This window comes from Camelus ferus, chromosome 19 (genome assembly GCF_009834535.1).
Source record: "Camelus ferus isolate YT-003-E chromosome 19, BCGSAC_Cfer_1.0, whole genome shotgun sequence".
Classification (NCBI taxonomy): Eukaryota; Metazoa; Chordata; class Mammalia; order Artiodactyla; family Camelidae; genus Camelus; species Camelus ferus.
In genome coordinates this window covers 1,029,758-1,100,260 of record NC_045714.1, presented here as the reverse complement: position 1 = coordinate 1,100,260, position 70,503 = coordinate 1,029,758, and the positions used below count along the sequence as shown (strand labels likewise).

The 70,503-nt window shown below is 43.7% G+C and overlaps 1 non-coding gene across 1 annotated transcript; it reads right to left on the bottom strand.

Annotated features, from left to right (window-relative positions):
• Nucleotides 1–63,372: 63,372 nt before the first annotated feature.
• LOC116658071 lies at nt 63,373–63,586 on the bottom strand. Its single transcript, XR_004313272.1, has one exon. It is a non-coding gene; the product is annotated as a small nucleolar RNA U3 (small nucleolar RNA).
• Between the last annotated feature and the right edge of the window lie 6,917 nt (nt 63,587–70,503).

Below are 70,503 nucleotides of genomic sequence, written 5' to 3'. Positions count from 1 at the left end.
TTTGAGGGAAGCAATGTTTCCTACTCATCTGTGTCCTCCTTTGGGCTCAGCATAGGACCTGGTACATAGTAGGAAATGTTTACTGAAGGAAGAAAAACAACATACGACATAGGGAAGACAATAGCTTTTGGAATCAAACAGACCTGGGTCCAAATTGGCTTATTCTCTACATGAACTGTCTTTAAAAATTATTCATGTCCCTTGTTAAAAAACGGGAAGGTGAACTCAATTCCCAGGGAAAATTGAGATAAGTGTAGGGACTACTGCAATGGGGTTTTGTGATAGGAGAGCTTGAGCTCAACTGCAAATATAGTAAAGAAAACAGGTAATTTATACCCAAAGAGCAGGGTGTGGGGGGGTTGGTGGATTGAAAATTACTGAGAGGAAAGAAACATCAGGAGTAAGGGGCGATTGTGGTTAAACCAACCTAACAGGATTCTTGCTGAAGGCAGGCCAGGATGATTAGTCATCACCTGGGGGACAGTAGAGATGAGGAACCTGATCAAATATTGAGTGTGATCAGATACCAAGGGTGGGGGGCTCTGGCTAAATCAACTTAGCAAGATTCTTGCAGAAACTGTATATATTAGCAGAAATGAGCTAAGGCTCCAAAATCAGGCCCTAGCTGGGAAGAGAATGCAGAGGAGCCTGATTAAAATTCGGTCAAGGAGATACTCTTTGTCACCTAAGCTAAGACACTTCTTTGAGCCTCTTCACCTGTAAAATGGGTATAACAATCATATGCACTGCATCACTGTTGCAAGTGTTAATGGAGATCATAAGAAAAAGTGTGGATGCTGAAAAATTTTTTTCTAAAAAGGAAGCATAAATAAAGTCTCTACCTTCCAGGAATTTTGACACACGGCCCTCAACCCCTTCATCCCTCTGGATTGCGGGCCATTTCTCATCTTCAGTCTGCACCAACAACCTTCTCTGCCTCCCCCTGGGCTCTGGGGATGGGTGGGAGAGCTCTAGGTAAGAGGGGTGGTTGGCTGTGAAGAGGGTGAGGGGAGACTCATGTTTCCTGTTCTGAATTCAGGACCAGGCTGGCAGTAACAGCAGACAATCAGTTTTTGCCTCAAGGGCTCAGTGTCGGCTGTGAAGAATTAATGGCCAGGAAATGTATCTGCCAATTATTTTTCCACTCAAGGTGCAGAGATTACAGAAACACAGCAGAGCCGATTTCAGATCCAGGCCTCCCAGCACTGGCTGGCAATTACCCGACTACAGACTTCCCTCCTGGGAGAGTGTGGGAGTCAGGGGTCTCTCTTCAAGGGCATGCTCAGATTTCCAAGTGTGTGCAGAATATTCCATATTTCCACAGAGAAGAGGGTAAGGGAAGAAAGGAAGGACACCCATAGATCTTGATTTGTCTGTCCTAGAAACAGGCCCTAAGACAAGGATTTGAGTACATGAAGTTTATTTGGGAGGTGATCCTGGGAAATACCTAAGGAGAGTAGGGAAGTGAGATGGGGAAGGGACAGAGCTTGGAGATGTATTATCAAGCCATTTACATTGTGAATGATGGAATTTAATCTTACCTGTGGACTCTGGAAGTGATGTATCATATACACCTCAAAATTACCCCACTGGAGGGTGAGGGAGTTGGGGTATTTATACACTGACTTCTGTGGATCATTGGTTGAGAGCTGCTGCAGGGGTGTTAATTACCCAGTGCTTCTGGCCTATTTCACTTGATGTCCAAGACAGTCCTTAAGCAGGGAATGCAGGTGTTTGCAGCTGGCATGCCCTGAAATGGTAAGTCCTGGTGGATTCGAGCCAGGCACCCATAAAATCCACTATAACAGGGATGGAAGACTTGCTCTGGCCCTGGCCCTTAGCATCTGCCATCTCATTTAATCCTTGCATCTATCCAAGATGGAATCTTTAGTTTACCTCCTCTTCTTAGTCCTACTTCTCAGAGCTGGGACTAGGGTGAGGTGACTGAGGCCTTTGTGCCAGGCACAACATTTAAGGGGGCATCAAAAAAAATGGCTATCAAATAATATTTAATGCAATATTTTAAAAGAAGAAATGAATGAAAAAAAATCCACAATGAACAAAATCAGAATCCAGACAGGATCAGTAATAGTGCCAAGCTGAGCCTGAGGCAAAAGGAGAAATCAGTAATACTGATCTTGTTCATCATGGATTTTTTTTGGCATTCATTTTGATTAAAAAATATTTCACTAGAACATTATTAATCTTGATTACTGAGTTTTTTGGCACACCCTTGTATTTGGTGCCCGAGGCAGTACCTCACTCATCTCATCCTGGTCCTGCTCCAGTCTCTCTGTCATCCTCATCTTGGTAGATTGCACTCAGTCCACTCAGGTGCTCAAGCCAGAAATCTGGGGTCCTCCATGGCTCCTCTCCTTCCCATTACTTCTCTCCTAGGCCCACCTCCAAGCATCTCTTAAGTCTGTCTTCTTTTCTCCATCTCCTTGGCCACCACTCCTCCACAGTGAGGTTCCCATTTGTAGTCTCTTTTTGGCAGACAGGAATGGCTTCTTGGATTTCCCTGTAGGCTTTGATATGCCCACTAGAGTCAGTGCTTCCAGCAGACACAATAGTGGCTGTTTTCCTGGTCCTCTCATTCCCTTCCCTTCCCCAAGTCCTCCCACCTCTGTGCGAGTTCTCTTTCCAGTATGAAATATCTCATTCCCATAGCACTTGGAGAGGCTTCAATCCTGTGACTAAATCTTGATGGACATACACCAGCTTTCTCTACCATCTTAGCTGCTCCACATGGGCATGGGGGTATCCCAAGTCAGTTTCCTCTTAGAGCTTCAGCAAAGCAAAACTCCCTCTGATCCATCCTTATCCCCTTACCTACTTGGGTTGCTATTTTCTCACCTTCTCACTTTGGGCTGAGGGAGGTAGGGGCACTGGGTCCCTGAGACCCAGTCAAGTCTTTCTCCTATTCACATTCCTTCCAAGTCTCCCTCCTTCCTTGGGTCCACCACCAGGCCTGGCAGGGATCACCTTCTTCTAGTGGGGTGGGCACTTTTCTGACCTCTTTTCCTGAATTCCGCCTCATGATTGCTTATAAACTCCAAATTTAGACTTTGCCCTTGATATGTAAAAGGAAGCCTCTGGAATTAAGAAACTCTTTATTTTTTTCCCTGTGGCTAGGTTCTAAGACAACTCTTTCTAGACAGACTCAAAGCCAGACTATGACTTCTTTATTTCAGGTGGTGTCTGCACTCTTCTTAAGGTAATAAATGTCATTGATTCAACAGGGAGTAGGGTGGTGGGGTGAAGGGACACAGAGCATCGTGATTCATGGGGATGCAAAATAGATGGATCCATTTGATAGTTTCAGAAACATTATCCCCTTGACACAGTCAGTGGGTCCCTGAGTTTCCAATGTCTTTGCCTGACTATGGGTGCTCACTATTTTGGGAGAGTTCCAGCAAGTTTTCCTGTTTAGCATTACCTCCCCACATCAGGGCTGTATTTGTCTTAGGCACATGGTACCCCCCCATGTGGGTTTTTGGAAGGATTAAACAAGATAGTGGGTGTACAGTGAGGCTTCACATAGCAGCTGGCACAGAGTACGCCCTTGGTGTCTGTTTTCTTCCCTCCTCCTCTGCCTGCCTGCCTCCCCAACTTCCTGCCATTCCCTGCTCTCCCTACTTCAGAATTCTGGGCTTCTGTAAACAGAGCTTGGTACTGGATTTGTTAACCTGCTCAGCAAAGCTAATCCAGCTCTGGAGCACCAGCCCCTCCCGCTGCTGTTCAGCAGTGCAGTGATTAGGCATAAGTGGGCTGCCGCTACCCAGGTGACTAATTATTAATGCAGCTTTCTCAGCAAAGAGCTAGGTGTGTTGGTTCCCCAGGGCTGTGAATCACCTCGCAGCTGAAGATTTTCCCAGTATCATTTGATTATTTGATCATTGTCATTATTCTACACACACGTACTCACACATACACACAGACTTGTGTGTTTTGGGTCCTGGCATCTCGGAATCTTGTTTCAGCAGAAGTGCTGGGTTTAGGGAGGTGGGTGGGGGAGTAGAAGAGAGGCCAGAAGTCCATCTAGGTACCTACAATCCCTCCCACCCCCCAAGTCTGCTCTCTTGTCTGGCCCTCATAGCCTGGGGCTTATTTTGCATCACACCTGTTCTGAGTGTTGTGCACACAAGAGACATAGTCCTACAAAGCCCAGTGTGGAATGGCCCCTGCTGACCTCTTAGGTCCTGAATTTCTGCCCCTCCTCTCCCCTCTGTCCTCTGTGTTCCAGTCACAATGACATCCTTTTGATGACTTGAAAATATCCACCTCTTTCCCTCCTTGGACCCTCATCACCTGCCCTGCTAGTCTTTCCAGGTACTTGCTCCTTCTCCCCTCTCTTCCCATGGCTGACTTCTCATCCTTCACGTCTTAAGCTCACATGTCACCTCTTTCAGGAAGTCCTCTTTGACCCCCCTGTCTAAAGAAAGCCTCCCTAAATTTACTTATCACAGCACCTCACTTGCTTCCTTCACAGCATCTATTTCAATTATTGTAACCCATTTTAAATTTGCTTTTCTGTCCCCTCCACCAGATTGAGCACTCCACAAGAGCCATTTTTGTTTTGTTCCCTACACTATCCCCAGCACTTAGTGCTGGCACATGGTAGGTGCTCACTAAATATTTGTGGAAGAGCAATTCTCACTCCCCCTTTCCATTTTATTACCTTAAATACCTTTTGCAGGTGGCCCAATAGGCTATCTGGTTGACCCATCTTGAGAATCATTTCCACGGCCAAGTCTCCTTTTCATTCTTTAGAAGCAGGTGGGGTTGGATCCTGCAACATGTAATGCCTGAGCCTCCACGAGACATGCATTGCCAAGACTAATGCCAACAGGCTGCTTTCTCTCAGAAAGCTCCTCTCCCTACATCCAGTGAGGGAATGTCAGGGAGTAGGAACTCGTCTTCACTGAGAACTTGTGATATGATAGCTCTGTGAACCTGGGCAAATTAACCTCTATGGGCTGCAGTTCTCCCATCTCTAAAATGGGGCTAACAGTAACACAGGATTTCTCAACCTCAGCACTGTTGATATTTAAAGCTAGATGATTCTTTGTTGAATGGTGTGTGTGTCCCGTGCATTGTAGGATTTTTAGCAGCATCTACCCACTAGATGCCAGTAGCAAACCCAGTTATAATGACCAAGGATGTCTCTAGATATTGCCGGATATCCCTTGGATGGTAAAAATCCCACCCCCTCCTCCCTAATCCATTGAGAACCACTCCAGTAATATCTGCCTTACAGGATTATCAGTAGATTCATTGATACAGGTCATGTTCAGTGCTTATGAAAATGCCTGGCACAGAGTAAGGATTTAATGTATATGTTTAAAATCTATTATTGTTATTATTAACATCATCATACTGAAGGCCACAATTGGTTTGAGGAAAGAGAGGTACATACAGGAAGGGAGGCAGTCAGGCCCAGGAAAATCCACTTCTGTGCCAAGGGTATGCTGGAACCATCTTGTCCCTGCTTCTAATTGTTAAATTTTAAGGAAATTTGCGAACGAGTCATTAGACATACCCATCCTTGAAATTGGCAATGGTTGTATTTACACCATGGGAATCAGCAAATGCTGCATAGAGTTTCATTTTCGGGAAGCCACCTGGCTACCCAGTGCTTCTTTATTGACACATTAAATGAGATCTTGTCGTGGGCCTGATAACTACTGACATTTTGAAATAGTGATGAACGTAAATGACATTTTGAGATACCAGCCACAACTGTAATAGGATACGAAAATATCTGTGATTTCTATTGGTGACACAGTCACAGGTACTGATTTGTTGCCCACATTCAGATTAGAAGGACGTGCTCAGTTGCAGTCAGAAGTAGAAAATAAATATGTAATTTTTTTTCAACCACAGACCCCCCCCCCCCATGAATTCTATCCGTGGACCTCAGTTAAGACACTCTGCTGTAATGGACACATTCAGTCTTAAAAGTATAAATGAACCTGGGCGATAAAATCAGACAGACCTCAACTTGAATCCCAAGCCAGCCAGATACTTGTAGTTTCCTCAGTCTCTAAATGGGACTTGAAATTGCAGGAGTTGGGGAAATTAAATAAAAGGATTATTAAGATGCTTTAAGAGGGGCCTAGCACCCAGTGGGGGTTTGTGTGTGTGTGTGTGTGTGTGTGTGTGTGTGTGTGTGTGTGTGTGTGTGTTGGATGGAGAGGGGCTTTATAACCTGCCTCACACATCCCCCCATGTCTGCAGAGACCTCCAAGTTTGAGCGGCAGAGGTAGTGACACATCTCACCCCAGAGGGCGCTCCTGGATCACCTTTATTTTTAGTTTCTGTCTGGATGAAAAATTTGCGACGGGTACACGGGGCAGAACAAATAGAATTACGACTCGCTTTTCACAAATTGTGTAGTGGATTTCACATACTTTCATGCTTGATTTTCCACCGTGTTTCAAACTGTTACAAAAATTCTTTTTTCCTTCCTTTGGGACAGTGGGACGTGTGTCCCGGTGCGGAGGGGGCGTTGTGTTTCCGTCCCTCCTTGGCTTCCCCACGGTGCTGGGAGCTTCGTTATTCCTAGGCACAGGACTATTTTTCCAGCTCATTAGAACCTGGAGCTAAGATAAAGGAGGGCAGAGCCATTAGGTAGCAATTTATATGTAAATGTGGAAGTTACCAAAGAAAGAGTGGGCTAGTGTTCTTTAGGAAGCATTCCAGTTGGGACTTTTCTGGAAAGCAGACACATACAAGCCCTGTAATCTCCACTGCCCCTCTGCCAGGCTCAGGGTATGAGGCCAAGGTCACACAGTGAGTGACATGCAAGGCCAGCTCTAGAAGCACAGGCAGACCCCAAAGCAGTGTGTGGCCACTTTATGGACCACCTCTAAGGGCAGGAGTCCCCTCAGACCATCCCATAGCCTCACAGTCTCTTTACTTGAGTTTTTTCCAGCCTATTCAGGCTTGGGAGCTTGGAGCTGAGGGGAAAGGTGTCTGGTACACTCCTCTAAGAAGATTTAATCAAACAGTTATGGTGCCCAGCGCTGTGCTGTGTATGTGTGGGGGAAGGTCACTAGCAAAGGAGCCCTTTGGGCTTGATCACAAACTCTGATATTCAGGTGTCAGGAGTTAAAATGGCAGAAACTCAGAAGGTCAGAGCGGAACCTCTTCCTTAGAGCCAGAGAAAAGCGGTTTCATCCCCACTCCAGCTTTTCTTCCCTGTGGTCAGTAGCCTTCAACTAGCCCATTGCCCAACCTCCTGAGAGTGACAGGGTCAAAGGGACAAGTGAGAGATGGCAGGCTGTCACTCTGTGAGAAGCAGCCTCCACCTTCTTACATCTTTAGCTACCTGGCAAGTAGTTTTCTCAGGCAGGAAGGACATGCTCACCTCTGCAAGTATCTGTGCCATAGACTAGCTGTGCCATAGACTAGCTTAGTGCCCAAACCTGGAGCCTGGCCCACAGCAATATTCCCCCTCCTTAGGCATGGGGGTGAAGCACGGGGTTGGAGGTGATGTGTGTTGGGGGAGATTGAGCGTATCCTTAAACCAATAGGTCATGATTAAGAGTCTGATCTTGGTCTCAAGAGCAACGGGAAAGCCTCAGAGAGTGTTGAGAAGGAAAGTGATGTGGTAAGATTTGTGGTTTAGAAAGATCTCCCTGGCTTCCATGGAGAATGAGTGAGAGTCAGTGGACAGAAAGATGAGTTAACAGGCTGCTTCAGTCATTTAGAAGAGAGATAAGGTGCCTGAGCCACGATAGTGGTAGTAGAGGGGCAGGAAAGAGGATGGATTTGATAGAGACCCAAGAGGTTGAATTGATAGCACTTGGTGACTGACTGGATGTGGTAGTGAGAGCGAGTGAGTAATGATACTCAAGCTGATGGCTTGAGCAACTGGATAGGCAGGGATGTCTGCAGTTTCCTGAGACTGGATTTGCAGGGGGAGAAGCATTAGGTTTTGGGGGAAAGAAGGTGAGGTTGTTTTGGTTCTGCTGAGTGATGAACTGGTAGGACATCCAAATAGAGTTGTCTGGTTGGAACACAAGAGAGAAGCTTAGGAGGTATTAGCAGATAGACGGTGATTAAATTGAGACAAGGAAAGGTCTGAGGAAAAAATCCAGAGGGAAATGATGGGAAAGATGGGAAGAGGAAGATGACTTCACAAAGCTGACGGGAGAAGTGATGGCCAGAGAGGCAGGGATGGGATCCAGAGTGCTGTGGAAGTTGATGGAAAAGAGTATTTCAGGGAGACAAATCCAACAGTGTGAAATACCAGACAGAGGTCAAATAAGATAAGGACTCAGCGAGAATAGGGGTTGGAGCGGGGTTGAGGGGTGAATGGGAGGTGAGAATGTGGAAGCTCCCTCCCTCTACTCCTTCCAACAAAGAGAAGGAAATAAGAGTCCCTTGGAATCCTACCACCCTGGGATGACTATTATCAGCATTTTGGCGCCTAGCCTTCTGTGCACCTCTTTAGATACCACATACTGCGTTCATGTAGACTCTTTAACTCAAATGGGATGATATACAAGCTGTATTGGTCATAGATTTCCCCCCTTAACCCTACATCAGCACTCAACCCTTAGCTTAGCCTCCTCCCATAAACTGTGTTAACAATGTAATACATGTTCTTCCATATTTTTTCTCTACATATATAATCCCATACAGCATGTGTGTGTGTGGTTGCTTTTTAAAAATAGTATCATATTCACAGTTGTTTTTCTCCCTTAACAATATCTCAGTGAAATTCCTTTAAACTATCTGGAGGAGCTCCGATTCATTTTTTTAGTGGCCATGTGATAGTCCATGGTGTGGTTATGCCACACTTTATTCAAGTGAACTCCTACTGGTATTCACTTTGCTTCCAGTTCTTGGTCACTAGGAACAATATTGTAATAAACATTCTTTTTTTTTAATTTAATTTTTTGCAGGGGGAGGTAATTAGGTTATTTATTTGTTTATTATAATGGAGGTACTGGAGATTGAACCCAGGACCTCATGCCTGCTAAGTACGTGCTCTACCACTGTGCTGTAACCTCCCCCACAATAAACATTCTTATACATCTGCTCTTATAGACTAGTACTTTTATTTCTATGGGATAGATTTCCAAGAATAAAATTGTTGAGTTGAAGAGGATATGTATTTTTTTTCATTAAAATTTTATTCTAGAAAAATTTAAATATATAGATAAAAGAACTATACAATTAACACCGATATACCCATCACCTGTATTTACAGTGAAACTTTTTCTGTATTTGCTCATCTACCAGCTACTCATTTGTCTCTTTATTTATCAGTTCATCTTATTTTTGGTGCATTTCAAAGTTGTAGACTTCCGTACACTTCACCTCTAAACACTTAGCATCGTATTATTAATTTTAGTTCAGTATTTGTTTACAGATTTTTTTTCAGATATAATTTATATAAAATGATATGCTTGAATCGCAAGTGTAACTTTCAACAAGTTCAGACAAATGCATACGCCTACGTATCCCAAATCCCAACTAAGTTGTAGAACATTACCATCCACTCCAGAAAGTTCTCTCATGCTCTTTCCCAGTCAGTGCCACCCCACTTCCTCAGAAACAACCACTGGCCTTTTTCATGACATACCACTTTTTTCTGTTCTCGAATTGCATGTAAATGAAATCATTTAGTATATGTATGTTTTATTTAGTAAGCCTCTTTCACTCTTCAAAATATTTTTGAGATTTATTTATATTGTTGTTTATACCTTTTCTTTGCTCAGTAGTATTTTATGACCACATCGCACTATATTTATCCATTCTTCTGAGCTGTTTTCAACTTTTGATTATTATGAATAAAGCTGCTATGAACATTTGTGTACAAGCCTTTTTGTAGACGTGCTTTTTTTTTTTCTCTTGGGTAAATAGCTAGAAGTGAGATGGCTGGTCATAGGGTAGGTATATGTTTATATGACACTAATTTTTTTTTAAGACACTGATGGATCTTTTCCCCAAATGTACCATTTTACACTCCCTTCAACATGGTGTGAGTTCTGATCACACCACATTCTTAACAACAATGGGTGTTGTTAGTCTCTAAATATATCCACTTTGGTAAATAAGTGGAGTTATCTCACTGTGATTTTAATTTGCTTTTTTCTGATGACTGATGATGTTGAGTGCATTTTCATGTGCATGTGGGCCACTCATGTTTTCTCTTGTGAAGTGTTTGCTTAGCCAGTTAAAAGTTTTTACCATTTATTAATGGGCTTTTAAATTTATTATTATTGAATTGTAGTATGCTTTTTTAAAAAATATATACTTTGAATACTGGCTATTTGTCAGATATATATGTTTTGTGTACTTTTTTCCATTCTGAGAATTGCTTATTCATTTTCTTAAAGGTGTCTTTTGATGAGTACAAGTTTTGAATTTGTATAAGTCTAATTTATAATTTTCTTCTTTTATGATCATTATTTTTATGATTATTCTTTTATGATTTTTTAACATTGCTTTCTAAGTCCTGGCTAAGAAACCTGCCAAAGTAGCTTAGTCCCTAGTTGACAAGAAAGTCTTCTACATTTTCTTCTAGAAGTTTTAGAGTTTTAGCTTTTATGTTGAGGTCCATGACTCATCTTGATTTAAATCTTTTAAAATCTTTTTAAAACTTTTGTACAAAGTGTGACGAGGTAATGGTTTAGGGTCACTCTTTTTCCATATTGGATATCCAGTTAACAGAACAATATGTTGAAAACATTTCCTTTCTTTATTGGACTGTTTTGTTTTCTTCATCAAAAATCAGATGACCCCATAAATGAATATATTCCTGGGCTCTCTACTCTGTTGCACTGAACTATTTGTCTGTCCTTATGCCAGTGCTCCAATGTCTTGATTACTATAGGTTCATATTAAGCCTTTCAAGTCAAGTTGTGTTAGTCCTCTAAATTTGTCTGTTTACAAAAGATTGCTTTAGACAGTGCTAGGTCCTTTGCATGTCTATATAAATTTTAGAATCACTTTTTCAAATTCTACAAAATGGACTTATATTATGGTTTGGATTGCATTAAATGTATAGATCTTAAAAACATTGAATATTCCAATTGATGCATTTGGAATATCTTTCCATTTGTTTAGCTTCTCTTTAATTTCTCTCAGTATTTGTAGTTTTTAAATGTAGTTTTGATGTAAAGGCTTTTATTGTAGAGGTAATGTCTTTTGTTAAATGTATCCCTAAGTATTTAATGTTTTTTGACAATAAAATAAATGAGATTGCTTTTCTAATCTCACTTTCCAATTTTTCACTGCTAGAATATAAAAATACAATTGATTTTTGTATATTGCCCTGATATCTATAAGGTTGCTAATTTATTTGTTAGTTCTAGTGGATGTTTTATAGCTTCTTTTATTTTTTAAACATTTTTTTATTGAGTTATAGTCATTTTACAATGTTGTGTCAAATTCCAGCATAGATTACAATTTTTCAGTTATACATGAACATGTATATATTCATTGTCACATTTTTTTTCACTGTGAGCTACCACAAGATTTTGTATATATTTCCCTGTGCTGTACAGTATAATCTTGTTTATCTATTCTACATATGCCTGTCAATGTCTACAAATTTTGAACTCCCAGTCTATCCCTTCCCACCACCCTCCGCCTTGGCAACCACAAGCTTGTATTCTATGTCTATGAGTCTGTTTTTGTTTTGTGTTTATGTTTTTTTTTTTTTTTAGATTCCACATATGAGCGATCTCATATGGTATTTTTCTTTCTCTTTTTGGCTTACTTCACTTAGAATGACATTCTCCAGGAACATCTATGTTGCTGCAAATGGCGTTATGTTGTCATTTTTTATGGATGAATAGTATTCCATTATATAAATATACCACATTTTCTTTATCCAGTCATCTGTTGATGGACGTTTAGGCTGTTTCCATGTCTTGGCTATTGTAAATAGTGCTGCTATGAACATTGGGGTGAAGGTATCTTTTTGAAGTAGGGTTTCTTCTGGATATGTGCCCAGGAGCGGGCTTTGTTTTGTAGCTTCTTTAAGGTTTTCTATGTAAACAGTCATTCAAAACAGAGACAGTTTTACTTCTTCCTCCAGTTTGTACACCTTTTTTGTTTTTTTGCTTTTGTTTTTTGCCTTACTTCACTGGCTAGGACCTCTGGTACAGTGTTGAATAAAGGTGCTGAGAATGGATATCCTTGCCTTATTCCCAATCTTAGGGGAAATATTTAACTATTCAATATTTAACTATTAAGTATAATGTTAACTGATAATTTTTGAAGACGTCATTAATTAGGTTGAAATTTCTTTTTAATTCTTGTTTTCTGGAAGTTTTTTTTCTAAATGAATGGCTGTTGATTAATTTTTTCAAATTATTTCCTGACTTTATTTACATAAGTCTTTGATTTTTCTTTTTAGTCTGTTGATATGGTTAATTACATTGATTGGCATTGCATATGTTAAACCAACCTTAGATTCTCAAGATACACCCAATATGGTCATAATGCGTTTTGTTTTTTATATGTTATTGGATTCCATTAGCTAATATTTTGTGAGGAGGTTTTACATCTATGTTCATGAAGGATATTGGTCTGAAATGAAAAAGAAAATTTCTATGTCAGCTTTGTCATCAGGCTTATGTTATTCTCGTAAGATGAGTTGGGAAAAGTTCTTTTCCATTCTGAGTTTTTATAAGATGGGAATTAATTCTTAATAAAATTCACTGGTATAACTACATGAAATTTTCTTTGTGGGAAGGTTTTTCCGTGTGAATGTGTGGGAAAGTTTTAAATTATTGATTCAACTTCTTATTAGATACATGACTATTTAGGTTTTCTATTTTATTTCATATCAGTTTTAGAAAGTTGTATTTTTCAAGGCACTTTTCTGTTTGATCTAGGTTGTCTAAATGATTTTTAGCATAAAGTTATTTATAATATTCTATTACTATTCTTTAAATACCTGAAGGATTCATGAGGCTATCTCCTTTTTGATTCCTGATATTGGTAATTTGTGTTTTTTCTCTTCTCTTCTTGGTCAGTTTAGTAGTTTATTAATTTTATTGATCTTTTCAAAGAACCAGCTTTTGACTTTATTTTTCTTTATTTTCTATTTTGATAATTCTGCTCTTAAAAAAGTAATCTTCATTTCTACTACCATTGGATTTGCTTTGCTTTTATTTTTTCTGGTTTGTTGAGGCGGACACTTAAGTCCTTTTTTTACATCTATCTGATTCTCTCATATAAATATTTAGATTGTGAAGTTCCCACTGAACACTGCTTTAGCTGCATCCCACAAGTTTAGATATATTTTATTTTCATTATTCATATAAAAATGTTTTAAAATTTCCCTTGTGATTTCTTCATGGACTCAATGATTATTTATAAGTTTAGTTTGTTGCTTAATATCCAAAGGTTTGTTTTTTTCTATGTGTCTAATTGCTAATGATTTTAAATTTAATTCCATCATGGTCAGAAAACACACTCTGTATCACTTCAATTTAATTTTATTGAGACTTTTGTAATTGCCCAGGCTACGGTCCATCTTGGTGAATATGCCATGGGCATTTGAAAAAAAAAAAGTGCGTTCTGCTGTTTTGGGGTACAGTGTTCTATAAATACAAATTAGATCCAGGTGGCTTATGGCATTGTTCAAATCTCTTAAATTTTTAATGATGTTAAAAATCTCGTTGTTCTATAAATTTCTGAGAGGAGTGTTGGATTTTTGTCAGTTTTCGTTTCATGCATTTTGAAGCTCTGTCATTAGGTGTAATTATAATTTTTATGTCCTGATGATAATGGACCATTTTACTATCATGAAATGTCCCTTTTAATCTCTTATAATACTCTTTGTCTTGAAGTCTCTTTTATTGGAAATAGCATAGCCCCTATTCCAGACTTTTTATGCCCTGATGGTATACTGTATGATGTATCTTTTGTCATCCATTTCTTTTCATCTATCTGTATTATTATGTTTAAAGTATGTCTTGTAGCTAGAACATAGCCTGTCTTTCATTTTTGTTTTATAATCCGTTCTGACATTTTCTGCCATTTAGTTGGAATGTTCAGCCTTTGACAGATACTGTGATTATGGATATGATTTGACATAGGTCTATCTTACACATACATTGCTTCTCTGTTCTTCCTTTTCTGTTTTCTTTGGGTTAAATAAATAATTTTGAGAACTCCATTTTAATTAATTAATTTATTTATTAATTGACTTTTTAGCCATACATTTTTGCATTTTTTTAAAGCAGTTGTTTAGTGATTACACCATTCATTCATTTTACTTAAATTTAACATTTTACCATTTCGCGTGAAATTTAAGAGCCTTGCAACCAATAGGTCTCTTTACTGTCACACCCCCAACCTTTATACCATATTTATCATGTATATTACAACTATATCCAGTATAAACCCTGCAATACAATGTTAAATTTTTACTTTAACTGGTCAGATTTACCTACATATTTAACACTTCCAGGGATTTTCATTTCTTCCAGAAGAGATGAGTTTCTTTCTGTGTCATTTCATGAACTTCATTTAGTATTCCTTGTAGTGCAGGTCTGCTGGCAATGAATTCTCTTAGCTTTTTTTTCACTTGAAAATATTTTTTATTTCCCCTTCATTGCGGCGCACAGACCCTGAGGTGACTCCCAGTGATTCCCCATCTTCTGGTGTCCATGTGCTTATAGAACCTCCCAGCTTGAGTGTGGGCGGGACCTGTGAGTTGCTTCTTACCAGTAGAATATAGCAAAAGTGATGGGCTACCACTCCCATTATTATGTTCCAGTGTAAAAGACTCTTGTCTTGCTGGCTGACTCTAGAGTTTCTCGTTCATTTTTTGGCTCTGAGCAAGCAAGCTGTCAGGGCAAGAAAATTGCAGGCAGAATCTAGTTGTTGAGGATGGCCTCATCTTCCAGACTCTAAGAAATGAATTTCACCACCAACTGAGGTGAGTTTGGAAGAGGATTCATTGTTGTTAGTCAAGCTTCTGGAGGAGGACTGAGCTCTGGCTGACACTGTGATGGCAGCCTTACAGGGTCCCAGCTGAGCCATCCTCTCATTTCTGATTCACTGTGAGATAGTAAATGTGTGTTTTTTAAAGCTGCTAAGTTTGTAGTAATTTCTTATGCACAATACATTCATTTTGAAGTATATTTTAGTGGATTTAGAATTCTGGGTTGACAGTTTTTCTTTCATCACTCTAGAGATTATTCTGTGGTCTTTTGGCCTCCATGATGTCTGATGTGAAGTCAGAAGTCATTCATATCACTGCTCCCTGCCACGTGTAACTTTTCTCTGGCTGCTTTCCTGATACTTTTCTTGTCTTTGGTTTTCAGCAGTTTGATATGATGTATCTGTATGTGCTTTTCTTCTTATTTTTTCCTGCTTGGGGGTTGTTGAGCTTCTTGACTCTGTAAATTTATAACTTACACCTTAATGGGAAAATTTTGGCCATTATTTCTTTAAAAAAACTTTTTTTGTCCCCTCCTCTCCTTGCTTTCTGGGACTCCGCTTATACCTATGTTAAACCTTTTAGTATTGCTCCACAGATCCCTGAGATTTTTTTTTTTTAATTTTTTAATTTTTTTAGTTTTTTCTTTGTTTTCTTCAGGTTGGACAACTTCTACTTACCTTCAAACATATTGACTCTTCTATCACCTTTGATTTCTTGTTAAACTCCTCAAGTGATCTTAAAAAAATTCCAGATGTGTAATTTTTAGTTCTAGAATGTTCATTTTGTTCTTTTCTATAGTTGAAATTCCCTACTTACTCATTTTTTTGAAGCATATTTTGAGTCCTTGAGCATACTCATAATAGTTGCTTTAACATTATCTTATGTGGGTTGTAATTTCTGAATTGCAGATGCTGGGACAGAGATTTATGGTGTAGTAACACCTGTGAAAGGAAATTCCAAGAAGGGGGTTTGGGCAGGGGAACCATCACATCATGGTGTACACTTAATACTGTCTCTGCCAGCCTGACAGGGGAGCTCTGAGGTGACAGTTGCCCGTGAAAGGAGTCCCCCATTGGGCAGAAGTGGCTAGACTGTTGTACCACTTGCTTGCCCAATCATTGACCAGAAGCTACTTAGTGAAGATGAGCTAATAATAAAAACTGTTCAGTTCTTTCAGCCTTAGCTGGTTGTAGTGGCTTTGAAGTGTGCGAACTTGGCTCAGCTGAACTGCATTTTACAAATTCTCTTATGTACATATTTCTTGTTAGCGTGGGCCATAAGAGAGATTCCTGTGGGATATTTTGAGGACAGAGGTGAAACAGCAGCTCTTTTGTGGTTCACACACATTGTCACGTATCTGCTGGCTTACTGTGATGATGATGAGTTCTTGCAAGTCCTTGAGTGTCTTTCTTCTACTGTATTGTGTGAATAATTTCTTAGCCAGCTGTCCTTTTATCTCGATGGACTGTTCAGGCTACCCAGATCTTTCCTCTGTTGAGGAAAATTTTCTTCTGGTCTGAGCTTAATTTTTACCTCTTTTCCTACCATTACTTTGTCTCTGTCTGGAACTTCTGTCTTTGCATGTTAGCATCCCTGGATCTTTTCTCTAAATCTTTTATCTTTTCCCTCATGACTTTCATCTTGTTGTCTTTCTTCTCGAAGCTTTAAGATATTTCTTATACTTTATCTTCCAGGTTTGTGATTCAGGGCTCAAAATGACATCCTTTCCTTTAATTCATCTATAGGCTTTTTTTTTTTAAAGCTCAAAGTTGTTGTTTTTAAGTTCCAGAAATTCTTTTTGTGATGGGTTTGGCTCTTCTTACAGAGTGCAATCATTTTAAAAATTGAGGTGTTAATTGGTCTCTTCCTGCTGCAGTTCTGTTCATTGACCGTGTGGTCTGATTGTTCTGTCTCACCCACCTCTGAGGCCCCTCTGTTGGGTGGTAATCTTTTGCCCTCTGCTCCTTGGAGTTTAGATCACTGAGACATGACTTTAAAAATGGGCAGAGGAAAAAAGTCTCTGGCTCTGAGGACCTGTGATCCATGGGAGGCTGTCAGCCCCCTGCCAAGGCATCCAAAAGAGGCTTCTCTATTCCCTGGTCTCTCTGAACTCTCCTAGACTTGAGGGTGAATAACTCAGTCCATGTCCGCAACTTCTTGGTGCTTTAAATGTCAGTAAGGCTCAGCAACTTATGTAGCATCTAAAGATCCTGAATGCCTAGATTTTCCTTGGAACGGCCACTTTTGGCTCCTACCCCTTCACTGCCCTCTAGTTAACTGTCCAGGAGGGGTGGAGTCACACAATGGTGATTTCCTCAGGAACCAGCTCTTGCTCAGAAAAGGCAATAGTCTGGAGTGGGGATGGGAAGAAAAGGGAGTCCATACATGCAGCACTGCCTTCAGAATCCCCATGTTAAAGTATAATTTCCAAAATGCTGAAAACTTAACTTTCCATAAAGTGAGCATGTGTCAAAGATTTAATTAACTCCTTGAAATGAGAGAATCAGCAAGATGGTAAGGAGAGTTCGAAGAAGTATGAGAGAGACAGAAATATTTATAGTCACTTAAAAGAAAGAACGTTGGAATAAGACTGCTAAAGTACATGTAAAGATATCTGTAAGCTTTGGGTTATCATCTTTGCCTTTACTTCTCTACAGGATAAAATTCATTGGTCACCGTTAGTTTTTGAAGGTTGATGTCTATGCTTTCAGAGTTGTAAAGTAGCCTGATCAATGATAAATACAGTAAACACCCCTAAAACACCTCTGTTGGACAGCATTGTCCAAAAGTAATACAAGGCAAGCCCCCAAAGTCAGCCACATATGCAAAGACTTATTTTATTTACTTTAACTCAGTGAGTTCACAATAGTATCACTTAAACATGTGTTGTGGATTGAATTATGTCTCCCCAAAAGATATGTTGAAGTTCTTAGACATGTTGGAATAAGTGACCGTATTTGGAAATACATACCCCGCAGAGGTGATTAGTTACGATGAGGTCATACTGAAGTAGGGTGGGCCCTTCATTCAATATGACCAGGGTCCTTAAAAGAGAGGAGGAGTCCATGTGATGACGCAGGCATGCAGGGAGAAGGCCACATGATGACAGAGGCAGAGAACAGAGAGAGGCAGCTGCAAACCAAGGAACACGAAAAATCAGCAGCCAGCACCATGATCTGGAAAGACGTGAGTAAAGGTTCACTACAAGTTTCATAGGGAGCATTGTCCTGCTGACACCTTGATTTTGGACTTTTAGCCTCTGGAACTATGAGACAATAGATGTCTATTGTTGTAAATCACCCTGTTTGTGGTACCTTGTTATGGCAGGTATCAGAAACTAATACAACATGTAATGTAAACATTATTCATAAGATATTTGACATTCTTTTTTTTTCTTACTAATCCTTGAAATCCAGTATGTGTTTTACACTTACAGCCCGTCTCAGTTTGGATCAGCTACATTTCAAGTGCTCAATAGCCACACGTGGCTGATGGCAACCATACTGGAGAGCGCAGTTCCAAGAAGCTCAGATAATGGTGGGTGGGGCAACTGCTTGGCAACACTCAGCACTGAAGGAACACAGTAATTTCTTTGTCTCATTTCCAAGTGTTAGCCCATTTTCCTTAATATTGTCTTCTGCCCATGACAACTCTGAACTAACGGTAGAACCTGGTAGAGAAAGAGGCAAATCAAGAGGTAACTGAGTGAGAAAAAGCTCTGAAAGAGCAAGAGTGTCTGAAATCTTGTGCTCAAGGTCCAGGGTAAGATACTTTTGTTCAGATTTTAAAAATGGGCCACTCTGGGTGGATGTATTAGAAAAGGTGCGCTTGTCTGGGCATCTCCTTGCTAGGGTGTAGGACTTGGAAAACAAAGATGGATTGGATTTCAGTTCCTACTGGCACCTTGGCTAGGGGCCCTTGTGCAGTGCCCAACCTGCACAACTTCACTGGCATGCCTCACTGAGGATGATAACCAGCTTCAGATGGTCAAGTGATGGGGCCTTCTTCACTCTGGCAGGAAGGAGAATAGGGGAGTAAGGGGTTGTGGCTGGGAGCAGGAAAGAGTGAGGGATGTGGAAGGAGGTTGAGGAGATTCTGTTTGATGGCAATATTTTCACTGTGAAGGAGAGATGGGCTGAGAGTGAGGGTCAGAGTTTCGGTGGCAGAGGCAGATCTGAAACATCTCATATCTTCGTAAGAGGACAGACCGGGACAAATCAGAAGGCTGTAGAGCAATGTCACAGCCTGACAGACTTTTGTCTGGAGCAGAAGGCAGGAGTGTAAAGGTGAGAAAGTGAACGGTAAGTTCACTAGGTGCCAGAGGGACAGGAGGGAAGGAGGATGGGCTGTTGGCCAGACACAAGACAAAACCCTAGCGGGTTGCTTTCATCAAATAATGTATGCTGGTCCCTATGCCAAGCACTTTACAAATATTAAGTCGTTTGAGTTTCAGTTGTTACTGCCACTGAGCAAAGGAGAAAAGGAAAGCACAGAAAGGTTAAGCGATTTGCTCAAGGTCACACAGCTAGTAAGTGGCAGAGTTAGGATTCGAACCTAGGCTGTCTGGCTCTAGCAGCTTTGTAGAAAGGACTCCACCCTTTGTACTGTGAGAGGCCTTCCCTTCTAGCAGAGGTGTCTGTGAGATCATGGGGTCAGTCTCAAGGATGGAGTAAGGTGATTTTTTTTAAAGCCAAAAAGAGAATTTTTTGTTTTGTTGAGTCAAGACTAAATATTCTGGTGTTGCAATGTCTAAATGCCTTGTGCTCACAGGGAGGATCTGGGAACTGTCCGTCGGTCTGCTTTCTGCTGCAGGCTCAGAGAGTCCTGGGTGGCCCAAGGGACTGGAGGGTAAGGTCAGGGAGTGCCACTCATCTTCTTTCATTAGTTGGGAGGGAAGGGGCTGGAGGAGTTTAGACCTTGGGGCTCCGTGTAGAGCCCTTCATCTGAGAGAAACCATTTTTCCACTTTCATTATTTTTTAATTTAGAAAAACATGCCAAAAACAGCTTTGTAATAATCTCAGTACTGGTTTGATAAAACTCAACATTTCCACTGAAGCTACCAGCAGAATCACTTCTGTCAGCCACCAGCCTTGTAAAAGGAGTGAGTGTATTTTCTGTGCCCATAATCACCCATCAATGGGAATGAGGTCGATTTCAATGACTATCTAATAAAGGAATAACTCAGCATTAAAAAAAAAAAATTAGAATCGCTAGGAACCCTAGAGGCAAAAAGGCAAGGAAATTTGATCTGGTGAAAACTGAAATCTTTTTTAAAGGAAAGCTTTATTATTATTTTTTCCCAAAAACTACATTTTAAAAACAGTAGGTTGGTTTATCAACAAATCTCTATTTAAGGAATTGAATAAGGAACTGATTATACAGCTGGCAAAACCTCACTACTCCAACACATTCTAAGATGGTCTCATTTAGTGAAAGGTCTGAATCAGTTTGAAGCATGTGGCTTTGTAACTCTGACGTGCTTAATTACCTTCAACTCAGACTAAGCCAAGAAACTCATTCTTCCAGATTGCGGCCTCCAGAGCCTGGGGGAATTTGCAGCAACAAGCTGATAAAGATGGTTTGTAATTAGCATATCAATTGTGCAGTATTAATCACCTACTTCCTGAGGTTCACACTATTTATATTGTACAGGAGGCAGTATCCCATCTGTGGTCTGGTTCCTGTTGGTGTTTGCACACCTGAAAAGAATCTTAACTCCCTCCCTGCCAACTCCATGGCCACCACTGCAAATATAACATACAGATGTGGAGACTGAGGCTTAGGGAGAGGGAGTGCCTCGCTCAAGGTTTTGAAGCTGAACTGTAGCTAGAACACGTCTCCTTGAGACTCTCAGACCAGTGCTCTTTGTAGTGAATGTCAGAGCACTTGGTATATGGTAGTTACATTATTCATAGAAGAAGAAAATGTTAGAAAATGGTTCTCTGCTGTGTTTTAGACATTTCCCCTATAATCTTGCCAGTTACTTATTTGGCTTCTCTATGTAAATAATAATATGTATACAACAGTTATTATGTACTAGGTACCATCCGAAATACTGCATATATCCTCACTTAATTAATCCTATCAACAACCCTGTGTCCTATTCTTGTCATCGCCTAGTTTATACTTAGGGAAACTGAGGCCCACAGAAGTGATGTAAAATGCCTAAAACAGATTCTCATAATTTCTCTGTTCCCAGTATCCTTAATATCTTAGTATTTTTTCATGGTACCCAAAGGCCAAAAGAAATACCAAGTAGTTTTGCTTATTAAGTAGTTAGATGCAAACAACTTATACATATTTATGTCCTAATAGCTTAGTAGTTATTGGAAAAAATAATTCATGCAAATTGAAAGAAAAAAAATTTATTCCATCTTAAACAAGCAGAATTAACGTAGTAATGGAACTGCACATAGTCTCAAAACTTAGAATCAGGTGGGACATTTCTTATTATTGATTTTCACATGGTACTTGCTTTTTATTACTGTAACCACTGAAAACCCAGCTTTGCAAGGATCCGATGGCATCAGAAGGAATGTGGCACAAATTAATGTTGAAACTGTGAGTACCATGAGCTGTAGCTTGTGGATGTCCGACAGATATCACTGTGTTTCTCTTGAACATTTAAGATAACCAGTGGTACCTCTGAGTGTTTGCTGCAGTGCCCAGGGGTGTCTTGGCACACAGGAAGGGGCTAGTGAAAACGGCCTTGAATCCAAGCAGTCTTGTTCCAGAGCCCGTATCCTTGGTCCTGGGCTGTTTTGCTTATTAAGTCCCATCTGATAGCCCTTACTCTTTAGGAAACAGGCTTATTCATTCAGCACACGTTTGATGAGCTGCTACTCTATCCTAGACCTTGGGCTGGGATGGGGAAGGAACAAAGACAAAGATTCATTTGCTCTAGGGCTTGTTTTTCAATTATGTTGTCACGTAGGAAAAGAATTACAATTCAGCTATAATAGAAGGACGTACAAAATACCACCTTGTCCAGAGGGGATCCCGGAGGTGACAGGAGGCGGGACTGATGTAACTGCCATGAAAGCTTATCTGGGCTACGTTGATAGAACTTTGGATTTGAGAATGAAGTAAGTGCCGCCCTTTTCATTCTCTACAGATCACTGCAGAATTATGTTCAGGTTGGAGAAAAGACAAATCAGGGGTTTCAGTAGGCATCTTTTCACCTCTGAAGGCTGCTGTGGACGGAAGCAGGAAGCAAGGACCAACAATAAACCCGTGATGAAGAACTTTGGGCAGAGAAAGTGCTGAGCACCCCATCACTGGAGATATGTAAGAAAGGGTGTGTGGTAGAGACCTACTGCAGAGGGAGCTGGGCCAACTGGCCTATTCAGCTCTGAAAAGGATGATTTTGTGAAGCTGCTTTCTCATTGTCCACACTTGTCCCTCTTGTCACTGACTTTGAGGACCCTATCTGCCTGTCATTGTCCTGGAGACAGCATTGCTGTTGTCTCAGACGTGGAAACTGGCGTTGGAAATTGGTTCATTTGAAGTGCATTTGTCTTGGGATCCCAGCAGCACCTCCTGTCTGAAGTTGGGGTGAGGGGAGTGGGGAGGAAGGGCTGCTGCTTGACATCCCTTAGAGGCTAGTGGTGCTGGCCCCTTGCTGGAGGTGGAGGGTGGACACCTGATTACCCTCACTGCTGCCAAAGTGACCTTGCAAAATACACATCTCACGTTGGCCCTCTCCTGCTCAGATTCCTCCAGTGGCTTCCTACTGCTTTCTGGATAAAGTCCAAACTCCCACATTCAGCACTGAGGTCTCCTGTGGCAAGGCGCTGCCTCACTCACCAACCTCAGCTTTCCCAGAAGCCCTTTGATCTGGTCGTATTGGGTGACTCGTAAATCTCTGAAAAGAGTCCCCCGTGCCAACACGCCTTTACTTGTGCTGTTTTCTCTGCCTTGTTTACCGTTTCTCGTTTGCCTACATGGTAAATCCTCATCATTGTAGGTCTGGCTCAGTCCTCTGCTGTGGAGGGCTTAAAATTATTGCCATCTATTTAGTTCACAATTCTGTATTTTGGCAGCTTGAGCTCAGCTGGGTGGTTCTTCTGAACCAGTCTGGGCTCACTCATGGGTCTGCAGTGTGCCAATGCGTCAACTGGGGCTGAATGGCTTGTGATGGCCTCAATGGGACATCTGAGATGATAGCAGGGGGTCTCTCTCCACCTGGCTCAGTGTGGTCTCTCATCCTCCAGGAGAGTAGCTTAGATTTCTTCACATGGTGGATTCCAAGAGCTGCCCGAAGAGGATACGCCCCACAGCTCAAGAGCTTTTCAAATCTTCGCTTGCATAATGTTTGCTAGCATCCTATTGGCCTGGTTGTCAACAAGTCACCTGACAGAGCGCAGAGTCAGAGTGGGAGGTTACTCAAAGTAACAGCAAGAAGGTGCAGATATGGGGTGTGGAGGGGATTTGGTGCCATTTCTTCAATCTTCCACGTCTGGACAGCTTTCATGCCAAGAGGATCTGTTTGAGCTCACTGGGCTCTAAGCTCCTGGAGGCCTTGGTTTGAGTTGACTCAGTTTCCTCAGAGCCTTGCACAGAGCAGGTGCTTGGTAATTACTGATTTCTGCTTCAACACCCATGTGGCCAACTTGAGCCTTTGGCTGGAAGGAATGGCCAGAGAACCCAAGGGGAAGCTAGTCACAGGTCGGGGGAAGGAAGGACAGACAATCTTTTGCACGTTTTTGCTCAGCAGCTCAGGGTTGTAGTTTGTCCCAGGGAACGATGTGATCTGATTCAGCCACAGTCTGGTCTCCACCTTTAAATGTTGGGAACTGCATAAATCAGCACATTTCCCCCAAAGCAGAGTCTATATACAGCACTAACAGGCTGCTCGCCATAATTAGGCCTCCAGCAATGATTGTTTTTGCTCCCCGTGTTTTATCACCAGCCTCCCAGGGGAAGGGGTGGGATATGATCAGTGTCATGATGTTTACGTGCAGCCCCACTATTGGAGAAGTCTGGGGCAAGCATGCAAATGGAGGCTCTGGTCTGGAGCCCGTCCTCTGCTCTTCCATCCCCAGCTTTGTCCTGCACCATAAGGGGTCTCCCTACGTGCATATAGTCACCCCATGCTGCATTTCCCATTCCTTTCCACCTCCTTGATTCTTCTGCAGATAACCTCCTTTTGGCCCTTTGAGGCTAGGGATGCACATGGAGGGAACAGGCCACTCTTGGGAGGAAAGACCCAAAGAAGGATTGGTGCATGTACTGGAAACTCAGGACATTTAGGCAGGGAATTCTGGGGTCCTGGGGAACTGCAGCATGGTCTAGGAACGGGGTGAGGGGAGGAGCTACAGGTGGGCACATCTTGGACCTCCAGATTCTTTGCCCTGTGGGCCAGGGGCATTGGCTATCGGAAGGCCAGAGAAGGGCTCCTTAAAGTAGAGAAATAAAGCAGGGAGGTCCTCGTTGCTGGAGTCTAAGCGTGATTGTGTGTGTGTGTGTGTGCGCGCGCGCATGTGCGCAAAGCTAGAGAGGCCTGGGGGGTCTCGAAATCTGACCGTGTCCCACTGTTAGCAGGTCTGGGCCTCTCGGAGTTCTAGGTATCATCTGAATGGAGCCAGACCTGTTTGGAGTTCTGGAAGCAGCAGCCATCACCCTTCATGTTTGTACAATCCTCTGTTGAAATGAAAAGCTTTAACATCTGTTTCTATTTGGCTCTCACTGAAGACCTGTGGTCACCAGGAAGGGGAGTTTTGTCCCCCACTGAACAGATGAGGAAGATGAGGCTCATGGAGGTGATGTGATTTGCCGTAGCTCATACACCTATCAGTGGTGGAGCTGGACTTTAGTCCCAGTGGTGGACTCCACGTGCAGTGCTCCTGATGCACCTGTCATTGAGTTTTAGAGTAGCTCTTAAATGTTTCAGTGTATATCAATCATACTGCTTGAACTGTTTGAGCACTCCCTTAATGATGGCAATTTGGAATGTGTCCAGTTTTTTGCTGGTATAGACATTGTGGCAGTGAACATCCTTGTACTGGCAATGCAGTGCTCAAGGTCTGGGATAGAATCCTGCTGCTGTTGTGGTCAAAGTTACTTAAGTTTGCTGAACCTCACTTTCGCCTTTCATATAACAGGGGCAATAATACCATCTGTGTGAGATATTGAATAAATGAATGAATGGATGACTATAATAATGGTGATGATGGCAATGATGGTGATGATGGCAGTGGCGATAATGACATCTGGTCTACCTGACAGTTCGTTCCTTGTTGGGTGTTCTGGTTTATACACTAGGCTCTGGTAAGCTTTGTTCAACTGCAGCAATATCTCTGCATCTAACACATCCTGGGGCCCCCAACAAGATTTAACCAGTTTGGTTTCAGAATTAGAGCTCTGGTGGGTTCACCTAGGTCCTGTACTCTTTTCTGTCTAAACTCACTCTCTGATTATTGCTTTAAATACCACCTATATGCTGATGACTCCAAGGTTTATATCTCCAGATTATGCCCTTTCCACTGAGTTTCAGAATCATCTATCCATCCTATTGACTCAATCTTCAAAAACGTCCCCAGTTTTTCTCCATCTTCACTATTACAGTTCAAGCCATCATCATCTGTCTTGCTCTCTTCCAACTTCTTTATTGAACATTTAGCTTATTTGCATTAACTCTGTCTGGTATTATGATAAACACTTTTTAAACTACACATTTCCCCCCAGGTATTGCTTTAGCCTATTGTCCCAAATTTTGACAGATAGTACTCAGTTGCTTAGGTATTATAATTAATTTATTATTCCATTGATTATTTAGTAGTATATATTTAGTTTTCCTGTGTGTCTCTTCCTTCTAGAATGCAAGCCCCATGAGGGCAGGGATGTTGTCTATTTTGTTCACTACTATATTCTCTGAACAGTGCCTGGCACATGGATAGAACTCAATAATCATTGGGACAGTTAATGAATTCATTGAGACAAGTAGATGTGAGACCAGTGCTGTCCCACAGAAATAGAATGTCAGCCACAAATGTAAGCTGCATATATACTTTAAAATTTTAGTGGTCACATTCCCAAAGTAAAAAGGAACAAGTATAATTAATTTTAGTAATACATTTCATTTAACTCAGCATATTAAAATATTATTTCAACATGTAAATGATATAAAAATTATTAATGAGGTATTTCACGTTCCTTTTTCATACCAAGTCTTTGGAAATGTATTCTACATTTACAACACATCTCAAATTCCAATTGGTCAGTCTGTAGGTGTTCAATAACCGTATGTGGGTAGTGGCTACCTTATTGGGCAACATAGTTCTGGAAGATGAAGACAACGTGTCCCAGGGTCCAGATGAGGATTTTCTCCCATGGGCCATTTTTTGTTGTGGAAAGTAATTCTGAATCAATAATGAATCTCAGATTTAAAACTAAACATGTGTCATGGAATTAGAATGTCAGTGTTTTGCAATCCCCAATGAAATAATGGATCTAGATACCAAGAAGAGAGGCCAGTTGGCACCACCAGTCTCCTGATAGAACACAGTGGCCCCTCTGAAGTAGACTTGATCAAAACAGAATCTGAATAAACCTCTAGACTCAGTTCCGACTGATAGAAGATACAACTCAGAAAGTCTGAGGAACATGTTACATGATACCACAGGGATGAAACAAGCAAAGTCCAGACCGTGGGAAATTTCAGGACAAATGACCAGGACCTTCAACAAAGGAATTTCAAGTTAAAAAACAAAAATAAAAAACAGAAACTAAAAACCAAAATACAACAGCAACAAATGAAATGAAGCAACAAATGAAACCTATAGATTAAAAAGGACTCAAAAGACATTGAAACAGTTACAACATGTAGACTTTATCAGGATCCTGATTAGTAAACTATAGAAAAAACATTTATGAATTCCTGAGACAACTGATGATTTGAGAAATATTTGATTAAATTGAGGAATTATTTCTTGCTGAGATAACGGTATTGTGGTTACCTCGTAAAAATACTTATTTTAGAGATACGTACGGAAACATGTAGGTTGAAATGATAAGATGCTGGGATTTGCTTTGAAATAATTTGGAAGGGGTTGGTGGGGGTGGGTAAAGGAGAAGCAAGATCAGCCACAAACTACTAACTGGAGGAGCGTAGTGATGGGTATTTGGAAGTTCATGACCACAATTCTCGCTACTGCTTGTTTATGTTTGAAGTTTTCCATGATAATATGTAGAAATAGGAAACAAACGGCAGATTCGCTTTTCCTGATCTCGCGTCTCCTGACCCCACCCCCCACCCCCCGCCCCGCCCCGCCTCGCCTAAGGCTGAGGCTGGTTCGGCGTGAGCTGTATTCCCCGAAGGTGCCAGCAGGTGGCGCCGCCGCTTCTCTGCCGGCTACTGGTAGGAGGGCTTCGAGCCATTGGGAAGCCCCCCAGCCTCCCCTTCCCGGAGACTGCCAGGCTACTAGTCTTCCATACAAGGCAGGCTGCGGGGAGAGGGGACAGGAGTCCAGCAGGGACTTGTCCTTTCCGGTGTGTGTCCCAGGACACTTCTGACCTCCATCCTTCACGGCTGTGGCCACCCCTGATCTACTGGCCTGGACTAGGAGAGAGGTCTTGTCCTGGCCTTGGGCCCCGCCCTGTGGAACTCAGTCTAAGCTCCTGAGCTCCACCTTGATCTTAGGGTCCCTATCCCATCTCCTCTGGGCTCTCCCCCACCCCCCAACACCTGAAGGCTGAGCTCCTGCTCCCATTTGGGTCAGGTAGCAACCTACTGCCCACAACCCTGCTACTGCCTGTCCCCCATCTTCTTAACCCAGACTCCCTTTTCAGGGATGGGCCAGATGTCCCCTATTTCTGGACCTCCAGCTGCAATTTGTCCATTTGGAAGTAGAACCACATCTCTGGGTGGGCTTGGCTGTGGTACTGAGCCAAACGAGCAATGGACCAGGAGTCAGCCAGCCTAGGTCCTGGCAAAGCTTCCCTTGAGTAAGTCATGCCCCCTATAAAAAATGCAGTGGTTGAGACAATTGAACAGTGGTTTTCTAACGTTTTGGAGGGATAGAACTCCATTTCCAGAAATCCAATATATAAAATCAGCCAGGAGTAGAGTATCCTGGTTCCATATAGGGTAGATTTAGTCCTCTGGCCTCCACACCCACCCCAGGGTGAAAAACACTGGGCATCCTGACCTTGGATTCCTTACATTTCTCACTGGCTGTCAGCCCAAAAGTTCCTACAAGTTGCTCTGAAGCTCTAGTAAGTCCCAGCATCCATCCATCCATCCATCCGTCCACCCATCCATCCAACATTTACCAAGCATGTACTCTGTGCTGAAACTCCAGTGAGAAAAGCTGACCAGGTTGGGGGACTTTGTCCTTATGGGCCCACAGCCTCGTTAGCAGACAACACTATCCAGGGCATACTGCACAAGCGGGTGGTCCCAAGTTCAGGGAGCACAGAGGAGAGGGTGACTGCCAGTTGAGGGAGCCAGGGAAAGGTTTCTTGGAGGAGGTGCCATTTGGGTGATCTTGAGGAAAGCCAAGTAGAGAATGAATTGGAAGGGGAGAGGAGGGTCTGGAAGACAGTGAGACTCTCTTTCTTTGATGCAGTCATTTAGAGGGGAGCCCTGAAAACGACAGGGGAGAGCGAATTACTGCAGACTATGGTTTGGATAGAGACCAGGTACTTCACTGTAGATGCCCCGCTTGATGCTTTGGATGAGCATTTATCCATCGGGCCACCCACGCAGATGAAGCAGCTAGTCACCACTCCTTGAACGCCACTACAGCATGTCTGGAAGGAAATCCACTTCTCTCACAGAGTGAAATTGCCAATAATTGGTGTTGCTGAGAACATGAATAGCTTCATGGGCCCCCGATGCAAGACTGAATCCCGAGTGTTCCTTCCAAGAGCTGAGGGTGCATTGGTAAGAAGGTGCCAAGATTTTAAAGCCCCCCTTCATAGGCAGAATGTCTCTCCATCCACAAATAGAAACTTGCTGAGATTTTAATTAAGAACAGTGTACATAAAACTCACTGTTCCTAAGTAAACAAATATTAAGCAAGATGCTTCGCTTTTGTGTTATGAGCTCTTAAGAGATGGGAAAATAGGGACAGGGGTTGGGGGTGGGTGGAAGCTATTGAGGGGGAAGAGGAAGAAAGACTCAGACTGAGAAGAAAATAGATTCCAGGTCAGGAGGGAGAGAAGGCAGGAAGGCAGACATATATACTTCAAAAGAAAGAGAGGAGGAGTGGCAGATGGAAGGTTCTGGCTTCTCTTCTGCCCAGAGCTTGCTTTTGTCCCACTTTCTTGCTTAGTTTACATTAGGTTCTCATACCTATTAGTTGGAGGCAAAAGCTGTTGTCAACTCCATTTTCCCTTGGGCTTTGTAGCTGTCACTGGTGATGATTTGCTCACATCCACTTGGCAGTGACCATCCCTGCCTATGTTGAGGGTCTCCTACTGTGGGCATCACCAGTATCCACTTGTGAGCTGTCTTCTCAGCCCTGGGTGAGTGGGCAGGCTGGAAGTACTGGTGAGTTAATGCCTCTGGGAGCCGACTTGGCAGATGGAAGTTGAAGAATAACTGCGCAACTCACTTTCTCCTTGGGAATGTCAGCTTGGAGGTGAGTCTGCACTGTCTCCCAGGGTCCCCAGCTGGATCGAGCTCTAGTTGCCAACAGTACTAACCAATAACACACTATTATTAACTGGCTTCCATCCTTTGTCTTTCCTCCCCCCCTCCTCTGCTGGTGCTTCCTGGGGTCACCTCCCAAATAAACTACTTGTACTCAAATCCTTGTCTCAAAGTTTGCTTCTGGGGGAACTTGACTCTTAAAAAGGCTTTATATATTAAACACTGATTTTGAGCATCTCATCAGCCCTCCAGAATTAGGCCAAGCCTCTCTGCAACGTGGAGTGACTAATATCCTTTTATTGTCAAGGTTTTGAATTGATGGCTTTTTTTTTATTGCATTTTGAAGGTCTGTTGTCTCAGAAGGGTGGTTTAAGGTTTAAAAAGTTACTTTGAGACCGTTTAGTCAATTTTGGCTGCTATAACAAAGTACCATCGACTGAATGGCTTTAAACAACAGAAATGGATTTCTCACAGTTCCAGGAGGCTGGAGTTCTGGGATCAGGGTGCCTCCTGGTGAGGACCTTCTTCCTGGTGGCAGACCTCCTCACAGAGTGGAGGAAGAGCTAGCTAGCAATTTGACCTCTTCTCGTAAGGGCACTAATCCCATTCATGAGAGCTCCACCCACATGAACTTATCACCTGCCAAAGCCCCCACCTCCTAACACCATCACATTGGGGTTAGGGTTTCAGCATGTGAATTTGGGGGCAGGAACACAAACATTCAGTCCATGTCAGGAACCTTAGATTTAATGGTCAGAAGCCTGGAAGCCAGAAGTCTGAAATGGTCATATGAACAATGATGGGAATGTTTCTGTGACAAATGCACCTGCAGAGTCAATGGGGGCAGGAAGGAGGGATGTGTTCGTTCTGCCTTGGGGGCTGGGAAAGGTCAGGAAGTCTTCCTGGAGGAGGAGACCCATTAGCAGAACCTGGAGCGTTTTGGGGAGAGCAAAGGGTTCAGAGGAGTGGCAGCCCTGGCATGACTGGGAGTGCAAATGGTGTAGGGAGGTTGCAGCTGTAGAGACTATGGGGCCAGTTTGTCGAGGGTGGAAGAGTCTTTGGTTTTCAGATCTGGGCTGTGCTGGGAAGAAGTGCTGCCCAGTGCTTAGGGTACAAACTCTGCCTAAGGACAGACCAACGTCCTCATCTCAGCTCTGCCACCGGCTCACTCAGTGACTTTGAGCAAGTGAACAGCCTCTCTGTGCCTCAGTTTACTCCTCAGTATTATATTGGGGGGCATGTAGTCTTCTGCACAGAGTTGGTGTGAAGATTAAATGAAAGACACCTAGCACAGCTCTGAGGACATGGTGAGTGCTGATAAAGGAGGTTATTTGTTAATGATTTGCACCAAGATGTCCTGGCTGGGTTAAGAGGAGTTTGGTTTCATAGAACAGAGAGGCCCTCACTGGTATACATTTGCATCAGCCCATGACCTGGGACTGAGGAACATCTCTGTAAAAGAGTCTTGACAGTGACCTGGGCACTGAGACAAAGGGATACCCCTAAATGTGGCTCTCTATGGCCCCATTGGTGGGAGAGTTGCATCATTTCCATCATCACCATCATCCTGGTGGTTCCAGGAATTTATACTTTAACATCTCTGGTAGAGTCCCCGTCATCTCACGGAAGGACCCAGAGCCCCCATGGGGAGTGCTTTGCAGTCGGGGGATGGTGTCTGTCTGGTGAGCGTGGGGACAGGCAGGACCGGGTGGCAGCGCTCCAGACTTCTCACTCGCTGCAAGGCCCACGTCTCACCCTTTTCAGAAGCATCTGCAGAGATGTTCTCGGAGGAGTTGGAGACCTCCCAACTGCCCACCCATCTTGGTGTCGCTCTGCAAACAGGACTGGCAGATGGTCAGGGAGACCTGCTCATCAGAGGGCCTGGAACACAGCTCTGCTTTAACAGCCTGAGGACACCCCCACCTCCATGAAGATGCCTTGGATCTGGGAGATGGAAGGGACAGGAGAGGGAAAGCTAGGACAGCCCTATATTTGTGTAAATGGGAAAACTGAGGCTCGGAAAGGTGAAGGGAGTAGCGCAGAGTCTCACAGCAGGTGCATGGAGAGGCAGACTTTTGTCTCCTTGGTCTGTTCTCTGCACATTCCTCATAACCACTTGTTCCCCTCACCTAAGAGATCTGCCAGCCAAAAGATACTGTTAGGATGAGCCAGAAGCCCTTGTCTCTCACCTTAGCTGAGAACTTCTAGTTCTGACTCTAGAGAACTACTGTGCTCTCATTCAGCACTTATCTGTCCGTCCATCCATCCATCCATCCATCCTTCCATCCCTCCATCTAGCAAAAAAGCAGTGATGCTGTCTCTGCCTCAGACACATTCTGTTGTTGGCTGTACAGAGGTGAATATTGCGAGGGCGGTGAATTTGGACTCCCCATTGAACAGGGAGGGTATGAAGTCAGATCTGTTCTAGTAAATATTTCTCCTCTGACTTCTCCACAACCCTTGCATTTCCTCATTTATTGATCCAATATCCACCCTTGAGTAACTTGCAGTCCCTTTGACTCATAGTCTTTTCTCTCTATCCTTCCCACATGAAATTTTGCTACTAGTCTGAGGTATTGTTGCTGGTGATGGGGGAGGTCAAGGGTAACTCTTGGGTCTGAGAGGTCTGGTACAGGTCCGTTTTTTCTGGAAAGATCAGAATCATCCTCAGAAGCCGCAGGCCATGGAGAAGAGGGGAAGGAACTTCCCAGAGTGAACCTGCCTGAGTTACTGGTGAGGGTTACAGTGGCACGTTTCCCCCTTGTCTCCTGAATGTTCTGAAGAATCTTACCCTCAGCCTGCATTGGTTACGGTGGTGAGAGGGACTTTTTCTTACGAAGTCTTGCTTCCTGGAGTTAGGTCTCTGGTTGTAAGTAAAAGAAACTCTAGGGCTGGTAATTGTAGTAGGAGAACAACATGGAGCCCAGTAGCTCCAGAATTTGAAATATCAGTTTCAACTGTCAGGGGAGGACAAGTTCAATTCTTAGTTTGTCCCAAGTCCAAAACCCCAGGTAAGGGTTCAGCTTAGGTCAAGGACCCACTCCAAGCCAGCCAGCTGTGTCAGAGGGAGTGAGTTCACGGTACATGAAATGGCCACTTTTGCAGTAACTCTGGAAATGCTGGCACCGCTTCCTAGAAAAGAGGTTAGCTGGGTTGATGAAATATTCTTTCAGTAAAGGTTTGTTCAGGACGCTCACTTGAGAGATACCATGCCTTTGCTCCCCAGGTACTTAATGTGGCCCCAGAATATCTAGTTCTGTTTAATAAGCCTCTCCAGGCTCTGACATTTCTCTTCATTACCTCAGACCCCAGGGGGCCACAGCAACCCCAAAGGGGCCTGGTGCTGGTGGCCTGGCCTTTGTGGTGCTCATGGTCTGGGAGAGATAGGCTGTGTCCCAATCCCGTGGGCTTCCCTCAGCCCTGCTGCCTGTCTTCAAGGAGACACGGTGGAGCAGAGAGAACTGGTCTCTGGTGTAATACTGAATCAGATTCAAGTCCTAGTTCTGCTACTGCTAAATCAGAACTTGGGCAGAGCATGTGATCTCTTGAGCCTCAGTTCCCTTATCTATGAAATAGGTTATATATAAAAAGCATTTGCCTGGGGGATAAGAGACAACTGACACCCCTGTTTCTCAAACCTGAAGGTGTAAATTGTAGAATAGATAAACAAGGTTATACTGTATAGCACAGGGAAATATATACAAGATCTTATGGTAGCTCACAGAGAAAGGAATGTGACAATGAATATATATATATGTTCATGTATAATTGAAAAATTGTGCTCTACACTGGAATTTGACACAACATTGTAAAATGATTATAAATTAATAAAAAATGTTAAAAAAAAAAACACAAAAAACCTGAAGGTATATCAGAACCACCTGAAGGTTTTATTGCTGAGATCCACCTCTGTGAGTTTCTGATTCGATGGCTCTAGAGTGGGTGCCCCCCAGATTTGCGTTTTTAACAAGCTTCCAGTGAACCTGGTGCTGCTGGTCTGGGCATCACACTTTGAGAACCTCAGGTCTATATTTACAGTGGTTCTCAATTGAAGGCAATTCTGCCACCCTTCCCCCAAACCTCGTCCCAACCAGGGGACATTTGGCAATGTCTGGAGATAATTTTGACTGCCATGATTGGGTGAGGGGCTGCTATTAACATTTAGTTGGTAGAGAGCCAGGGATGCTAAACACCCGGCAATGAACAAGACAGCCCCCCACACAACAAAGAATTATCCAACCCCAAATGTCCATAGTACTGAGGTTGAGAAACCCTGTTCTAAAATGAAGGTCTGGTTTTAGCTCTGCTTTGCAGCTGTGCTACCCTGGCAAAGTCACTTCATTTTTCTGAGCCTCATGATCACACAGAATTAGTTCCAAGAAGCTTTGTGGCTCTGATGTTCAACCACTTTGGTCAACAAACGTTTATTATGGACCAAACTCCATGCAAAACACAGTGACATTTCCACGCAAAACACCTCTCCTAAGGGAGATGGCACACTTGGCAAACACTTTGGAAACGTGGTTGGGTTTTATATCGTAATGTGTAACGATTGCTTTTACAATCCTGCTTAAATAGTACTATGTTTCCCTCCCTGCCCTTGATGGAATTTAGAAGAACGATGCCACAGTACCATGGCTTTTAATTTTTGCTTGTATGTCATAAATGCATTCACTAATGAGGGCTTTTGGGGCACAAGCTTGCTAGTTGGTGATGGTAACTATGGGCATATGTGCAAACCACCCTAATCAAAATTCTCACACTTGGTTAATTGAAGGCAACCTTTTGTTTGAAAATTAGTCAAATACTCATTGCAGTTTGTTCTGGTCTACACCATATTGTTAATTAACAGTAGCCCTCAGTGACTAGCTGATTGAGGTAGGAAGTGCAGAGGAGCCTGCAGTAGAACAGGCAAGAGCCTCCCTCGGGTAAAAGTTTGGCTGTTGTCCTTGGTTCCTAAGCAGTTGTTGTGGGAGAATTGGCATCTCAGTGAGGGTGACCAACTCACCCAAGTCTGCTTGGGATTTTCCTGGTTTAATGCTGGAAGTTCTGTATCCCTGGAAACCCCTCATTCCTGAGTGAACCTGAATGGTTGTTCACCCTAGGGGAGACATCAAAATTAACGGGAAAGGGGGGATGGTGGTAGAGAGGATTCATCAGCTAGAGGGAATAGCTTGTGCAAAGACCCCAACAAGGGTTAAAAATAAAAAGATTTATTCAAGGTAGCCTGGTGATGCTTCTGGTGATGGCTGGCTGTCTTTGGTATTTCTTGTCTTGTAGCTACAGGACTTCAATCTCTGCCTCCATCATCACATGACATTCTCCCCTTTGTGTCTCTTCTCTTCTTATAAGGACACCAGTCATTGGATTAAGGGCCTGCCCTACTCTAGTATGACCTCACCTTAACTAATTATATCTGCAATGACCCTATTTCCAAATAAGATCACATTCTGAGGTGATCTGGGGGTTAGGACTCCAACATAACTTTCTGGGGAACACAGTTCAGCCTGTAACATCTAGGGACAGAAGTTCCTTGCCACATGGACCTGTTTGTAGGGCACCTCTCAACATGGCAACCGGCGTCTGTCAGAGCCAGCCAGGGAGAAAGTGAGAGAGAAAGCCAGCAGTTGGAAGTCTCAGTCTTTCTGTGACCTAATCTCAGAGGTGATATCCCAGCACTTTTACTGTGTTAGAATCAAGTCCAGTCACTAGGTTCAGCCCACCCTCAAGGGGAGGGGATCCCACAAGGACGTGAATACCAGGAGGTGGGGTCATCAGGGGCCATCTTGGAGGCTGCCTATCACACCCATCAAGGGGTAAGGTTGCTGGTTCATCCACAGGATCCTATTTCTTACTGATTGAAAGCTGCTTCTGGAGGTTTTCCTGGTTTTAGTCTTGAAGGTTCTGGGAAAGCCCTCAGTCCCAGGCAAACCAGGATGGTTGTCACTCCAGCATGAACAAAGTCTGCCACCTGGGCACAAGTGAATCAAGAAACAATGACATGCTAAAACCTCATGAGATGTTAGGAGGTTGTATACCTGGGTCCAAAATACCAACAGCTGAGATGCAAGATGGAGACATGGCGGCTTCTCATCACTTGTGGAAAATGAATCAGGGGCTTTAGTTTATTCTGAGCTCAGTTAGTGCCAACAGTTTGATGTGGTCCTTTATAAAAAGTGAATGCAGTGGATGTACTAATGAAAGTATTGCCAAAGGAATACAATTCACAACAGTAGGCAGGAGCTAGGACCATCAGTGAGCCGTTGTCAAAATCTAGAAGGACTTTGCACTGATTTGAAAGGATAAAGAGGGATTAGACAAAAATAAGTTCTCAGCACATGGAAGGAAATGGCAAAAAGATGGTACTAGTTGTCACAGGCAGGCGAAGGGACAAAGGGCACAGGAGTCTAATTTTACATACAGATTCTTCAGTTTATTAAGAAAAGATGTTCTTGGGTGAATGTCAGAGACCCACCAGGAGCATCCATGTTGCTATGGTGATGCAGTTGGTCTACCAGGGGGAGGGTGGGCGCTCTCCACAGCTGTCCACAGAAGGTGTTCCTGGGACACAGCGGGGCACAGACCTTTTAGTGTTTTGTTTTGTTTTGTTTTCCTGGTGTGACTTTTCCAGATGTCAGTGCTCTTGGAAGTGAATCTCAACTCGGACTGCACACAAGAATCTCCTGGAAGTTTTGTTAAAATACAGATAGCTGGGCTCCCCCTCCAGAGTTTCTGATCTGGTGGCTCTGGGGTGGGGCCCAAGAATTTGTGTTTCTAACAAGATACCAGGTGGTGCTGATGCTGCTGGTCCAGGAGCCACTGCCCTAGGGCAGTGAGGCCCAAAGCAGGCTTGCAGTTATATTAAAGAAAACTGAAATTTACCTTTCAACTCACATTCATAATTTTTTTCCTAATTCTGTCCTCTCCACTGCAGAACCAATGAATGTGTATGTGTGTGGCCCCCCAAGTCGATCTCCATTCTGACATCTCCTAGTGAAGAGGCCCCCTATTAAAGTCATCTAATTGTCAGGCTTTTCCCACCAACCTCGTCTTCTGATGCTGAATTATTGTTAGACATTTTTGCTTCCTTGTGATGTCTGGCATCTATTCATTGGAACACTCTAACAGGAGAAATATGCATTATGGATCTTTTCCTAAACCCTAGCTACATGTTACAACCCCTTGGGATTTAAAAATCCCAAAGTCACCCCTTCACTCAGATGAATTAAATCAGGACCTCTAGGGGAGGAAGGGAAGGGAGGAGCTTCACCAGTTGAAAAAAAAAAAAAAGCTTTCTTAGGTGATTATCATGATACTATAAAACCAGGGCTGTGAACACAGCCTCAGGCTGAGAACACAGGTAACAGGTCCCATGCAGAGATAATTCTAGGTCAGTGGCCCTCAACCATGGCTACACTTACCATCATCTGGGGAATTTTTAAAACTCACAGTTCAGGCACCACCCCAGACCAATTAACTCAGACTCTCACGGGATGGGATGCATGATTCAGTATTTTTTTTTTTTAATACTTCCCAGCTGATTCCAACATGAAGCCAAGGTTGGGAACTGCTGGCCTAGAAGTATCTCTATAGAGGACCTGTCACTGTTCAGGCTCTGGTAAGGAATGTTACATGCTTGGCTTAGAGCACGGGAGCTATTAGGTCTTGGTCCAGGATCAAGGGGCCTCACCTCTGAGCTCGGAGACACCAGCACAGCCGCACAGCACCTGCTACTCAGAGGTCTGATTCTTCAGCTTTGCAGAGCCCTTGCTCCAAGCATGTAAGTTTTACTAGTATCAACTTCTTTCCTTGTTTCTCCAGTCCTCAGGGTGGTAGTTGCTCCCTGAGTTGCTACTTCTAGAATATCTTAGTGTTCCCTTTTTGCCTTTTCAGTACCTAGTTACCACATTTATGCCCTAGTTGACAGTTATTTACATTAGGTTATTTCGACTGAAAAAACTGGTTTTTGTCTCCTGACTAGATTCCTACTGATACACTGAGATCTGGAGAAGGAAGTCTGGAACTGACATGGGGATAATTTGTGTTGTAGGACAGTAAGAAATAGAACAAATGTAATGAACAATGTTCAAAAAGGGAACAGAAGAAATCATCCCCAAAGTGAAGGGAAATAGCTAAAAAAGGATTACTAAGTGAATTTAGTGGGGATAAGAAAACTAATAGTGAGACATATGCTCTTATGAAACCATTATATTTCAAAGATAAGGAACAACTCTGATGAAAATTTAGGCAGAAGAAGCAGGTTGCCCTCAAGGGAAATAAAAATCAGATGCCTTCAGCTTTTCAACTCTGACATTAGATTCTAGAAGAAAATAGTGAAGGTAATTGAAGGAAAAAGAATGGGATCCAAAAATCTCATGCCTGAAGTTGATATGTGACTCAAATAGGCAAGGATTTAGGATGTATATCATTCATATATTCTTCTTGTGGGAAAGGGAGTGGTCAGGAAGTTCTTGAAGATGTGTTTCAGTCAACCAGGAGATGAATCAGAACAAAGACCTCATGGGAAAAAGCATTCCTGGAAAGGAGAGTTGTATGATGGTAGGCTTTGCAACTAAAATTACATTTAAATAACGGTGGAAAAATTATAAAACAGAATATAGATACTATAATTCTTAAAAAAGAATGTAACAGAGTATGCCCATGATTTTACTATGAAAGATGGAGTTAAAACCTCCAGAGCATACCATTGAAAACCAGAAGATGAGGGTGAGGAGAGTGAGGAGGTATAAGGGAACTGAGTTTTTTATCCTTCAATAAGGGGTGTCAGCTGCTACTTTTCAATTTCTGAATTTGATAACTTCAGACGTGTAGATTAAAGAATGTCATTTAAAGATATAAACATCATCACCAATAGAACTAAAAACGTCTGTTTAGCAAATTAGCAGAAAGTAGGAAAAATTAGAAAATAAATATCTTAGTCTGGGCTGCTGTAACAAAATGCCATAGACTGGGTGGCTTATAAACAACAGGAATTGATTTCTCACAGTTCTGGGGGCTGGATGTCCAGGATCAGGGTGCCAGCGTGGTTGGGTTCTGGTAGAGGCCCTCTTCTGGGTCCCAGACTGTCTCCTTCTCGCTGTGTCCTTGCATGGTCAAAGGGGTAAGGGAGCCCTCTCTGGAGTCTCTTTTATAAGAGCACTGATTCGATTCACAAGAGCTGCATCGTCATGACCTAAGCACCTCCCAAAGGCCCCACCTCCTAGTACTATCACTTGGGCATTAGGATTTCAGCATATGCATCTTGGGGGCACACAAACATTTATACCATAGCAAACTAAAAACATTCTGTTTACTAAATTAGCAGAAGTTAGGGGAAATGAGAAACTAAGAGATAGAACAGAAGCATATAAAATAGAAAACAAGCAAGTGGAATTAAGACCAAAGATAAGTTATGAAAGTATCTATACATTTAAAAAAAAACAAACCACCTTCTAAGAGAAAGGGACTTTTAGATTAAGACATCCCCTAAAATAAAATTATAAAGGCAGAATACTCACAGATACACCAGCCCAATGCAAACAAAAAGAAGGCAGGGGTCACGATGGTGCTATCAGAGGAAGGGGAATTGAAGGTAGATATTATTAAATAAGACCAAGAAGGTCACTTGACAAACTGATGGAGTTTAATCCACAACCATGATATAACAGTTGTGAATGTAATGTAGCTTATAAATATATGCAGGAAAAAAAAGTTGGCCATGCAATGAGAAATTGACAGAAAAGTGGTTAGGGAGAAACTTGAAAGTATTCTTTTAATTCCTTTTCTTTTTTTAACATTTTTTTATTGATTTATAATCATTTTACAATGTTATGTCAAATTCCAGTGTTCAGCACAATTTTTCAGTCTTTCATGGACATATACACACTCATTGTCACATTTTTTTCTCTGTGAGTTTTCATAACATTTTGTGTATATCTCCCTGTGCTATACAGTGTAATCTTGTTTATCTATTCTACAATTTTGAAATCCCAGTCTATCCCTTCCCACCCTCCACCCCCCGGCAACCACAAGTCTGTATTCTCTGTCTATGAGTCTTTTTCTGTCCTGTATTTACGCTTTGTTTTTGTTTGTTTGTTTGTTTTTGTTTTTGTTTTTTAGATTCCACATATAAGCGATCTCATATGGTATTTTTCTTTCTCTTTCTGGCTTACTTCACTTAGAACGACATTCTCCAGGAGCATCCATGTTGCTGCAAATGGCATTATGTTGTCAGTTTTTATGGCTGAGTAGTATTCCATTGTATAAATATACCACGTCTTCTTTATCCAGTCACCTGTTGATGGACATTTAGGCTGTTTCCATGTTTTGGCTATTGTAAATAGTGCTGCTATGAACATTGGGGTGCAGGTGTCATCCTGAAGTAGGGTTCCTTCTGGATACAAGCCCAGGAGTGGGATTCCTGGGTCATATGGTAAGTCTATTCCTAGCCTTTTGAGGAATCTCCACACTGTTTTCCATAGTGGCTGCACCAAACTGCATTCCTACCAGCAGTGTAGGAGGGTTCTCCTTTCTCCACAGCCTCTCCAGCATTTGTCATTTGTGGATTTTTGAATGACGGCCATTCTGACTGGTGTGAGGTGATACCTCATTGTAGTTTTGATTTGCATTTCTCTGATAAATAGTGATATTGAGCATTTTTTCATGTGCCTTTGATCATTTGTATGTCTTCCTTGGAGAATTGCTTGTTTAGGTCTTCTGCCCATTTTTGGCTTGAGTTGTTTATTTTTTTCTTATTGAGTCGTATGAGCTGCTTATATATTCTGGAGATCAAGCCTTTGTCGGTTTCACTTGCAAAAATTTTCTCCCATTCCGTAGGTTGTCTTCTTGTTTTACTTCTGGTTTCCTTTGCTGTGCAGAAGCTTGTAAGTTTCATTAGGTCCCATTTGTTTATTCTTGCTTTTATTTCTTCTAGGAGAAAATTTTTGAAATGTATGTCAGATAATGTTTTGCCTATGTTTTCCTCTAGGAGGTTTATTGTATCTTGTCTTATGTTTAAGTCTTTGATCCATTTTGAGTTGATTTTTGTATATGGTGTAAGGGAGTGTATTCTTTTAATTCTTGACAGATTGTGTTGACAGAAATACAAATTAGACTATAGGGAGGATATAAATAATAAAATCACTTGAATGGTGTACACGAAGACCAAAGCCCTGCCTCCCTTAGGTACTGGAAGGGCAATTCAAGGGTCTTCCTCCCCGGTTCCTAATTGCCCTTTGTCAGCTGGGTCCTGGGGTGAAAGAGGGCAGATCAGCAGATGGTGGGAAAGGTGGGGTTTGGAATCTCTTAGACCTGGACTTCAGACTTCAGCACCACGACTAATGTCTGTGCAGCCTTGGACCAGACACTTCACCTCTCTAAGCCTCAGTCTCTTCAGCTATTAAATCTATAATGTTTCCTTCTCTTACAGAGTTCCGGGAAAAATTAAATGAAGCCCCCTCTAGGGAACGAGCAGTGCTCCATAGTATTTGAGCAATACATGTGTCCTCGCAGGCTGATCAACAGCTAGCAGAGTGTGAACTTGATTATGTAATTGTCACAGGGCTACACATCCATATGTATATGGCAGTGTTTCTCAGCCTCGGCACTGCTAACACTTGGGCTGGATGGTTCTTTGTGTGGGCACTGCCCCATGTGCACTGTAGGACATTTGGTAACATTTCTGGCTTCTGCCCTCTAAATGCCAGTAGCACCCTTCCCAGTTGTGACAACCAAATATGTCTCCAGACATTGCCAAATGTCCCCTGGCATCAGTTGAGAACCACTGGAGGGAGATGTGGAAGAATGCTCTCCAAAAGTGGATGATTTTTGTCTCTGGATGGTGAGATTTGGGGGAACTTTTTTCATTAGCCTATTCTGCATTTTTGAATGCCAGCATTTACAAAGTGCACACAAGAAGGTAGTGAATAAAACAAGTGTTCAATGTTTTATTTTATTATTATTTACTTTGTGAAACCAGAGGTCAAGCAGTATCCCCTCTGTTTTCTGCCATGGCCCCTGGACCACCAGGAGCTACTCAAACCTCTTATGTGTGTGACCAGTTGGCTTGTAGTAAGAGTACAATCAATATAGTCAATGTGGGTTTTCTGTCCCTCCTTTGGCTCTTTATTTTAAGAGAGAAGAGGTGATTAGCACAAAGTCTTCTTCCCGCGGGCAAACAGAATGGGGCAGTCTTTGTGCAAAGACATTAACAACTCCATGATTTCATTTCAGATGAGCAGACGTGCAATTTGTTGACAAAAATCTACCAAAGAAGCATGCATTAGGCAGTAATCCACCTGAGCTGCTATGCTTATGGCAAAGATCTCAAAGACCCCAAAAGCGTAGCATCATCATGTTTACATCACAGCCCTGAAATGAACATGAAATGCGCTATTGAGACTGATTTCTCCATTATCCTGTTGCGTTCTGATTTTTAAAAGAGATCAAAATTCCATTTTTCCTGAAGAAAGGGAGCGCAGATTCACAGATTTCATTACCAACTTACAACAAATTGAGCAAAAAATTAGGGGGAACTGTTTCTTCATACACAGCAAGGCCTCCTTTTAAAAGCAGCAAACATCTGTGCACTTAAGTACCTTCTGTTAGGGTCTAAGGAAGTCAGTTTCTGGAATATGTGTGAGTTCATTGACTTGCCTCACTTTCAAAAACTGAATAAGAGATGAAGAAATCATCCTTTACTTTTTTTAAAAAAGTGGGGAAGATGATACATCTGCCAAGAAAGTTTGGATGGGGCATTCAGATCTTAAAAAAAGCAGACGCAGAACGCAGCACTGGGCTGGAACCGGGCCAGACGCTGGGGCAGCTTTTGGATTTTCTGTTCTGAGTTTTTATTTATTAATTTAAAAATCACATCTCATGCTTTTTTTCCCTAAGTATGAAAAATATTTGTTCATGCTAGAGCTCTGCTCTCAAATACAGTAGCCACTGGGCACATGAGGCTATTTGAATTTAAATTTCAATTAATAAAATCAAATTAAAAAACTCAAGTCCTCAGTTATATCATGCACAACACATTTCAAGTGTTAGTAGCTAGTCACTACCATACTGGACAGCACTGCTCTAGGGATTTTGGAAAATAAAGACATGCATAAAAGAGAAAGGATAAAGGGAACTTATCCCTGCCACTCACTTTTCAGAATCACTCTTGTTGAAATGTGGTGAATTTCCTCCTGATCTTTTTTTTTTTTTAGTACTTTTCATGAAAAGTTGTTTTAATTGGCCTATATATTATGTATAGTAAGAAAATTCTTTGTATTGCTCACTTTCAACCTAACATTTTATGATGAGACTTTGCCCATCATAAAATACATTCTTTGAAAACATGATTTATGAAATTTTCTGCTTGGGAGGATAATTCTTATTGTGGAAAATTGAAATAAAAGAGAAAGCAAAATTCCTCCTGAAGTTTCCCCACGCTGAGATAAAAATCTTCAGCCTTTTTTGGTGAGCATTCTTTCAGATATTTCTTTGGGCATAAATACACAGATGGGCAGGTAAATAGTTTTGTTAGGGATATTTCCATGTCAGTGAATAAGGAGATACATTATCCCTTTTATTGGCTACAGATTATATCAAGGCACAGATGTTACGTTTGACTGTTGTTGTTTCATCTGATAGATATCTCCCCTCTTCCACAGTTCTGTCCTTTCTTCTGAAAAGTCTTTCCTTCTTTTCTTCCTTCCTTTCTCTCTTTCCTCCCTCCCAGTCCTCCATCCTTCCATCAGTGTTTTCTGTGCCAGGCACTCTGCTAGTGTAAGGGATAGAACTGAAGAAAATAGTTAAATTCCTGCTCTCAAGGAGTTTGTATGCATCCTAGTGGAGGAGGTAGAAAAGACAATGGACACAGGAAAGAAGAAATATTAACAAGTAACAGTTCAGTTACAGATCAGGGGAAGTGCTATGAAGGAGGCAGCCTGGTTGACTGAAGCTTGGACCCTGAGTTTGGATGGATTCAGTCCTCTTGCTTCTGCCTGCTTCCCGGGGGGCCCTGGGCAGTGGAGAAGGTAGGTGGCTGCCCCAGGAGAGGAAAGGAGCAGAGTAAAATGACTGTCACTGGGGTTGAGTGGTCAAGGCCACTGGACCTGGTCCAGATGCTGACGATGCTCCAGTGGTTCTCACTCGGGGGTGATTTTTGTCCCTCTGGAGGACAATGGACCATGTCTGGAGACATTTTTGGTTGTCACTACTGAGGGTGGGGGTGGGGATGTTCTGCTGGCATCTACTGGGAATCTAGTTCTGCTAAACAGCCTTCACAGTAAAGAATTATCCAGCTTAAAACATCAGTAGTGCTGAGGTTTGAGAAACCCTGTTCTAGAAGGTGTTACTCACCTGGGGTCTTGGACTCTTTAATCAACAGAAACTGATAAGAGGCCAGATGAGAAATTCAGGTAGGGCTTTATTTGGGACTCCTGCTGCAGCACGAGGGAGCAAAAACAAGAAACAGGTGCCCTTCCTCACTCCCGAGGAGGGCAGGCTGGTTCCTTAAATGGGCTGAGAGTAGGGGTGGATGGGTGGGTCGGGCTGGAGGGTAGCTGAGGTGGTCTGCTCACCCCCTTGGCGGTGCTGTGTGCAGGGATCATGCACAGTCCCCTGCTTTTGCTCCCAGCACCTCAGAAGTGGCAGTTGGCTTGTGGCTTTTTTGTATCTTATTGTTCATAATTACGGTGATTGCAGTTCATTTTTTGGTCTTTTTAGTGGTATCATTTATGCTGGACGTAGCTAGGATATAAATCCAGGTCTGTCTGTTAATCAACTCTAGGGCTGAGCCTGGTGGGATGCAGGTGTCAGAGGGGACAGTGAGCAGAGATGATGCACTGCGTTCCCCTGGTGCTGATATAAGGCTTTGTAGCAAGCCTGTCCTGAGAGGTTCCAGATGCCTTGCACAGGGAGGGGGATCTGGAGCAGATGCTCTGGGGTCCTGGCCTCACTGGCTGGACTGCAAGCCTGTGGGAAGCAAGTGGCTGCTGGCTGCTGGAAATTCCAGGCCCTTGTCCAGTGTCTGGTCCAGCTCTTATCTGAGGATCAGTCCCAAGGCTGATAGGACCAATGGCCTTAATTTGTTTCTGTTTGCATCATTAATGAGTTTGTATAAAAGGTGAGGCCTGTGAGATAGAAAGTTGTGAGTTCAAATCCCAGCTCTGCCACAAGCCCACTGGGTAACCTTGGGCAGTTGATTTAACTTTTTGAGCATCCGTTTCCTCCTTGGCAGGGCTGCTGGGAGGCTTCCATGAAATTAGGCATGTGACAGTGCTCTCTAAACTGTACTGTCCCCATGTGAAGTAGACTAAATAAGGACCTTTGAAAAGGAGACAGAAATGCCCCAGGAAGTTTTTGAGCGATGGATGCTGACCAGACGTAGCCTGGGAGGGGGATGCGAAAGATGCTCTGGATTTGAAATGTCACCAGAACAGGCTCTGCTTGTGATATTTCTGTGCTTACTGCCCAAGGCTGAGTCACAAAGAGAACAGCTGGGAGGACTCAGGGCCTTCACACTTCTACTCTCAGTGCTCCACAGAAGGGCAGCGAGAGTTGAAGGGGAATTCGAAGGAAGAGTCCTGCAGAACAATGTTATTTCTTACATGCATTTCCCTCTGTGTCACCTGGATCCCAGGGGCTGGAGGGTTCGGAGGCAATGATCATGGGCTGTCCACCTGGGAGCTGGGCTCTGTACACATATGGTCTCCTTCAGTCTTCACCACACTCTTGAGGGTGGGCGTGTTTGTCCCTACTTCTCGGATGAGGATGCTGAGACCCAATAGATGAATCATTGGCTGCAGGTCACATGGCTCCTAAATGGTGCTGCTAGGATTTAAGGTCAGTTTACCCAATTCCAGGAGAGATTTTCTCTCTCACATCTCCCCTGCTTCCTCCAGGAACTGGGTGCTGGAGAAGGGATTGGGAGGTTTTTTTTAGATAGGAATAACATAAGAGCTGTTTAGAACCCTGGCCTCCAGAGCCCATGATTGTGGCCCAGTGGCTCAGGGGTGGCCTGAATGGGGCAGGTGGTAGCCAGGCAGTTGCTGAGCTAGAAGCAAAGCACTGATGTGAACAGGGGAGCCTCTTCCTCTTAATTTTAACTGGAGAATTTGCAATTTGTATATAGGAAATGATTGCTTTTCTGTCTAAACAAGTGTCCATTTGTTTAGATGTTAGTTTCATCAGAGCAGGATAGTCTACTGAATGTTCTTTTTTGGTTTCTTATGTCATGAGTCAGACAAGGTATTGTTCCCAAGAGGCATTGCAGTAGCTGGGCCTCTTAATCCAGTGATGGCACATTTTTGAGCACTTGCTGTGTGCACAGATCTGTGTGTTGAGGGTCAGGGCAAATCCCTAAAACTGAGCTGCTTACAGGCCACTCAAGGAAGTGGGGGATGGACAGCAGGGCTGGTGACTGCACTCTGTGCTTTTGCCAGGTTTTATTTACACTGTGCTCTGTCCCTGCATTGACCACATGCATGTCAAATGCATCTTTCCATATCTGACTCCCCACAAGCCTGAGAACAACTATCTCCCCCATCTCTGTGGTTCTAGGCTGTCGTACAAGTTCTGAACACAGAACTGTTTAAGGGAATGCATTTACCTTCCCATCTAAGGCAGTTTGCTCTGACTGTCCCATGAGTGGTTATGGCTGGACGAGTCCAGAGCAAACTAATGCCTCCTGGATTTGGGGGGGGGGGTCAAAGAGGGCTTCCAGGCAGAGATGGGTTCTCAGGAAAACTTGCATTATCTCATTGGATCCACACCACAATCCTGTGAGGTCGGTATTTTTATACCCATTTTATAAATGGTTAAGCTGAGTCTCATCAAGGAAGAAAGATTTGCCTAAAATATTTCTTGCACTGAGAGAATTGGAGAACTGGGGGTGGGGGGAGCCTGGTTCTAGAGCTCCTTCCAGTGCTGTTCATTTATCCATTTAGCAGATATTTGATGCAATGTTTCTCAATACAGACCCTGGCCAGCAGTATCAGCACCCTCAGGGAACTTGTTAGAAATGCAGATTCTTAGGCCCCACTCCAGACATATAGAATCAGCAGCCCTGGGGGTGGGGCCCAGACATCCTGCAGTAACAAGTTCTCCCTGTGATTGTGTTGCTTGCTAAGGTTTGAGAGCCGCTGGTCTACTGTTTTGTGGAGGGTGGGGAAGGGGGGGCCAGAGAGGAAGCAGACATGGGGGAGACAACCTTGTGTTCAGTTAACCTGGACTCTAGCTGGCTGAGGCCCAGAGGGGAGAGAGGCTGGGGCTGAGCTCTGGCAGGGGCACTGGAAAGGCAGGAAGGGGACAGGAACAAGGACAGACTTTGGTGACTCTACCCTTGGCCACATTGCCTCTCAGTGGCTACACTGACTGAACTTTTAAAATGATATCTTGGTGAGGAGAAGAAAAAGTTCACCCTCTGTCCACCTCATTTCTACATTTCTCCTGCAAAGAAGGAAGAGTTACTAAGTGGGGCAATTCAAGAGCCCACAAGGGACATGTTTACTCAGGTGGGGGCCTCTGTGTGTGCCCCGGGTGTGGCTATTCGCTTCAACTTCCTCCTTCCTACAGTTGGGTTGGTCACTGGGGACTGTCTACTTCTGGTTAGCAAGTGGGTGATAAGAAGCCAAGATTCAGATGACATTTTAGGGGGAGCTGGTGGACCAGGCTGCTTTTGCTTTATTTTAGATATTTTTATTGAGATACAATTTACATACCATAAAATGCACAGATCTTAAGTTGAATGAGTTTTGACAATTGTGCAAACCTCTGTGACCAAGATAGAAAATGTTTCTACCAGCTCAGAAAGTACACCTGCTTTCCTTTCCTGTTATTTCCTCTACTCCTTCCCCATCCTGGAGAAAATCAGTCTTCCACACTAGGTTTTGTTAGGGTGACCAACATGTCTGGTTTGCCTGAGACATTCTGGGTTTAGCACTGAAAATCCTGTGTTCAGGGAAGCTCCTCTGTCTCAGGTAAACCAGGACAGTTGGTCACCCCGCCAAGCTTGTGCTCCATCCTGGCCCCTTCGTCTGCTTCCCAGACCTCAGGCTTCTAACAAGGGGTGTGCTCTGGTTCCCCTCAGCCACCTCCCTTGGGACTGACAGGCAGGAGTTAGGTGATTCCTGGTTCTCCTGACCCCAGTACCATCGGACAACATCAGTGCTCGTGCTTTTATTTGTAAAGCGGATGCTGAAGCAGAAACTGAAGGGGGCAGTTGACTGTGGAGAGTGTAGAGACTTGCTGCTCAAAGCGTGATCCATGGACCAGCCACACCAACAACATCTGGGATCTTGATAGAAATGCAACATTCCAGCACTTCCTCCAGCCCCTGCCTTCCCTGCCCCCAACCCCCACCTCCTGAATCAGGATCTACATTGTAACAGGATCCCCACTAGACTTATGTGCACATTATGGTTTCCCTTCTTACATCAATGGGGATCTCGTCCCCCTTATCATCTTGGAGCTTGGATGAGCCCATCACCTTGACTAGCTAGTGGTCATGAGTTGTTGCTGAACTCACAGCCCATGTATATGAAAGGTTCTACATCTCTTCATGCTCGAGTTCTGATAAATTATTGAGCCAGGTGAGAGTTCCCTTCCGTCTCTCTAAAGTAGATTGGGAGAAGCATTCAGTGCATTAAATCCCCTCCCTCTTCATTCAAACCCAAGGTCATCTCTAGTCAGGACGGAGGGAGGAAGATTTTAGCCTGGATCGGATGCGTTCCTCTGTACTCCCTTAAGGATGGAGCCTTTCCCGCACTCACGCCCCTGCTCATGTGATGAATTATTGAAGCCTGAGAAATGTGTATTTGGTCAGTCACGTAGGCTTGGGGGGCCCCAGAGAGCAGTGCCTCAGAATAGCCGCTTTATTTTTCTTTGAGAAGTTAGAACAAAAGGAAAACACAAAAGTAATGAATTGGCATGCCTGCCACTGGGATGATAACATTGAAAATCTTGTTATATTTACTTCAAGTGTATTTTGAACAAAAGATATTTTATTTTAACATTTTGAACTTTACCCCTTTTGCAGAATCAACCGCAACAGTGACTTTCATAGCCATGTTTCCTTCTGGGCAAAACTTTTCAAATAAATTGTCTTGAAACCTTTATGTTTGTATATACACATACAATGTATTATAAATAATAGATACATGGTATTGTTTTGTGGGAATGCATTGCAGTATTTACATAAACTTGCCCTGGGTCTCTTTACACCTTGTTTTTTCACACAAGGCCGCTTTCGACCTTTATTCTTTTTGGTAAATTTAGCTCTAATCCATTCATTCTAACTGCAGCAAGGTATTCTGTCATGTGGATAAGGCATGTTTTGTTTCTCATTTCCTCCTTCTTGCATATTTAGATTGTTTCCAATTTTTCATTACAATAAACAAAGCTGCAGTAGGCACCCTTGCCCCAGATCTCATCGGGCACAGGTAAAGAGTGTTTCCTTGGGGGCAAGCCCCGAGGAGGGGGGATCATTCTGTTGTACAGTAAGTGCACTCTCAGTTTTACTAGGTATCGCCAATTTCCTCTCAAATCGCTCTAGGTATTTCCATTCCCAACAACAGTACAGAAGAGTATGATTTTCTCCACGTGCTCTCCAATGCTTGGCATTGTGAGAATTTTCTACTGTTGTTCCGTGGGAGAAAATGGTATACCTCTGTGGTTTTCACTTGCCAGTAGTAGTAGCTCCCTTTTGGTTGGAAGAGGCCCTGGTAGAGGGGTTGAGGTCTGAGCTGAGGTCAGTAGACTGCTGTCAGCTTGAATTGGAGCTTGGGAAATTCCCTTTCCCTCTCTGGCTGGGCTGGGTGGTCTCTAAGGGGGACATCAGAAAATTGGTAGGACTCTTCTGATCCGTGGCATTTGGAGTCTTGAAATGACAAAACTTGCACAGGAAGTTTCCTTCACCGCTTAGCACTTGTACTAGATCCTGGGGTCACCTCTTAGTAAATGACTCTTGCATTAGTGAAAACTTGCAGCATGAGCATCAGAAGAAGTAGCTTTTAGTCTAGATGCCAGCATTTACCTATGGGGTGGGTGTAGTTGGATGACCAGGTGTTGAGAGTCTGGTAGGTCTCTGGCATAAAGGTCTATCTATTTCAAGGTAAGGAGGTGCACACCCAAGGAGGTCAGATGGTGGGTCATTTTCCTGACAGTGGCCAAGCCTTGGAATAGCTGTAAGACCCAGGCTCCAAGTGCAGCTCTGGTCAAGTGTGTTTCCTGATGCTGACTGCTATCGGTGTTGATTCACATGGTTTTTGTGAAGCACAGAAAGTAAGTTCACCTGCAGTTGAGATCACCTGGCTGCTTCAGGACTGGCAGGAATTTGGCTCAGGCACCTGGAGACCTAATGCATAGGAGTGTAGGGTTGCCAGAGTTAGCAAATAAAAATAGCTATGTTAATGGGACATACTTAACTAAAAAGTTATCCATTGTTTATCAGGAATTCAACTTTAACTAGGAGTCCTGTATTTTATTTGGCAACTATAGGTAGGAGGGTGACAAGTCACTCAATGTAAGAAATAACTGGAGGTAGGGTAGTGTGACTTGACAAGTAGTGGCTGTTGTGTTGCTGGAGGTAGTTAGATAAGCACCAGTGGAGATGCTGTGTGTGAGATAAGTCTTGTACCCTCTGTGATGCTTGAGACAGCATAGGGACCTCTTGGATGGTGAGAAAAGGCAGGATATTGCTCAAGTCCTCCATGCCTCTCCTGTCCCCATAGGCAAGTCATTCCGGTGGCTGGGAATGAACTTCAAACACTGTGCTGCCACGGTTCTCAAAGTGTGGTCCCAGGACCAGCAGCATCAGCATCACCTGGAACGTGTTGGAAGTGCAAACTCTTGAGTCCCACCCCAGGCCCACCAGAGGGCCTGAATTAGAAATTCTGTGTCTTAACAAGCTCTCCACAGAATGCTGATGCCTGACCAAGCTTGAGAACCACGGGAACAGAAGACTGGATTAGGAAGCTGGCCTGAGATCTCAAAACCATTGCTTTGAGCTTTCCTTTGTAGGGTGTGGGGTGAGGGGGTAGGAGGGGAGAGATGGCTGGTGCTCTGTGGGGTGTGTTCAGCCCAGAAATGAGGGTCATCTTTGTGATTTTCTCACATGGGAGAGAGATTGAGAGAGAGAGAGAGGGAGAGAGAAAGACAGCAGAGAGGGCTTGCTGATTGTTGTTAAAGAATTACATTTTTTAATAAAAGGATTTTAAAGCATTTTTGGAGTCAGTTATCAAGGAGAAAACTCAGTTTATGCCTTTGAGGAGTCAAATGGGGGAGACAGGTAGTTATAAAACAGGCTGAAACACTGACAGTTGTGGGTGCCGTAAACAAGGGCTGGGCAACCTGGAGGAGGGGATTTGTTTTGATTGGGGAGGATGGGTCATGGTGGGCAGCGTGATGCTTCACTGAAGGTCTCTGAAGACCTTCCCAGGCACAGGTGTGACTTGCATACAGCGACAGGGATAGCTTGGAGGGCTTGGGCAGTAAGGTGTCCACAGCTGTTTCAAGCAGCAGGACGTGCCCTCTCCTTGGAGGTACGCAAGCAGAGGCTCCCAGACCATTCTAGCGCTGGATGGAAGGCTGGCATGCCTGACCTTCCAGGACAGGCCCCTTCTGAGATTGTCAAACTGCTCCCAGGGTCAGTGGAGGATAGTCTGGGGCCTCTAGCTCTGGTCTCCCTTGTGACCATTCCAGCTCTCTGCACCCGGTGCCAGCTAAGTAACTGTCCAGCTGCACATTCCTCATTTGTGAGCAGACAAGAATGGCTTTATGAGGCGTGCATTAAATAAACAAAAGACAAGGGAAAAGGTGGAAGTGTCCAGCCCAGACCCTTGATGTTCACTCAATGTACTTTTGTGAAGAGCAGCCTGCTTCTGTTTATCTGCCTCCACTGAGGGGTCATGGATTGTCCAGATCACTTTGCCTCAGCCCTAGGTCTCAGTGGGCATCCCCACAGGCAGCTGTGTGGGCTTCCCAATTCTCCCCTCTGAATGTGCTACAGAACCAACAGTCCTTGTGTGACCTGGCCCTGGGCAGGAGCTGGTTGCTGCTAGGTTTTTTGGGGATGGTGAGCACTGAGGCCTTTTCTCTGCAGCCGCACCATTGCTTGCATCTCGTCTCTGGCAGCTGGCTGCTTGGCACTGTGGTCACACCATTTGGCTGTCTTCACAGGCTCCATTTTGGGAACAGAATATTGGCGCTGTTGAATTTGTCTGTGGTATTTTGTCTAGGTTGTTAACAGCCTCGTAAACATCTACCCTTCTTTTAATCCTTGGTATTTCTGGTCCATTGCCATTACCAAATACACAAAACCTTCACAAATATGACTGCCAGCTTGGCAATATTTGTCCTGCACTTCGAGTGTACAAAGCACTCCCATATGCAATATCTAAGTCTCTGAGTGCATCCATGTTCTCATCTGTAAAATGGAAGTAAGGACAGTTAACCACTAATGTAGACGTGTACTGAGAATTAAATGAGTTAATACAGATGAAGGTCTTAGAAGGACGGCAGACAATCAGTGTGAGCTATTTTCACATTTTAAAATAGGATTGATTTCCCCCAAAGAACAGAATGGGTTCCAGTCACTACCAGTGTATGAGGATGGGGCACTGCCCTGGGTGCAGGCAATAATGGGGAGCATTTTGTAGAGATTTTAAAACAAGAATAAAGCCAACAAAGCCAGTCTGTTTTTTATCATCATGATACTCTGCCAATTCTAAACCATATCAGTCGTTAACACTCCTGCACCCTGAAATACTCAGCTGAACTACGATCTAAATTGCTGTGGTTACTGTCGCATTTTAATATACATGCAAGCTTCAAACTGATATGTTTTAATCACTTATTCCCTTCATAAACATTGTATTTTTGTGGAACTTAATCCAAAGAATTCCCTGTTGTACAGTCATTCCTCTAGATCTAGGGACTCAACTACACGTGTTCAGGGAAAGTAAGTTGCTAATAATCCAGAATCATTCACATTCTCTTTGGGCCCAGTTCGGGTCTCTAATGCCTGTGGTATACATATTCCTGCATTTAAACAGTCAGTAGCAACAATGACAGCCTAGTGATTAAATGGTGAAAAATGCTAATGTGAGTTACTTTAATTCAATCATTCTATGTGACCCCTTGGAGTTTTTAACTTATGCTAAAAATTTAGAACAGTGAAATGGGATATACATTGTGATCTAGAAACTTTGGTAAGTGCCAACTTCAGTTCCTACAGTAAATTTTTTTATTGAATCTGAATGATATATGTAATGTCAAATTTCTTCTTTATAATTGATAACTGTTAGTGGTTTTAAAACTAAAGAACGAACCAAGAAGTAATTATTACTGGTTATTCCACGGTTATTACTGGGAATAATTTTGACATAGATTTGGGCGGGGGTTCCGTTAAAAATGATCCTCTCTTACGTGGGTATTCTAATGCAGGTTTTTTTTTTTTTTTTTTTTTTTTGGTGGAGGAGGTAACTAGGTTTTATTTATTTATTTATTTTAATGGAGGCACTGGGGATCGAACCCAGGACCTTGAGCTAAGCATATGTTCTGCCACTGGAGCTATAGCCTCCCCCGCTCTTATGTGGTTATTCCAAAGTAACTGAATAACTGGCTCTGGTGGGTCCTTTGTACACAATAGGTCTTATTTAAGACCCAGGGTGACCTGGAGAGAGAGGGCTTGTTATTCCTGGTTTATGTTTTGAATTGATCTGATTCTGCTAATGACACAAAACTCAACAATGCTGCTTATTCTTACACTCGAATTTATTCCCAATTCGTTCTTCCCCATAAAACGTTTTATTACATATGTAAACTGGGAAGCCTCCCCAGCGCTGTGAAATGAGCTCATTCACCCTGCCTACAGTTAAGTCATTTTGGCATCAGCCCCTTCTGGGCCTCTTGCGGGCAATGAAGCCCCTCTAAACTGTCCCCTCAATTATTTCAGAAGGGCTTCTCTGCCGCCATCTCGTGCGCATGGGGAGGAGTGTGGCAGGCCCCTCTGCTGCTGAGGCCGCACTGCTGCTAGGGACACTGGTGAGCAGCCTGCTCTGGGCATAGGGATGTTGTTGACACTGACGAGCACTGGTTCCCCTCAGTGGCTTTCTGGGGTCCACTCTGTCTCACTTCCCTAGCGTAGGGCTGGGAGGTTGCTTTGCAGCCCTCAGACCCAGGAGCCACTGCAGAGACCCAAGGACTTCTGGCTGTTCTCCACAGGGTGGGGTCTGCTCAGCCTCCGGCGGCTGGTGCCTCCCAGCATCTATAAGGCTTGGAATCCCAGCCACATTTCCTCCTTGGCCTTAGAGGGAGAGGATGTCCTTTGGCCCAAATAAGACACCCTTATTTCCTACCCTGGGATTATGGAAGAGCCACCTATGCCCTTCAGGAGAGATCCTTCCCCCACCCAAAGGGGTTTGTGTGGTCCGCAGCTCTGACAACAGCCACCAAGGGACTCAGCACGTTCCCCAGAATCTGGCTTGTTCCATCTTAAATATTGCATCTCATGCAAGGTACCAAGCCCTGTAGACTCTCAGCCACCCTCAGCCTTCCCTTTCCAGGCTCCAGCTGCCTCCCTGGGGTGCAGGGTCCTCTCCCCCACTGAATGTCTGTTTTCTCCTCTCAATCCTAGGGGAAGATTATCTTCACAGCTCATGGGGTGGAGGACATTTGGCCATGCTCCTGTCACACGTTTTGTTTATGTCCCCCAAGGGCACAGGCTTGCGGAGACCCAAACCAGGCAGGTGCCTTGTTTCCACTTCCCCCAGCCGCTCCCATTCTGCCCCTCCTCTCAGGCAATGAACTCAGAGGCTTGATGGCTTGAATTGGGGTGGGGAGGAAGGAAGTAAAGAAAGCAAAACAGTGAACTACAGGAGGAAAAATAAAAATATCTCAGAAATGTTCCCATCCCATTCCTCACAGCCCATGGGCTAATCCCAATTTTTTTTTAAGTCTATAAATGTGTTAGTGTCCAGTGCTCTGTAAGTTACCACAAACTCAGTGGCTTAAAACAATGCAGATTTATTCTCTTGGAGTTCTGGAGGTCAGAAGTCTGAAATGGCTAAAATTAAAGTGTCAGCAGGCTGTGTTCCTTCTGAAGGATCTAGGGGCAAATCCCTTCACTGACTTTTTCTAGCTTCTAGAGGCTGCCTGTGTTCCTTGGCTCATGGCCCCTTCCTCCATCTTCAAAGCCAGCAAGATAGCATCTTCAGATCTCCCTCTGACTCTAACCTCCTGACCCTCCTGCCTCCGTCTTTCACTTATAAGGACCCGTGTGATTACACCGGGCCCACCTGGACAATCCAGGATCATCTTCTTATCGCATGATTCTTAATCACATCTACAAAGCCCCTTTTGCCATGTAAGGTCCTACGTTCACAGGTTCTGGGGATTAGGACGTGGACATCTTTTTGAGGACTATCACCCAATCACTGCAGTGAATGAACATCTGGCTTGCTTGCCTCTTGGGGACACTTCTCAGGTGTACGCAACACAGTCTCATAGAGACTGCCAAGTGGGGTTGAGCTCCTTCTGCCCAGGGACTAGCCCCCGTCTCACTCCCTTGCTCCTTCGCTGTGCTTCCTCGGATCACCTCCCAAATTGACTGCCTGCATCCAAATCCTTGTCTCTGGGTCTGCTTTTGGGGAGATCAAATTAAGACGTAGCCCCCCCCCCCCCACTTCTGAGGCCCTTACAAGCAGCTGGAAGTCACATCTCAGCTGATTCCCAGGCATGGTTTGTTCTGGGCCACCTTATGCTCCCCACTCTGGATTGATCTTTCTCTCGGGTACTCTGGTCTGTGCTCTGTGCTTCCTGCTCTGTCCCCTCCCCCATCACATTGCCTTTGTGATTCCACAACCTCATCTCTATCTCCTGGAGACCCCCCAGCTGACGTGCAGCCTCAGCAGAGGGAAAGTAATTGCAAAGGAACCTGCTGCCTTAGATAGTGGGGAAAGTATCACAGTCAGCATGCGGCTTAATTGAGTTAAAGAAAAAAAGTCCTGCCCCACCTCCACAGTAACTCATTGCCCTTGACAGGATGCAGATAGAGCTCATCGCAGAAGCAAGAGTCAAGGCCAAGAGGGTTGCTGGGCTGCAGGCTTGGCTCTAGGAGGCTCCTGATCCTGCTGGGAGGAGCTGAGTGCTTGGGCCCCTGCCCAGAGCTCAGAGGCATAAGCAGTCTCCGTACCTAGGAATGTAGAAAGGAGGGTGTTTTGCGGATGAAGAGACAAGGGCTTTGGCCCTAGGATGCAGAACATGACCCAGGAGGAAGGTCTGACTGAGACGATCCTGTGCTCAGGGCCGGCAGGTCGAGAAAGCTGGGCAAGACTGGTCAGAGGTGATGAAGAGGTGCTCTCACTCCCCCAGGGAGGAGGAGGAGTTGACCTCTGATAGGTTGTAGTCCAGGACAGTGACTGGATCTTGGGGAGCTGTGGGCAAGGCTGCAGTGGGCTGCCTGTCAGTCACTCCTTCCTTACTGCAGAGGTGCTCTCAGGCCAGCGTGCCCTCCCTTCCAGCTGCTGTACCTGGAGCTGTACGGGAGGCAGAGGCTCCACGGGTCACGAGTCCAAGCTCTGTGCTCCAACCTCAGGTCCTTGGAGTTCTGTGCTATGTAGACTGGGCTTGGGCTCAGCTCATCTCAGGAAAATGTCGATTTCCTGTTTGATGACTCTTCTCTGATGAGGCTTCCCAAGGAATCCTGCGGGGAGATTTGGGTATCCAAATGTAATAGCATCAAGACCCCACTTCTTTCCCAACATAAGGGTGACCTTGATGGTCCTTCCCCATCAGGAGAGTGGGAAGCACTATGGGAGTTGTGGAGATAGGTCTGTTGGGAATAGAGGGGGCCCCAGGGCTAGTAAGGTCCCAGGATATGCACAAGGCATATCCTTTGCTTGGGAAAAATAAACTCACCAAAGACTGATCTTGTGTTTCCTGGTTGCCTAAGGTCCTGTGTCACAGAATTAAAGAAAGGCAAAATCGCTTTTTTTTTGTCCACTAGGAAAAAAACAGCTTTTTCTCCTATTAATATTTCAGCTTTATGAATTGACTCTCAATCATGTGAGTGCTATGCATTCGTACTTCCCAGGCTGTCATCCAGTTGCTTCTACAGGAAGCTCCCTCCTCTGTCATACCCTAGAAGGCTTGTTCATGGGGACACTTTCTCTTTGTATTGTTGGAGAGGTAAAAGGAGCCAGATTAGACACAGTCTTGACCCAAGGCTGAGGAAGATATTCAGGGGGGACCCAGGGTTCATGGAAGGTTATTGAACTAAGGGAGCAGACAGAGTTGTGCTTTGATAAGGAAAAGAAAAGACACAGGTTCATAACAGAACTTGATATGGGGACAGGGACTTGATGTATCTGAAGCTGAATGTTTGATCTACCTTTCTATGTACCGTTCCTCTGCCTGGAACAGAGAGTGTCCCAGCTTACATGTCACTTCTCAGGAGCTCTTCCTTGATCCTCTTCTCATTTAAATGTTTTCCCTGCTGTACACTCTCATAGCTTCCTCTTGTTTTCTTTCACAGCATTTACTACAACTTTGGAAGTTTTAATTTGTCTTCCTAATCAAACCTTACATTCTTTGGTGGCAGGATTCATGTTTTATTCATTTCTGTATGATGCCAAAGAAAAATTTGCAGTGGACAGAGTTAAATAGGCAAGGAAGACTTTATGGAAGACTTTATTGAAGACTGTTGCATTAGGGGAGAGGGACTGAACTGAACTCCACTGAAACAAAAGGCAGGAGGGTTTTTAAGCTCTGGGGTAAGGTGACGGAAAATAGTGGAGGCCGCTGGTTGATGTTGATGAGGCCATCTGTGTCTGCTAATTGATGCTTATCAAAGCGAGGCTCTTACCTTCCTGCAGAGACTGGGAAACAGGGGCGCTATTTTTCTCGATGATTACATTTCTAAGGGGTGGCTCCCATGTCCTTGAGAATGACATTTCTGGGTTGTAAAATTGGTAAGAAGGCTGGGAGAAGATTTGCATCTCTAAGGGGCAGAGAAAGAATTTACAATGCCAAATTTTCTAACGTAAATGCTCTAAGAAAAGGGAGTTCAGGGACCAGGAGTCAGGAAGAAACTGTCTATAGTTTAGCCAAGCTGAGAGGAACACTGAGGCCACTTTGGGTAATGACCTCCTACTTTATGTGACTTTCCTTCACTGCAGGATCTGGGAAAAAATACAGCAAATAATAGGTGTGTTTAATTTTAAAATTAATATTTGTGTGTGTATCTGGTTAAGCGCCATCTCCCTGTCTAGATGCTGAGCTCCATGAGGGCAGGGAACATGCCTGTCTTGTTCATTAGTATAAACCCAGCACCATCCACTCGCTTCTCATAGGTGCTCGATAAGTGCTTGTGGAAAGAACGAATGGAATGCATAGAGGAAGAGACAGAAACCTCAGGGATAACTTGCAGCTTTTCAGGACGAGAGCAAGAAGGTAATGGGGCCAGTAGTGGCTGACATGTGGAAGTGACAGTGATGGTCTGAGGGGAGAGCAAACAGTCATTTGATTTCAGGCTGCCCTGCTGATTTTACCTGGACTAGGGGCTAATGATGTTTGGTGTCTGGGATGGAGATGGTGAAGGGAGCGCAGCTGAGCCTGGGGAGATGCTAGCTTGTGCAGATTACACCTCTTACTTGCCCTCAGTTTGATTTCTAACAAGTGACGATCCTGGGGGACAAGACGGCGTTTGCTCTTTTGAGTTTATTTAGAAGATAGAGCTGCATCAAGGTGAGGACCCCCTTCCGGGCCACCCTACGGGCAGATGGATGCTGGTGCATGTAATTACTTTCAGGGTCAAAGTAGCACAATCAGCTCCTTTGTCAGCAGCGTTCATTGAATAGTTTTATCGAGCGCCTGAGGGTGATTTGTTCCAGCTCTGGAGTAATTGTCCAATCAGCCGCAGGTCCCAGGGGGAAGGTGGTTTGAAGGAGACAGCCCAAACATTTGTGATTAAGACTGGGCGACTTTATTAATTAAGTCAACATTCTTTGAGCACCTACTATGTGTTAGGTTCTGTTCTGTGCCAGGCTTTGTGGGAGGTGAGAGAGAGTTCTTGCTCTAATGAACCTGTGGATGGTTAAGGGGATGAATAGAACTATCCTTAATCTCATACTCATCCCAAGTGTCCCAATGGGAGCTCCAAGGAGGAAAGGCTTTTTCCTGATGGAGGAGGCTTTGAAGTAGGGCCTGGGAAGATGGTGGATGGGGCTCGGATGGAGATGAGGGGTTGATGCTGATGGATGTTCAAAGTCAGTGACAAAGATTTTCTCCTTGTAACCAGCCTCCTCTGAGCTGTCTTCCTGGGAAGACTGAACTTTGGCCTATTAAAACTTTAGCAAACACTAACACAGCTCCTAAGAGCTCAAGGCTGCATCCCTAGATGATCCTAGCGCTGTTAAAGTTCCGACCCGAGAAAATTCAGAGCCGCCAACTGAATTATTTCACTGCTTTCTCCAGCCGGCACCCAAAGAAAGGCCCCATCTCCCAGGCTCTATGGGAGAGGAGGAGCTTAACTGCAACAGGTACCAGTTTGCAAACCCACTGGGTTTTATATGGACCGACCACCCCTTTCTGCTTTTTGTCATTTTTCACTTTCCTGACTTTGTTCAAACCCCTACATTCCCCCTCCTCTCCCTTCATTCTTTAAAATGCTCAGTCACCTCTGCACAGATCAGAATGGGGCTGAGCACTTTCCCTGTTAGTGGTTACTGAATACAATCTCTTTTCACTGCTTTAGCTAACATCTGGCTGTGTTTATCTTTGACATCAGTTCTCTATGAAAAAATAAAAGCAGAAAACTATGCACACAGTTGTTCCAAAAGAGACCCTTGCGACTCGATCCTGCAGTGGAAACGGTGAGAGAGAGAGTTGTGGAGAAAAAGGGGGAGCCAAGTCATCCAGGGCCTTGCAGGCTCAAGCAAAGAGTTGGGGTTTTATCTTAAGTGCCTTAGAAAGTAGAAGACTTAATGTTGGGGAGTTATAGTGTCAGAGCAGTGCTTAGCACAAAGTAAGCATCGCTAAGTGTGAATTGTTGCTGTTATTATTTGCAGTTCCAAAGAATAATTTCTCTGGCCATGGCTCTGAGAGAGGATTGTGGGGAGCCAAGGAGGATGAGGGACAGTAGTTAGGAGGCTACAGCAATAGTCAAGGCCAGAGACGGTGGTGGTCTTGCTTGGCTCAGTGGTTATGAGGTGGAGAGAAGTGACTGATTCTGGGAGAGATTTAGGAGGTCAGATTGGTAGGACTTGGTGATTGGCAGGAAGTGGTGGGGGTCAGGGGAGGCAAAGGGAAAAATTGAAGGTGATGTCCAGGGTTCTGGCTTGCAGAAATGAGTAGATAATGGAGCTGTTTCCAGTTGTAAGAGCAGGTAGATGTTGGGCAGATGGGGAGATTACTTTTTCAGGTTAAGAGCACGTGGGGATGGCCGTGTGGGTATGTGGGGCTGGAGCTCTGGAGGACTAACCTTCAGGGATGGGAGCTATTTTTATTCCCACATTAAACTTAGTTTGGTCCTGCGCTTCAGGCACAGCGCTGGGGACCTAGCATGTATGTGACTTCTTTTGCGTTGTAGAGGAGGAAAAAGTCTCCTATCCTCTTAGGTTCTCCAGCTGGACCTAAGAATTAAACTGACATAAGAGGGATTAATGGGAAAAAAGCATGAAGGTTTTATTACATTTTTACTTATACACAGGGCTTTCACAAGAGAATGAAGACCTGAGGAAGTGACCAGAGCAGAAACTTTTATACCTTTTAGACAAAGAAATGATAAATTTGTGAAGAAACAAAAAGAAGAGGTTTAAGCTAGGGGCAGTAAATTACAGGGAAATGACTAGGAGACATATTGGAAAGAGGAAGCAGGGGAAGATAGGGTTATTTTAGTACATTTGTTTGTACAGACCCATTTCAGTGTCTTATTCCAAATCTGTGGTGATAAAGATATTCTTGTCTTACTGGTACAGAGAGGGTGTTTTTCTCATGGGAAATTTTATGTTCTGTTTCTAGGTAGAAAAGGGCAGGTCAGAGAGCCTTTCCTGCATCTGCAGTTTCTCAAGTGCCTTTAGCTGAAAAAAATAAATATGTCAAAGAGGCATAGTTTAGGGTGGCATGTCCTGAACTCCTTTAGAGTTCTCCTGGACTCCAAGACAAGATTCAAGTGAAGGGGCTTTATTTGGGAAATGGAGGTCACATCAGTGGGGAAGTGAAACAGGGAAGGAAAGGGGCCAACAAAGTGTGTATGGGGAAACACATGCCTCAGAATGACCCCACACAAGGGGTGAGGGAACTGGGGTATTTATACACTACTGTTTCTGGAGCAAGAGCACTTACACACAGAGATACATTTATGACAGATGGAAGTTGCTGGGGCACAATGAAATGTCCAAGGTGTATAACAGGACATGGACAGCATTGGCTACAAAGTCTAATGATGCAGTTTGTATGAACATGTAGATTTTTATCCCACACTAGATGAAACTGGTCCTCTGTTTAGTTTTATGTCATATTGGCAGAGTTAGCTGCAACCTTCAAATAAAACCTGGTTGAGACTGGAGTAAATTATGTTTGTAGCACAGGGGGCTGGGATATAATTGTAACCAAACAATTATGGTTACATGTTTGTAACCATAATTACATGAACTATGAACTAACAACTCCACATCTCACCACTTGGGGTTCATTAGTTTCTTAGAAATGAACATTTATCGAACATGTACTATATGCCAGGCTTTGTGCTAAATACATAAATTATCTCATTTAACCTTTATAATGAAAATCCCTGTGACATAGGTATGGTTAGACCCATTTTATAGAAAAGGAAGGACTTAATAGTTTGCTTTTGTTGCAACAGTTTGCAGTTGGCAGAACCAAGTTGCAACCCATTTTTTTTTCTTCAACCTTTTGCTGCTGCTTGACTGGTAGAAATTGCAAGACCAATCTTCGCTCAAGCGTTTGGCTCCTATTTGTGCTCAGTATTTATTGAAGTTCCCAGGCCCATCCAGTACTAACTGTCGTGGCTTAATAAGTTCTAAATAATAATGATTTCCCCCTGGATTGAGTATGGATGCTTCTGTCAGCTGAGGCTGATTTCCACCTAATTTGTAGGGAATTTGTGTAGCACAATGATGAGCTAAATATTTATGCAGGGAGGATGTATGTACAAATCACATTTCCATAAGAAACACAAGGCAAATGAGAGTTTCCCACAAAAAAAGTTTATTGATGGGAAAAGATGCTTTAAAGGATCAAACATTAGCCAGGATTAACCAGCATTATTCAAGAGTTAGCCATATTTAGGCAATTTTAACATTTATGCCAGGGAAATGTCTTTATTAAAAATTGCCAAGGGATTACTAGAGGAGAAATCATTTTTGCTTTGCAGTGTTGAGGGAAGAAACCTGGGAATATGGAATAGCTTTTTCTCCAAATGAACAGGCCATTTTAGGGGATGATCCTGGGTAAGTTACTGCCGTGCTGTCTGAGTCTCAGTTTCTCAAGCTGTCATCCACTGGATAGGATGGGATGTTCCTTAAGGCTCTGCCCACTCCATCTTGTAATTCTGTGCACTAAACTGTGCCTCTGTCTTTTTATCTACACTGAGGACCAATATTGACCTTGGACTACCAGCCTTCCTATTGAGGGAAAAGACTCAACATTTAGGCTACCTACTGTGTGCCAGGTACCTGCTAGGTGCTTTATGTCAATCAACTCATTATTCCTCATAGCAGCTCAATGGCTTAGGTTTTGTTTCCATTTTATAGCTAAAAACGAATAAGTTGCAAGTTCAGGAGCAACTGCTACTTTGGGGGCCATGCTCCAGTCCTCCTCACCCATATCTAAGTAAATTCAACAAAAAGATGTTTAAACGTAACCATTTCCATTTTCAGGCTGTCTGCCAAGTGGGTACCAAGGAGCAAAGAGCACAGAACTTGTAGTTGTATAGAGTTGTATAGGGGTTTGAATTCTGCCACCTCAATGTACTAGATGTACAAGTCACATCACCTCTCCAAGTCTTGTTTTCTCATCTGTGCACACTTACCCTATATCTCCATAGAACAGGGCTATTGTGTGCATTCCACGAGAAACCATCCAGCTCTCTGGTCCCGATGTGAATTGGAAGCCTGAACCAGTTGATCTAGGCTTTCCTCCAAGGGTCATTTCAGGTTGTCATGCTTACTGCCTCTCTGATGTAAGAAGCAGCCCTGGCTTTCTCCCCATCCTTGCTGTCTTGAATGCCTTAGCCTGGTGCCCCCCAAGTCCTGGCCCTGCCTGACTTCTGCCTGTGTATATGCCGTATAGCTGGAGGTGCAGGTCCAAGCCCCAGGTTCTACTTATGTGACCTGGAGTCACTCATTTGATTTCTCTGAGACTCTATTTCTCTTCTGTAAAATGGGAATCATTTTACAGACTTTGTTCAAGACTTTTGTAGTTAAACACCATGATTTTGAAATTAATTGCATGCTGAACTGTGTTCTGTCCTCACCCTAGGGAATGACCTCAGTCCTTCTGAATGAATTCTTTTTTTTTTTTTTGCAACATTTATTTTTATAAAATAAAGTTAAGAAAGAAAAACAAACAAAAAAAAAACCCTGAAGCACAAATGTTGCAAAGACTAAAAAAACCCTTCACTATTTAAAAACTCCAGTAAAAAAGTATCAAGCAAATAAAAAACTAAAAAAAAGCCCAAACTGTGATTAATTATATCAATACAAAACAAAAAAATGCCCTCCTTCCGGTTCACACAGATACAAGCCCAAAACAAAATAAATGGAAAAAAAAAAAAAAAAGACACCAAAGAAAAAGAAACAAAAAGATGTCACCTGTTTTTGCTAAGACAAGATTATAAACAAAACCACTCAGATGGCGTCCTCTCCCTCTTACTCTCACCAAAGGAAGAGAAGAACGATCATCAGTGGCAAATGGCAGTCACACAAGCGACACCAAGAACCAGCTTCATGCTCAGGAGAGAACACTGCGCCTCTTCCTGTGGTTTTGGGTGCTCTACACATTTGGAGAAACTTCTCTAGTAACAAACTATAGAAATGATCCCTGAAAGTATATTCTTAATGAATTCTTTTTTTAAAAATATTGAAGTATAGTTGATTTACAATATTGTGTTAGTTTCAGGTGTATAGCAAAGTGATTCAGATACACACACACACGTTTTCAGAATCTTTTCCATTATAGGTTACTACAAGATATTAAATATAGTTCCCTGTGCCATACAGTAGGACCTTATTGTTTATCTATTTTATTTTTATTTTTTTCCACTTTAAAAACTTTTATTGAAGTGTAGTTGATTTACAATGTTAGTTTTAGGTGTGTAGCAAAGTAGTTCTATTATACATATATATTTTTCCTTTTCAGATTCTTTTCCATTATGTTATTACAAGAAATGGAATATAGTTCCCTGTACTATACAGTAGGACCTTGTTGTTTATCTATTTTATATATAGTAATGTGTATCTATTAATCCCAAACTCCTAATTTATCCCTCCTCCACTTTCTTCTTTGGTAATTACATTTGCTTTCTATGTCTGTGTCTATTTCTGTTTCTTAAATAAATTCATCTGTATTACTGAATGAATTCTTTTGTGACCTTAAGGGTTCCTGGGTTAAAGAGCCCCTCTGGCTTTGTTACAGAGAGACTTCTGAACCAGCAGATCCATTGCTGTCAAGATTCGGGTGCCTTGAGTGAGCAACTTCCCTCCCTCAGATGTTGCTTTAAGAAGACTTATTTCTGCTTGGCTGAGACAGACTCCTAATCTCATTTAATGTTTTCAAAACCCTGTACCAACGCACAACCTGCTGAGGTCACAGGACCAGCAGGTGGCTGCACCGGGATCCGGAGCCAGGTCCGCTGGCATCCTTTTTGCTGTGCCCGCTAAAGCTCACAGACCCAGCCTCTGCTTGGAGTTCAGCTTTGCCGTCACCAAGACTCACAGCCAGACTTTTAGCTTCACTTTCTTCTGAGGTTGTAACATGGCTTTGAAAAGATATTTCAGGAAAATCAGAAAGTGGTAAAAAAAAATTTTTTTGAGGTACAGATTCATAGCAGACTTCAGAAACTCTCTCTCTTAAATAACAGCTTTACTGAGATATAATTTACATACAGTGAAATTCACCTTGTACAAGAATACAGTTGAATGGTTTTTAGCATATTCACAGAGTTGTTGTGTAACCATCACCACTATCTAATTTTAGAACATTTTCAGCACCTCCCAAAGAAGCCTCATACCTGTTAGCAGTCACTCCTAATACATCCCTGGCAGCTACTAATTTACTTTCTATCTCTGTGGATCTGTCTATTCTGGACATTTCGTTTAAGTGGGGTCATATGATATGTGGCCTTTTGTGATGGGGCTTTTTTCACACAGAGTAATGTTTTCCAGTTTCATCCATGCTGTTGCATGTATCACTACTTCATTCTTTCTGTGGATGAATAATATTCCATTGTATGGATACACCACACTGTCTGTTCACCAGTTGAATTGATGGATATTTGGGTTGTTTCCACTTTTTTGGCTATTATGAATACTGCTGCAATGAACATTCATGCACAAGTTTTCGTATGGATATGTATTTCCAGTTCTCTTGGGTACAGACCTCGGAGTGGAACTGCTGGATCATAAGGTAACTCCATTTAACATTTTTGGAGGAACTGCCAGACTATTTTCCAAAGTGGCTGTACCATTTTACAATCCCACTTCCGGAAACTCTCTTTTGGTTTTTATTGATTGGAATGGGTTTGCAGATACTGATGATTTGTTTGAGCTTCAAGCCCAATTTGGCCCAAAGCCTCAGAGGAAAGCTCATTGCATTGCAGGACTGGATTTTAGCTTGGCCAGAGAAGACCTGTAGCCTTCAATTTTTCACCCTAAGTATTCTGTAATAGAAGTCAGTAAAATATAGTACAGCCTTGAATTTGAGTTCTTGAGTAAGAGCTGTGATCCAGCACAGGAAGAACAGTTTAGAATAGTGCCTATCTTGCTTTGAGTCCCTTATGTTGTGACACTGGGACAAGGATTTGAAGTGATCTCAGGAGATACTTGTTAATGAATGGAGCAAGTGAGAGAGGGAAGAGAAGGAAACTGATGAGTGTGCTACCAAGCAGGTCACTACTGTGGGCAACCGGAGCTCAACTCAGCTGGAAAGCTCCGGCATCCAGTGCAGAAAATGTCTTGGAGTTATCCTAATGGGGTAACAAAGAAGCTGGAGCATTTATGTACCAACTCCTGGTCTCCAGTTGGTTGAGGGCTGCTTCTGGGGTAGGAGCTCCTTGGGATTTCTGGTTTGCCCTGCACACTGGCCTAGCCTGCCCCCATACCCACGGCAATGGGTTGCAAGGTTTGCTCTAAGCATCCTTTGGTGTGTGGAGATCTACAGGAGGAAAACCAACAGCATCAGCCATGGGGCTAATCCAGACTGGAATTTGAGTCACTCATCCGTGGCCATCTCTACCTACATTTAAAAAGGCTTGATCACAGTGTCATGTAAAGCTGCCTCTGTTGACTTATATATATATATATTTATTTTTTAATTGAAGTTGGAGGCTGTTCTTTAAGAAAGAAAAGAGTAGGGCAATTGAAAGGTACTTGCTGAAGTAATCAGAATTGAGAGGCAGGAATAGAGATGGAAATCAGAATCTTCCTTGAGACAATTTAGTGGGATAATCAAGGGCTAGGAAGTGTGCCAGTTCCCCACAGATTAGAACCTCTGGGCGCCACAGATGCCTGAGCAGATGTTTATATTTAGGCCCAGCAGAAGAAAGGACATTTGTAGAAGAAGTTCCCAAATGCCACTGGAGACCAGGGTCACCTGGGGCACATAAGAAAAACAGAGGTCTGCAGTCTCACTGCAGAGTCTCCAACGGTGGGGCCCAGGAATCTATTTTAACAAGTACTGTGAGTCCCTGACTGTGAGTCAGATTTGCAGACCTCTGAGAGGAGACAGGAGTGTGGTAGATAAATTTCCAGATGTTTTTGGAAATAGACAGGAAAACAGATAATGTAGTGTGCTCCCTTCTCAGCCTTCCCCATGGCCCTACTTAGATTCCACTGGCTTGTGTTTGTAGCTAGCCCAGGCCTTTTGTTCCTCCCTGCCACCCCAACCCCTGCCACCCCCAGCTACAGTATCCGGCAGGAAGCTCTGTTGGGGTTGGAGTTTCACCCCCAGAAACTGGGAATCTCAGACCTGTGTGGTCCTCTCTGTGATGCATGGTCTCAAACAAACAAAAAGAAACAATCAAACAGACAAGAGTCTGGTCAGTTGAAAAGGAAACAAGATGAGTTGCTTTAACTGGTGTCTCTAAAGACATGAAAGGCCATTACATCTTCTCACTCCCCATTGAACTTTTCTTAGTAAGTATTATAGCTGATTGTGTCCCCCCCAGACTTATGTTGAAGACACCCCTCCCCTCCCCAGTACCTCAGATTGTTACCTAATTTCGGACAGGGTCTTGGCAGAGGTAATCCAGTTAAAGTAAGGTCTTTAAGGTGGGCTGTAGTCCAGTATGACTGGTGTCCTTATGAAAAGGAGAAATTTGGAGACACATGCATTCAGGGAGCAGGCCATGTGAACGTGAAGACGGCCATCGACAAGGCAAGGAGAGAGGCCTGGAACAGATCCTTTCCTCACGGCCCTGGAAGAGACCAGCCCTACCTCCATTTCGGACTTCCAGCCTTCAGAACTGTGAGACCATAACATTCTGTAGTCTCAACTACCTGGTCTATGGTGCCCTATTATTTAGCAAATGCACATAGTTTCTCGCCAGTGGAGCCTACCTCCCCAATTTCTCTGTCTGTCTTTTCCCTCTACCTTCACTGTAGCCCCAGACTCTACCATCTCCTTGGCCTCCTGCAGTAGCTCTTAATGTCATTGCCTGAAGTGCAGCAAGCCAGACACTGAGATGTGGAGGTTTGCAGCAGAGAAAAGGTTTATTCACCAGGAAGCCAAGTAAAGAGACTGGAGAACAAGTCTCAGATCTGCTTCCCTGAATGCGAGGGGCTCGGGATATTTACGGGAAAAGGAGCATGGTGATCCTAGGCATGGGGAAAGGTGAAGTATAATTGGTGTGGTGTACAGGTGCATCTGAGTTACATGCTTTGTCGTGGGATGTATATTTAGAAAGTGTCGGTGTCAGCATGATCTGAGGGTGGAGTTTTGGGTCCTCAAAAGGTCATTCAGGTCACTCACACAGGCCCAGCTGAGTGGTCAGTGATCTCGACTGATTTGAACAGGGCAAGACTAGCTCCATGTTCCTGAAAAACAATTTAAGCAACAGTTACTATAGCGACTCACAGGTCAGCAGTGGTATCTCTAAGTGGCAGTCTGAGGAGTCTTATGATGTATTACCTAAGCTATGTGATGCTTGGTGGGTATGCAGTTTGCAAGAACAATTAAAGCAAGCTTAGTGAAGGCAGGTTACAGAATATTATTTATTAAGCAAGTTACAGTTTAAGGGATCTAACTGATTAACTGCCCTTGGTTTCACTAACCTGCCTTTCTACTTTCCTTCTGATTCCCTGCTATTTTCTCTCTGCCCAGACACCTGCATCATGGTTTATAAACACACATGTGACGGTGTCGCTCCCCTCCTGAATACTCTTCTGTGGCTCCCTATGACTTTCAGAGTAAAGAGCCAGATCCTCAGTCACAAGACCCTACATAGTTGAGCCTTGCCTGTCCTTCAGTTTTACTGCCACGTCCCTTCCTGTGTTCCCTCACACTGGTCTGTTTTCGGGTCTGAATTAGCCTTTCTTCCATCTCCAGAATGTCTGCAGGAATGGTCCTCTTCACCCTCTCCTCCAAGCTGATTCCCCTTCTTCCACGAGGCCTCAGTTAATGCATTTCCTCGGGGCATGATCAGGTTCGATTTCTTCTGTCGTGTGCTTTCCTAACATCCTGAACTCTTCCATGGTAGCAGCCACGCATGTGTAATCGATCATTTGTGTAATGATTTATTTGGTGTCTTACTAGAATGTAAACTCCACAGAGGCGTGGTCTTTGTTCTGTTTGTTCCCTTCTGTATCCCCAGCATCTGAAACAGCACCCGGTGCACAGTAGGTGTTCAACCAGCATTTGCTGCATGAACAGATGAATGGACAGGATCCCCAGAAGGTCCCAGCCCCGTTCGGTCTTGTTCTTTCTTGTTTCTCTAGCACCTAGTGCAGTGCCCAGCACAGAGTAAATTCCCTGTGAAGGTTGGGGAGGGCAGTGGGTGAGGAGGGAGAGGAGGGGATGGGGTGACCAGTTGACAGGACTGAATATCATCAGACAGAGCTTCCCTGGGTTGAATGCCTTCTCAGGGAGCTCTCGGTTCCATGGGGGACATCTTCTTTCTGGGAGACAGTCTGGCATCACTGCAATGGGGACACACCCAGAGGGCTGCTTGAGTCCAGTCAAAGAAATGGGGATCCCGGGTGGAATGGAAGAGAGGATGGCTGAAAAGGATGAAGGAGAGAGCTTACGGCCTTTTGGATGCTGCTGAGGAGACATTTTTTTTTTTTCCGGCTTCCCTCGTCCTGCTGGCTTGAGGGCCATGTGGGGATTTAGTGCGAAGGTAGCAGAAAGCTCACCAAAGAGTGTTCCCAGCACGCGAGGTGACCACTGCAGAACCCTTTGCTTGTTGGTCTGCATGCTTGGTCTTCACCGTGGTGTGTGTTGTGCTGGGGTTCCCCTGGGCTCCCCCAGTGTCTTCAAACCAACTGTGTGCAGAGTTTTCTCATGGGCTACAGTGTGGTATGTCCATGTGAAGCTTCAACTTTAAAAACAAGTTCCTTTTCTCCCAAGACGTCCAGCTCTTCTAATTTCTGGGAAGCTTGAATTTGTCCCAGAGCTTCTCCAGCAGACAGGCCCCATTATTCAGCGAGCCCCCAGGGCCTCTTCCCGGCAGGTTGGCCTTGCTAAAGGCATCCTTCCTCTGAAGCTCTTCGTGCCTCAGCTCCTTGCATTTCAACACACTTCAGCACATCGTCAGGCTGTTTGGGTTTGAATAGCAAGGCAGTCAAATGTTTTCGAGAAGAGGAGGGGAAATCCCACACTCACCCCACCAGAGCCTTCTTGGGAAGCATCCATAGGCCTAGCTTGGTCTCTAGATTGGATCTAGGGCTGAGAAACTGTCCAGATGAGAGTGCTGGTGAGAGGCCATGGCTTCTCAGGGCTCGGCCTGATGTGGTTCCTTTGGCATTAAGGAGTACCTCCCTGCTTCCAAGGGTGCCTTCCATTTCTTCTTTCTCCCTCTCCTCCAGCAGCAGGGCTTGATTCAGGCATCTTTGAATTAATAACTCTTCAAGCACAACATAAATAAGATATAATTGGAGGGAAGGTGGAAGTGAGAAGATGGGAAGATTTACTATATTAAAATGCTCACTGTGGTATCATGGAAATGTGTTGGGATAATTCACTGAGATGACTTTGTGCTCCGCTGATGCTGCTACAGTAGAATCAGAAAGACTGCAAGCAGTATGTTTGGGCTTTTGGTATTTTTCTCCATGTCTAGCCTCTTTCCGAGTAAGCCTCTTCTTGTCTCAGGTGGAGTGAACTGGACTCTGTATCTCAGGTAAGCCTACAATGAAGGAACACATGCCTTCCTCACTTTTGCTCCCAGGACCCATCAGCTCTTTGCAGCAGGCTCACAGTGTTCCCCTCCAAAAAACAAAAACAAAAACAAAAAAACACCCAAACCTCTCTATGCCTCAGTTTTCTCACCTGTAGAATGGGGTTCACCCTCATGGGGCTGTCGTGAAGATTAAGTGAGTTACCACAGGCAAAGCACTTAAAACAGTGCCTGCTACATAGTAAGCACTCAATGAACGTTAGGTATTAATACCATCACTCATGTATAGAGTCAGGGGAGAGAACTATTAAGCATGTATATCAGTCAGGGTTCTCCAGAGAAACAGGACCAAGAGCGTCCATATCTGTATGTATATCATCATATAAATATCTGTCTGTATTTAAACCTGTACTACACTCCCCTCC